At 51.9% G+C, this 69,078-nt stretch overlaps 4 protein-coding genes across 9 annotated transcripts in view; 1 reads left to right on the forward strand and 3 right to left on the reverse strand.

Moving 5' to 3' along the window:
• Positions 1–9,143: 9,143 nt before the first annotated feature.
• Positions 9,144–22,115, reverse strand: FECH (ferrochelatase). Its single transcript, XM_064735597.1, has 11 exons — positions 22,029–22,115; positions 19,815–19,920; positions 17,769–17,888; positions 17,334–17,482; positions 15,074–15,208; positions 14,773–14,879; positions 13,472–13,570; positions 13,258–13,365; positions 12,761–12,925; positions 12,299–12,358; positions 9,144–12,049 (listed from the first exon to the last, which is right to left on the reverse strand). Exons 1-11 carry the CDS (start codon positions 22,075–22,077, stop codon positions 11,915–11,917), a joined length of 1,233 nt encoding a protein of 410 aa, XP_064591667.1. The 5' UTR covers positions 22,078–22,115; the 3' UTR covers positions 9,144–11,914.
• A 1,610-nt stretch (positions 22,116–23,725) lies between these two features.
• Positions 23,726–31,835, reverse strand: NARS1 (asparaginyl-tRNA synthetase 1). Of its 2 annotated transcripts, none has more exons than XM_064735278.1 (15): positions 31,679–31,835; positions 31,033–31,115; positions 30,792–30,857; positions 30,593–30,685; positions 30,330–30,419; positions 30,105–30,183; positions 29,697–29,767; positions 29,350–29,436; positions 27,428–27,649; positions 27,126–27,325; positions 26,832–26,967; positions 26,112–26,225; positions 25,493–25,624; positions 25,208–25,339; positions 23,726–25,065 (listed from the first exon to the last, which is right to left on the reverse strand). In XM_064735278.1, the coding sequence occupies exons 1-15, from the start codon at positions 31,719–31,721 to the stop codon at positions 24,934–24,936; spliced, it is 1,680 nt and encodes a 559-aa protein (XP_064591348.1). In that variant the 5' UTR covers positions 31,722–31,835; the 3' UTR covers positions 23,726–24,933. The 2 variants fall into 2 exon arrangements, with proteins under 2 accessions (XP_064591348.1, XP_064591349.1); XM_064735279.1 differs by having other exon boundaries at positions 31,033–31,112; positions 31,679–31,771.
• Positions 31,836–31,896: 61 nt separating this feature from the next.
• ATP8B1 (ATPase phospholipid transporting 8B1) lies at positions 31,897–54,396 on the reverse strand. The gene is made up of 29 exons (XM_064735277.1): positions 54,227–54,396; positions 52,380–52,483; positions 46,338–46,530; positions 42,886–42,983; positions 42,475–42,588; positions 41,889–41,987; positions 41,732–41,793; positions 41,241–41,313; positions 41,063–41,133; positions 40,635–40,717; positions 40,323–40,481; positions 40,059–40,147; positions 39,594–39,784; positions 39,302–39,510; positions 38,833–38,876; positions 38,531–38,687; positions 37,800–37,988; positions 37,463–37,575; positions 37,068–37,232; positions 36,863–36,974; positions 36,584–36,659; positions 36,344–36,476; positions 35,833–36,118; positions 35,020–35,243; positions 34,526–34,609; positions 34,010–34,255; positions 33,719–33,857; positions 33,507–33,637; positions 31,897–33,029 (listed from the first exon to the last, which is right to left on the reverse strand). The coding sequence occupies exons 3-29, from the start codon at positions 46,516–46,518 to the stop codon at positions 32,796–32,798; spliced, it is 3,762 nt and encodes a 1,253-aa protein (XP_064591347.1). The 5' UTR covers positions 46,519–46,530; positions 52,380–52,483; positions 54,227–54,396; the 3' UTR covers positions 31,897–32,795.
• Positions 54,397–66,540: 12,144 nt separating this feature from the next.
• LOC135460052 (E3 ubiquitin-protein ligase NEDD4-like) overlaps positions 66,541–69,078 on the forward strand; it is a 62,710-nt gene continuing 60,172 nt past the window's right edge. The window contains exon 1 of one of the 5 annotated variants that reach the window (XM_064736674.1): positions 66,541–66,705. In XM_064736674.1, the coding sequence (XP_064592744.1) occupies positions 66,658–66,705 (48 nt within the window). In that variant the 5' untranslated portion in view covers positions 66,541–66,657. The remainder of the gene's footprint in view (positions 66,706–69,078) is intronic. The other 4 variants (XM_064736673.1, XM_064736676.1, XM_064736675.1 and 1 more) reach the window with 4 other exon arrangements.

Raw genomic sequence — 69,078 nt, forward strand, 5'->3', positions numbered from 1 at the left:
CTGAGGGACACTGCCCTGAGGGACACTGCCTGAGGGACACTGCCCTGAGGGACACTCCCTGAGGGACACTGCCCTGAGGGACACCTCAGTGAGGGACACTGCCCTGAGGGACACTGCCTGAGGGACACCCCAGTGAGGGACACTGCCTGAGGGACACTCCCTGAGGGACACTGCCCTGAGGGACACTGCCCTGAGGGACACTGCCCTGAGGGACACTGCCCTGAGGGACACTGCCCTGAGGGACACTGCCCTGAGGGACACCTCAGTGAGGGACACTCCCTGAGGGACACTGCCCTGAGGGACACTCCCTGAGGGACACTGCCCTGAGGGACACCTCAGTGAGGGACACTCCCTGAGGGACACTGCCCTGAGGGACACCTCAGTGAGGGACACCTCAGTGAGGGACACTGCCCTGAGGGACACTGCCCTGAGGGACACCGCCCTGAGGGACACCTCAGTGAGGGACACCTCAGTGAGGGACACTGCCCTGAGGGACACTGCCCTGAGGGACACCCCAGTGAGGGACACTCCCTGAGGGACACTGCCCTGAGGGACACCTCAGTGAGGGACACTGCCCTGAGGGACACTGCCCTGAGGGACACCTCAGTGAGGGACACTGCCCTGAGGGACACTGCCCTGAGGGACACTGCCCTGAGGGACACCTCAGTGAGGGACACTGCCCTGAGGGACACCCAGATTGCACAGCTCTGCCTTCCCCAGAGGCAGAGGAGCTGCCCACAGCTTCTGGTGGAGCCTGGCAGCAAAGACCTGGGCCTTTGGCTCCTGTCAGAGCTCATCCAATAGCCCCAGCAAAGGGAGTTTAGATCAGGCACTGAATTACTGACAAATTTCTCCTCAGTGAAATTCTCTCCGCTTTGTGGAAGTGTTTGTTATACAGCATTACAGAGTAGCAACGCAACGAGGCTTCTCTGGGCTGGGGCCTCAAACCTGTCATCAGTCCCGATGCATTTTCACCCGAAGATCCTGCTGCATTTTTTATCCCTGCATCTCTCATGGCCCCGTGTGTCTTCCATTTCACTGTCCCCCCCCTCAGGCAGCAGCTCCCTGCGACAGGAGCGTGGCAGCCGGACTGTGGTGAGGTGTCTGTCCTGCCCACGCCCCCCCAGACCCAGCAGCTGTGTTCCACCTCCGGGCCCTGTGCCGATGAATCCACAGAGCTGTGTCATGTAACTTGTTGCTTTATTTATTGTGCTGCCAAAGACTCGTGTGTGTACACAGAGTATCCCAGCATCACCCTCCGGAGCAGGACCTTGGAGCCGCAGCCTTGGGCGCAGCCCGGATGGATTCAGCTCTCGAGAAGCCTCGGCCATCGCCGGACGCGCCGTGCAGAACACGGAATGCGCTCGCTGGGTGTGCCGTCCCTCCAGCGGCAGCCACAGCGCTGCGGAGCGCCCGCGGGAGGGCAGGGCTCTCCTGCCCTCCCCGCCTCCGGACACGGCCCCGAGCCTTTGGATGGCATGGGGAAACTTTCTACTTGGCCTCCTTTATATTTATTATTATGGGGAATTTTTATCGTTTAAATTTTGTAAGAAGGCAAAGCTTGAAATGGTTTTATTTTTTTTCCAGACGCCTGTGGGTTTTAACCCGATATATTATCTATCAATAATGTAATTTATTTAATTTAGTCTTAGGGCAGGTCCTGAGATCTCTGTTCAGTCTGAATCCCTTTGTGTTTCGGTTTAGCTTTTGGAGTTTTGCCTGAATGTAGATGGGGGGTCAGGCTCTGGGGTTAGCCATTTGTGTCTATTTAATTCAGCCATTTGTGAGTTCATTTGGGAGTGACTTTGCTTATTTATCTGCAGGGCTCTTGTAGCGCATCGGGGATGCGACGCCTGTTAGTAAATTCACTTCAGAGCTGGCACTGCTTTGTAGAGCAGCCAGCTTCTGTCACACAGGGGAACAACAACTCGTTCCCTAAAAGTCTAGTTTTAATCCCTTCTTTTAATTCATTTTAATTGTTTAAATATCAACGTTTAAATTATTTAAGTTAATCTCTTCCCTCCTGATTAGAAAGTGTGACATACCTTTAGTATGGCACATGAAGCCTTCATAATATAACTTATTTATTTAACTTATTCATCGTCACCCGGGGATGCCCTTGTAGAGTTTTTATTTTTTAATTAGAGTTATCTATAAAGCACTACAGCTGATTTCCTGTAAGAGCAGCAGAGCGAACTTTGAGGACAAGCAATGAATATTCAACCTAAAACTGTGCGTTCAGAAAAATAGGAAAAAAAAAAAAAAAGACACTGGGATACTTTGCCTGAACTTTGTGGCTTCTTAAAGCTTAAGCTGGGGGGAAAACAATCCATGCCAAGCAAAAAGAGAGAAACCCTTAAACTAGCTGCTTCCAAGAATGAACTTCTGTGTGTGGAAAAAAAAGAAAAAGGAAAAAAAATGAAAAAAGAAAAAAAAAAAACAGAAAAAACCTTTCTATTTCTAGTGAGAACCAAAGAGGCTACCTCACTGACTTTTCCATTTGTAATTTTAATCGTGTTGATGATACCAAAGATACCAAAGATTTCTTTCTCTGTGCGGTCTGCATTCTGCTTGTGCTCTCTGATAACTCCCATGTTCTCTCCTACACCCAGAAACGTCCAGCAGAGCCCAGATTCCCAAAGAAACGCTGCCCTGCAAGCTGCCAGTTCTGGCGATGCCCTTTTCTGTGTTCCTCTCTCCCTCCTGCCAGCCACAGCCGCAGCCGGAGCGTTCCCGTCCGGGTCCCGGGCCCGGGCCCGCCTTGGTCCGTCCGCGCATTCCCCGGGGAACCTGCGGGCGCTGCCCGGGCCCGCGGGGTGTGTTTGCAGCAGCAATTAGCATTGCTAATTATTATTATTGTTTGTTATTATTGTCGTGCCCGAGCAGAGCCCAGGGCCGGCGTGGGGCCGCAGAGCCCGGGGCAGGGGAGGAGTTCGTGCTCACGGCCAGGAGCTGCTCCCTCTGCTCACCTCTCCTACAATTACCGTTTTCAGATAAAAATCAATTAATTACTTTTCTCAAGTTAGCAATGAAGGGAGGCTACATTAAGCTCCATTAGCATCACGTTCCTGAGTGATTGCTTCCAAGTCGTTTGGTTGTTTGGTTGGGGAATTAGCGGTGCCCTTTGGCACTTGGGTTTGAGCCCGTTCTGTGCTGTTGATGGGCCGAAGCAATGCTCCGAGGAGCCGAGCCCGGCCCTGGGCACTGCTCACAGGCTGGCACAGCTGCTGCAGGGCCCGGGCAGGAGGGGTGCTGAGGATGCCCTGAGGAATCTGCCGGGCCGTGCCCTTGCAGGCACACAGTCACCGACAGCTCCACACAAACGCTCCGCTTCAATGAAGTGCTGCCTTTTCTTTTGTGTTTCTTTGGGGGTTTAAGTCTGTGTTGGAAACGGTAGGACTTGACGAGTGTGCTTTTCTCTCTGTCTCTGTGTTCCTTCGATACAAAGCTATAATAATTCTCAGGATGCCTTCTGGGCGGGGGGAGCCGGTGTCCCTGTGCCCTCGGACACAGACAGTCCCCAGAGCTGGCAGGGTCCCCGCGGGCCCCCCGACTCCTGCTTCACTTGCAAAGAGTGATGTTACCACGGGACGAGTGCCTTGCTTGAACCAAAGCAACCATTTTGCCAGTCTAGACCTCTCTGTGCTTTTTTTTTATTCTTCCTGTGAATACCTCAGCTTCGACTGGGCCGCCGAATCGTACCTGGTGGGCTTTTGTACTGTGGTGCTTTGCAATGCAGCCCTGCAAAGAACAGACTCCTGATGATACCAAAGGCTCTCCTCCTCTTTCTCCTCCTCCTCCTCTTCCCCCTGTCCCTGATCTCTCTCTCTCCATGGTTCCAAAGCTTTATTACGAACTGGGCATGTTGGCAACGCAGACCGTGCAATCCCTTACCGAATTTTCTCAGATATACCTCATAGAGAATAGCTGTTTAGCGTAATGTTATTATAGCGTATGTAATAAATTATTCACTGTTTCTTTTTGGTAACTGTGATTTAAAAGAAAAAGAAAAACGGAAGAAGAAGCTTTATATGTTTTAGGTTGTGCTTTTGTACTAGACGGAGAAGGTGCGCTTAAAAATGTACGTCAGTCTTTCTTCCCATTGGGTTTTTTTTTGTTATTATGGATCGGGGAAAAGTTGCAGAATGAGCCCAAAGTTTACAGTTTCATATTTTGCTGAAGAAACAATCTGTGTTCATTTGCTCTGTTGGAAAAAAAAAAAAAAAAAAGAAAGAAAAAGAAAAAAATTATTTTCTACATTTGTGCTACTTGGTCTGAAGAGCTGATTGTCCTGTGTGACGGTGTAGTATTATAATTAGCAACTGCCAATCAGCGCTCCCATGTTTATGCATGAGGCAAACCCTTAGCAGTGTGATGCATCGTGGTTCTTAATGGCAACTTCTTCCTTTGGGTTTGGGACGAGCTCTTTGGCTTGGTGTATTTATTTATGCATGGAGCCTGTTAGCTGTTCGCAGTCGTGGCGCAGTTGTGTTTGCATTTACGCTCTGAAATCCCGCCCGGGTTCGCCCCACGCAGCTCAGCACTGCTCGGGGCGGGTGTCCAGGTCAGCTCTGGTCTGTCCCTGTGCTAAACAGACCCAAATTCAATTCCAATCCAATTGCCATCTGGGGAGAAGTTTGGCCAGCTGGCAGCTTCTCCCCAGCGATTCGATTCCCTCATCCCCTGGCAATGCACGCCCCGCTCCTCACGGAGGCTGCTGTGCGTTTTGTCCAGGGTCAGGAGTTGCTTTGGCTTTATGGCAGCCCCTGGGCTCAGGGACAGCCCTGCCCCTGCCCCTGCCCGGCCCAGCCATGGCCGCAGTTGTGCCAGCAGGGCAGGGCACAGAGCCTGCGCTCACAGCGCTGTCCCCGCCGTGTCCCCTGGCCCGAGCCCACCCCAGCACTCCAGCTGGGCCCTGTGCTGCTGCTGCTGCTGCTGCTGCTGCCCACGCCCTGCCCTGGGCCGGGTTTGTGGAGGTGCTGTATCCCCCTTTGGTTTGTCCAGATTCACGCTTGAGCCCCCTGTTTAAGGATGGGTTGGGTTTCCTCTCCGGGTCCAGCTTCGGAGTCCCGCTGTCCCCTGCTCGTGGGCCGTGCTGGACATAAAGCCAAAGCAAGTGCTCCATACCCTGCCCTCTGTGGAGAAGCGGGCCTGGGAGGGGCAGTGGCACGCTGCTGAGGAGGCCTCTGAGTGCTGATGTGGTCTGTCGTTAAGGGTATTTTAGAGATGTGCTCTCATTAGTGCAAGCAGACCTTTTCATTTGGCCTTACTCGGTAGGTTGTGATGATAATGGAAGCTGTGTAACATAGCCGGGTTATTTTCTTTCCTGATTTCTCTGCCAAAGACAGTCACAGACACAAGAACTTTAAACAGGGGTTTTTGCAAGACAGTTGATGATTGTAACAGTGGTTCATCTCCCAGAAGTTCCCCGGCCGTCCCGCAGTAAGCAGAGCGGGACGCTGGGCAGAGCCCTGCTGGCAGATGCCACCACTCCTCACCGACACGCAGTTGCTGTGACCCAGGCCGAGTACACCCGCATTCCTCAGCCCAGAGGCCACCAGGGGCACGGGAGGCCGCGGCAAGGGCACGGCGGGGCTGCCGCGAGCTGCTCCAGCTGGCTGGAATTTGCCAAGGTACTTGTATTATGAAATTTAAGGTCTATTTTATTATGTCATTTTATGTCATTTTTTAACTTTGTGGAAGGTGGTATGTTGAACTGAGTGTAAGCTGAGTTTTTCAGACAAATAAAGTAGCTAAAGAGTGAATGTTATTTTATCATTAAAGGGTTTTTACTCACTGATTTGTGCCAATAGATGTCCTTTATCTCAATGACAAGTATTACATTGCTTTCAAAGTTTTATTTATAGCTATTGATGTAAAACCCACACACACATATTATTTGCCAAAGTTCAATAAAGGAGGAAAACAATGCCTTTGCTTCCTTGTGCGGTCAAAAGTTCCTGATTTTCCCCAGGGTTTTTTCCACCACAAGCCCATCCCACACCAAGGGTGCAGAGGAGCCAAGGGGGCTCAGGGGCGAGGGTCCCAGGGTAGGACCACAGCCCAAAAATGCCACCAGGGACCAGGGGCCTGGCCAAGCGTGAGCAGCAGCACTTGGGAAAGCATCTGGCACCTTCTCCCACGAGCACAGCCTGTGCAGCTGTGATATTACAGGAGAAACCACTCTGTATTTGTGTAAGTCATGGAATTATAGGACGCAATGTAATTGCTGTAAAATTATGTTAGTTATTGCACTTTCTTTCCCCGAAGCAGCTCTACGGGAGGAGGCAGGAGGTTCCTGGAGCTGAAATTCCATGGCAAGGAGGAGGTAGCAGGTTTGCCTTCATTCATTCAGTCAGTCAGTCAGTCAGTTACTTACCCTAGCTGTGGACAAGCCTTGTTTGTGTTTCCTCGGAAAAGGCAAAACAAAGGGCACAAGAAAAGCACTTTGTTGTGTTTCTGTCTTTAAAACCCAAACAAACCCAGCCCCCTCTTGGCCTAGCCCGCTCCTGTGAGCTCCTGGAGCAGGGTCAGCCTGGGGAGGCGTGGGGGGCCCCCGAGCCCCCAGCCCCGTGTCCCAGCCCCAGAGCAGTGACAAGGCCCTGCCTTGGGGTTTGTTGGCTGGGATCTAACCTTGGCACCAATGTCTAACCTTGGGGTTAATAAACTCACTGGAAAGTTTGTTTTCATGCTCATTCTCTTTGTGTCCCTCGCTCCACACTGAGCCAGATCCTGCCATTAATTAAATTTACACTGCTTCATTTCACTTTGCCGAGTGGCTGCGGGCGCAGATAAAGGCAGAGCTGCCTCCTCAGCACTTTGTGAGGCAGAGCCCAGGCCGTGGCTCTTGCGGCCTCCCTTCCTGCTGCCTCTGCTGGGGAAGGGTAAAAACCCTTTAACAGCAGAGAGGCGAGAGTGGTGACACCGAGACTAATGCAGCCGCGGCAGGTCATTTCCATCTCATCGCAGCATTGCTCCCCCGGGGATGCATTTTCCAGGCACTTAGCAGTGGGCACAGCTGGAGGAGGGAAATGGGACCATTTCATTAAGCTGAAGGATGAGCTGGGTGTGAGGGAGGATTGCAGCCGGGCCGGGATGCTGCATCAGCATCAGCTTTTCCTGAGCTGGGCTCCAGGGCCAGCTCTGGAGCCATGGAGCTCATTCCTAAGCTGCACACCAACAGCAGGTCAGGGTGAGGAAAGTGGGTTTCTTTGGAGGAAAACAGCAGGAGCTTGTGCAATGCCACTGATTTGCAGCACACGTGGGGATGGGGGTGCTGAAGGAAAACAGCCAGGACAAAAAAAAACCACCTTGGAATAGGCAGCGTGGCAGGATAGCACAGCGGGATCACCAGGTGGGAACATCTGTCACCAGTGCCCACACACACAGAGAGCAAGCCGAGGCCAGCTCTGCCTGCCAGAAACTGCAGAAACCCTCTGGAAGCTGCCTGCAAAGCTCCAGGAGCGACTCCAGGGTCCGGCTCAGAAAGGGATAATGGCAGGAAGCCATAAGGTATTAAACCAGCAGATTAAAACATACAAGACCACTTTGGGTCGTGTTACAGCTCCCTCCCCTCCCGCCTGACAGCACGAGAACTCCAGGGCAGTAAAAGAGAACCCTAATGGCCCGATAACTCTGGGATAAAAGCGCTGGGGGAGCTGGCTGTGAGGAGCCCAATAACTCTGGGATAAAAGCGCTGGGGGAGCTGGCTGTGAGGAGCCCAATGGGGAGCTGGCTGTGAGGAGCCCAATGACAGAGCTGGCTGTGAGGAGCCCGATAACTCCGGATAAAAGCACTGGGGGAGCTGGCTGTGAGGAGCCCAGCCTGGGCACAGAGCCCCCCCCGAGTGCTCCCAGCATTATCCCTTAAGTGCTCGTTTAAGCTGCCTTGGAACTGCCCCTGCTGGCTGGAGAAACGCAATTAGGCCTCGAGAGCGGGAGATGTTCACACGCCATGGATCATCCCTAAAGATGACAGGAGACTGCAGCAGCGCTCTGCGTCATTCCAGGAACTGCCAGGCCCCAGATCTGCGTCCCTTTCCCTGCCGGTGAGCCACGGCGGCACAGCAGCACCTCCAGCGACTCACAGAGCCCCGGGCTGGCTGGAACAGAGCCGACAGACATCCAGGGGCAGGGACAGCTCCCACCAGGGCAGTGCTCCAAGCCTGCCCTGCACAGCTCTGGGGTGGGAAGGAGCAATCCCTCCCTCCCCACTTGGTGGCCTGGTGGGGCCTGTGGGGCTCAGGTGCCGCAGGAGCAAGCTCTGAGCCCGGGGATCAAAGGCTGTGTGTGTGGAGATGATCCCTCTCTGGACAGACAATCCATCTCCAGAGTCATGGCAAGGATGCTCATCAGCCAGGCCAATGGACTCAGATTAAATAACCTCTTCCTGGCACTTAGTGCTGAGCACAAATTTAGCAGGAAGACAAAAGGCAGGTTTTAGACCTGGTCCAAATTTGCAAATCCCCGTGCTCTACAGGCAGAAGTAGGGCTTGAAATGCCGAGTGACAGCCAAATCAGGTTGTGCTGCTGGACACAAGTACTTCCACAGAGCATGGGAGACACAGCACAGCTCATACAGCCCCAGGAATTTGCTCCTGGAAACACAACAAACCCATGGCCAAGCAGGAAGGCAGGTGGAGAGTGACCCTTCAGAAAGAGGGAGGGAAGGAAAAGAGGAAAAGTGCTTCCACATTGTCAGAGACTGTTGTGGATTCAAATACGGCATTGCCAAAGTTCTGCCAGGCTGACACAGCCAATCCCCCCTCAAAGGTAACCCAGCAAAGCCAGGACTGAGGTTCCAGAAGGGCAGAAGCACCATCACTGCTCTGCTCACACTGCCCACCTTCCACTGGGCTGGGCTGGCATCCTGCTCCCCCCATCACTAATGGATCAGCTTAACATCCCCAATCCCTGCTCTAGAAAATAATCAATCCGGCACTTAATTAGCAACATCAGCAAGGAGCTGCCCAGAGACCGCTAACAGGGACCAGAATAAATTATCCATCAGGTGGGATCCCACACCAGGGCAAATCCCTCATTCAGTCCTTGAGGGGGTGTCACTCACCCCAGCCTGACACCAGAGGGGCAGACACCTTCACACACCAGCAGGAAGGGCTCTTACAAGGACACACAGCTCAGGTATTTCCTCAAAAGAACTTTAATTGGAATTCCATCCTTATGGCAAATGACACACAGAAGGAGTATCCAAATTTGCTGTGCTACATCAAATGGAAGTCCTTGGTCAATGTGAAATGCATATGTCAGGCCGAAAGCAAGGCTCTGCACACATGTGGCATTAACAGAGCCAGAGGAGCTGCTCTGGCCTGCAGCTGGCTCTCCAAGGTGATGGTGGTGGGAAGGGAGAACTCCCTGAGCTTCCAGGCCCCACCGAGCCCAGCTGTGCCACCCCATGCCAGGGGACAGCAGGAGCCCGGCTCTGCCACCACCCACACCCCTCTGGCGCCACAGCACCTTCTCTGAAATGCAGCGAGGACCCAGGGACAGCTTAAAAACACACTCAAAAAGAAAAATCCACTCAATCATGAAAAAATAAGCCAAACTGCAGAGTGTTAAAGCAGGAAAACAAGCTCACCCCTTTCCCTCCCATTTCTTCCCTCAGGACACCACGGGCTGTTCCTAACTCCCCAATTTCCAGTCGATATCCTGAGGCCAGAGCTCCACAGCGCTGGGTGAGCTGCAAACTCAGGGGGACACAGCTCTGACAGGGCTCAGGAAGGCGCCTGCACCACGGATCCATCTCTCCTCAGGGCACACACTCACCCAACCCGCGGGCCATCGGCCTGGGAGACGAGGAACCCCTCAGAAACCTTGAGAGAACCACCCTCTGACAGCAAGCAGCACCACCAGCTCTGTGAGACAGGCTCCATCTGATAAAAGCTGGGAAATTAAGTGATTTCCACATGATGCTGTAATAGCAGCAACAGAGTAATTATCCCGCTTGTGGTTAGAACACTCAAAAGTGAATTTTAAGTACCTTTTATTACTGGGGACAAATGTAATGCCTCAGAATCAGTGCCAGCTAGTATTTACAGGACTCTCTCCAGTATGAAAATGAAAAGCCAGCTGTATTTATAATACCACAAGGTTCATGTGATGTTAACCTCTGCTTTCCACACTTGTGAATGTGGTGGTCGCAGCCTGGACCACCTGAAGGTCCACGTTCCCCCCAGCTGTGGGGAAACAGGAGTGGGCAGGAAGATTTCACTGCTTTGCACTGATCCCAAGGTGTCACGCAGAGAGGTGAAACAGAGGAAGTTCTTTATCAAGGAGAGGTGTAAGGCCAGTGTTCCCAGACATCCTGGACATTGGTGCTCCTGTTCCCTGCCCAGGGTGCGAGCAGCGCCCAGGGGGAGGGAGAGGAGGGAGGAGAGAAGCTCCTGGCTCCCTGCCACTGAAACAGGCACAGGCATGAGGGCTCAAGGAAGACTTTGTGTGGGGAGCAGGGTGCTGCAGGAGGTTCTGGCACTGAGGAATCTCAGTGTGTCTCACCCTGGGAAGCAGGTATGGCAGTGGAGCAAGCAGCTCTCCAGAGGTATTTGGGATTTCAGCACTCCATGGGTGCTCAGCACGGGATCCACCCGTTCCTTTGGTACCCCATCCTTGATTCCAGCAACAAACCAGAACGGGACAGACCCCTGACACACCACAGGAGGCCTCTTCTCTCTTTAAACAAACACCCTGTTCCCCAAGGACCTGGGGTGCAAACTGCTGAGCACATCAGCCTGGCTGAGCAGCACGGCATCCGCTTCCCAGGAACCAGCCTGCAGTGCCCAGGCCTGGCATTTCAGTGCTAAGGACATCAAGTAAACGGGTGCCCAAGGAGGTGCCAGCAGGCTGCCCCACGCAGGGCTCAGTGCCACGGTCACAGCTTTGCAGGCAGGTGGGCAGGAGGGGGCACGGCCGGTGCCAGGGCCCTGCAGCACGGCCCTGCTGGGGCTGGCAGCCTCCTGTGCCCAGGCACCTGCAGCTGAGAGCCAAACCACTCCTGACCCATCGTTTGAGCATCAGCAATCCAGCCAGATCAGTCCTACCCACGGCACTCCATAGGCACCCCACACAGCCACAGCACTGTGGCACAGTAGAAAGCACAGAGTGGGTCTATAAACCTCCTGGAGAACACGCCTGACTTCCTACATTTACTTCACCGAACAGAAAAAGCCCTTTTTTAATAAAAATAAAAACTCATTCTGCTTAACAGATAAGCCAACATGTTTCCACACATGCTCCTGGCTAGACTTGAAACACGCAGTTTCAATGGAGCAAATTCTCCAGTATCACCCAAGCAGGCTAATTCCCTAATTCCTTTCAATTTATACTCTTCAAATACTTTCCTGCAGATAATGAAAATGTTTTTCCTAGAAAATGTAAACAAGTTTTGTGCGTTCTACTATCCCAGCTAAGCTTTCACAGGAAGTTTCCGGCAGGAGAAAACCAAAACAAAACAAAGCCTTATCTTTATGCTCTAAAAAAAAAAAAAAAGAAAAACAATATATACACATACACACCTTATTAAAAAGCACTAGAAGTAACCTGATCTCCAAAGTCTCCAAAGCCAGCTGCAAAGTCCCTCTCAGAACAGACAACAGACTGTGCTGCTGACACTGCACCTCAAGCAAAACCAAAATCAGTGCACCTTCAACCTGGCCAAGTTAACGAGCTCCTGACCACCCCGCACACAATAAATCCCTGCATAGAAATAGAAGCTAACTGTAGGAAAGCTGTGTAGGATTTTCAGTGCGTCCTGCTGGGCTCACAATAAGTCCCATCGGGGTCGGATGACAGGAGATCTCCTCACGCCTGACAGGATAAATGCCCTGATCTCCCCACTTCCTACAACCCAAGGACACTGCAGAAGGATGCCCCGAGCAGGCCGTGCGTGCCCTGCTGGCTGCTCACAGGGGCTGGCTGCTGAAGAACGCCTTGGCCTCCCGGCACACGGGGTTGACGCACAGCGGGCAGCACAGCGTCAGCTGCCGCGAGCACACCTCGTTGGACTGCAGGTGGGAGCACACCAGGTCTGCCAGGGCCTGCGGGGAGGGGGGACACGTCAGAGGCAGCAAATCCAGCTGTGCAGTGCCCCCAGCCCAAGGTGGGCACCCCTTGTGACCAAAGCGCACAAACTGCTGCATGAGGAACCCCTCCGTGCTGGGCACATCAGCTACACGGGGTTCCACGCTCCTCTGAAACTCAAAATGCCCTAAAGCCACCTGAAAACACCCACACCCAGCAGGAAACACAACTGCAAACCTGTACAGCCACTGCAGCATGGCACACACCTTGGAGAAGAGTGGGTTTCCATTGAGAGACTCCGCTCTTCTGATGTTTTCAACTCCACACTGAATTAAAAACAGGGAGGAAAAAGTTAAACCTGTTCTGATCCTTCACTGAGTAGCCTCCAAAATCTTCCCACGTCATTAAGAAGTCACCCCAAAATGAGTGGATTAAATGCAGTATCACAGCAAAAATTACTATGGGGCAACATTACATTGTGTTGTCATTCATTCACTGAATGAATGAAAATGACTCATTGTTTTTGAGCGATATTTGTAATGGTTTAAACACCTAAATCTAGAAAGACAAACTCCCACCTGTTTTGTGGTTAAGCCAGTTCAGGTTAATTTTTGATTTACAGGAAAACAAAGCTAACCCCAAATAATATTGCAAGAAGCAACTACAAAGCAAATTGGAACCCAGGAGAAATAATTTCAGAGCAGGGACCCAACCCACAGAGCACTGACCTCGTTGGCCAAAACCTGGGCATACTCGATGTCCAGCTCATACAGAGTCTCAATGTGGTCACTGGTAAATGCTATTGGGACCAGCAGCATGTTCTTCTTTCCTCGCTGGCACAGGCCCTTAATGGTCTCGTCTGTCTGGGGACCAAGCCAGGGCATTGGTCCAACCTGGAGCAAAAAGGCAGAAATAAAGGGAAAACACTCATTAAATCATTCTTACAAAGAGCACCCACATTTCCTTAGGCAGCATGACAGAGCAGGTTATGGGTGGGATACAAACAGTTATTTTTTATTTCCCTGCTTCTGGTTGTACTTCTCACTCTCTCCACTGAATGTTTAATGAAGACACACTTCCCACCATTACATCTCAAAGGAATAGAACGTGGGCTGGCCTGAACAAGACTGAAGAAAATAACCAAAACTGTAAGTAAAGGTGTATTTTTTCCAGCCCAGTGAGACCCTGCACAGGCTTTGTCTGCTCAGCTCCCCTGAGCACTTACCTTGGACTGCCACACCAGCCTGTAAGGGTTGGAGTAGTTGAGCTTCTCCATGACCCTCTGGACAGTAGCTCCCACTTCCTGAGGGTAGGGATCTCCACGGTTCACCACCTGCACCAAGCACAGCGCACCTTTGGCACGGTGAACACCCCGGGAAGGACCAGGCCTGCCTGGCACTGCCACACTGTGTGCCCACGCCCTGCCCTGGGTAACTCACAGACATGGGCAGCGAGTGCGCTGAGAAGAGGATGACCACCTCTTTCCTTTTGTCTGGCGGGAACAGGTTCAGCTCCTTCTGGATGTGATCGGCAAAGCACTGCTCAGGGAAACACAAACAAACCCTGAGTGGGGAGCACTGCGGGCATCCCTGCTCTCAGGGATGCACACAGGCAGCTCCCGTGTCCCTGCTGGCTTAGGCACTCCCAAATTCCCCAGTGTGCACCACACTCAGTGTGTCAGCAGAGTCACCAGCATTCCCATGTCCTGCTGCCCTGAGCACTCCCAAATTCCCCAGTGTGCACCACACTCAGTGTGTCAGCAGAGTCACCAGCATTCCCATGTCCCTGCTGCCCTGAGCACTCCCAAATTCCCCAGTGTGCACCACACTCAGTGTGTCAGCAGCATTCCCATGTCCCTGCTGCCCTGAGCACTCCCAAATTCCCCAGTGTGCACCACACTCAGTGTGTCAGCAGAGTCACCAGCATTCCCATGTCCCTGCTGCCTTAGGCACTCCCAAATTCCCCAGTGTGCACCACACTCAGTGTGTCACCAGCATTCCCATGTCCTGCTGCCCTGAGCACTCCCAAATTCCCCAGTGTGCACCACACTCAGTGTGTCAGGAGTGTCACCAGCACTCCCATGTCCTGCTGCCCTGAGCACTCCCAAATTCCCCAGTGTGCACCACACTCAGTGTGTCACCAGCATTCCCATGTCCTGCTGCCCTGAGCATCCCAAATTCCCCAGTGTGCACCACACTCAGTGTGTCACCAGCACTCCCATGCCCTGCTGCCCTGAGCATTCCCAAATTCCCCCAGTGTGCACCACACTCAGTGTGTCACCAGCATTCCCATGTCCCTGCTGCCCTGAGCACTCCCAAATTCCCCAGTGTGCACACACTCAGTGTGTCAGGAGTGTCACCAGCACTCCCATGTCCCTGCTGCCCTGAGCACTCCCAAATTCCCCAGTGTGCACCACACTCAGTGTGTCAGGAGTGTCACCAGCATTCCCATGTCCTGCTGCCCTGAGCACTAATGGCCTGCAGAGGCTCCTTGCAGCCACCACCATTAGGGTAACATCCCCCAGCTTTTAAATCAGGAGGTGCACAGTGTTTGCTTTCACACATTATCCTGCCAAAGCATGGGGCATGACATAACTCTCCTCCTGTAATTTCAGACATGACAGACAAGACCCATTTCATCACACAGCTAAAATGCACCCTCAGATTGAAGCCTTCCTGTTATCCTCCCTCAGTATTTGTTTCTATATTTTAAAGGAAAATGTATAACTTCAGATCCACACCTGAATGAGAAGGGGATGTGTGGGCCATCGGTCAATTATGCTCCACTTCATCTTGGGCTTCTCCCCTCTCTGGTTATAGTAGCGATAAATGGCATTTAAACTGCTTCCTGAAACAGAGGATTCACAACACACGTTCAGCCAGGCCACCAGCAAGCTGTAATCATATTTTAAAATGCTGCCTAATTAAAACCCAGCCGTAAATCAGAGCTGAGGGTCTCCAGTGGGAACAATTACACCGCAGCTCACACAGCACAGCCGGCTGGCCAGAGCTCCCACGGCTGCCCCACAGCCCAGGGCTCACCTGTGGTGGAGCAGCTGTACTGGGGGTACTGCGTGAAGGCGATGGCCCTCTGGATGCCGTCCCTCTCCATCTGCTCCACGGCCTCCTCGGTCAGCGGGTGCACGTAGCGGAACCCGATGTAGTACTTGTGAGGGGCTGCACACACACGGCAGGGCAGGGACAGGGAGAGTCACAGAAACACATTGTCACACGTCACACACAGAACAGCGGGCTGGACTGCTGACATTAACCTGATGGTGTTTTCTGACATTAACCTGCTGGTATTTCCTGGCTGCTTTGGTAAAGCTCTGCCATGTAAGCACATTTCTGGTACCTCGCTGGGCTGTGATTAGGATTTAGAAGTGATTTATAGTATGGTTTGCTTCTGCAGGAGCATCACTTGCCTGCTTCTCCTGCCCTTAGCAGAGGCACAGTTCCCAGGCTGGACAGAGCCCCGGTGCCTCACAGGGCAAGTGCTGGTTTTAAGGACATAAAGGTAAAACAGTGTCAGTAGCAGAAGCTGAATGAACACCCCGATGCCCTCACAGCCCCAGCTGCCCTCCCTGCCCTGCACGCCTGCTCTGACGGCACCCAAGCAGCAGAGCAGTGAACCAGGGACACGGGCTCTCCCACCCTGAATCTGGAGGGCTTTCATAAAAAGCTGCATGGCTTTAACACCTAATTCTGGCAGCAATGTCATTCTCCCTGAGGACACCTCAGGTTCCTCCTTTTTTTATCTCCAATCTTTTGGGTGCCAGCTTTGGGAGCATGGCTTGGTTAGGGACGGGAAGCAGGCTGGTTTGTTTTTTTAAGTGGAGGACAGAGGTTCTTAGGAGAACAAAAGCAAAGTTTCTTTGTCAGGGTTTCCAGGTCAGTGGCTCTGAACTAACATTTATCAGGTTTCTGAAGGAAGCAGATGTCCCGTGCTTGGGCTCCACTCCGTACATTTGTGCAGGATTCAGAAACAGGTTCAGTCAGCCCCAGCTCTCTGCAGGAGGCAGGGGAGCTCCCAGCTGGGAGCAGCAGCAAATAAAGACCCAACTTCAGGAGCCCTTGAGCCAGTAAGCCCATTAACATCTCTGAATGGCAATAAGGACAGCAGTCTGACTGACCACAGCAGGGACTGGAGGAGTTTAACCTGGCAAAGGACATTTTGGGAGGAACGCAGCCAGCCTGGAAGCAATGCCCTCCCAGTGCCAGGTTTTGTCCAGGGCATGGGCAGCAAAGAGAGGTGCTGGTGTCTGTGCACAGGCTGTTTAAACAATAGCGCTCAGCACATTCTATTGTTAAACTGCAGCCGCTGTCAAGTCAAAAAGGAGCCTCCAGAGGACTTATCAGGTGGGAGAGGTGCCCAGAGAAGGGTGTGACTGCACAGAGAGTGGTCACCAAACAAAAGCAAGTGGGAGCGGGACACTGGGAAAAGCAGATAAACCTCCCAAGCCTTATCTGCAGAACCTGCTGCGAGGCTGACCCTTCAGGGCTGCTGCTCCAAGGGCACTCCTGCCTCGGGTGACACAGCAGGCCTCAGGCTCTGACTGCACCTGCAGGGACCCCAGCTCAAACTGATGCTAGCAGGCACAGTGGCACAGGCCATCCCATGCCAGCCATCCCTGCTGGGAGGGACTCTGTGACACAGAGACAGGGCAAGGAGGCTGTACTCACGTTTGAAGGTTTTCCACCACAAGAGAGCATCTCCTTCCCTGCCAGCCAAGCTGCCCAGCCTTATCTCCTGCAGTGTCCTGGGTGGGGCTCGCTGCTATCGCTCAGCCTGCCCTGCACTGCCCATCTACAAAGCCCTGTCTGTGCTCCAGCTGTGCTCCTCTCAGCCCTGCAGCAGCTGCTGAGAACAGCACTCTGAGCCCCCCTCCCACGCCCACCTTGGTGCTCACATGAAATACATTCCCCTTTCCTCCCCTCTCGGCCTCAGCCACTTGTCCTCAGTGCAGGCCTGCTCAGGCCCCAGCAGGGCTCACAGGGCAAGGCACGGTGCCTGGCAGTGCCACACACCGAGGGACACTCGTGGCACCTGAAAATAACACACTGAGTCTGCCACAGCCATCTTCCCATGGTCACGGGAGAGACAGGGGTGGCTCCCTGAGCCCAGCCTTCCATAACAACCTCACAATGAATGGAATCCCTCCTGCACTGTCTCTGCCACGGGATTTCCCAGCAGGGAGGGAACGCACACCGCCCCACGAGGAAACCAGGCAGCCAAAGCTGCTTTGCAGCAAACAGCAGCCGAGCCCGAGAGCAGAAGCAGCCCATGGGAGCAGAGCAGTACCAGTGCCAGGAGACATGCTGTCCAGCAGCTTCACCATGCCCTCTCCCTGCAGCGCCGTCCACTTCTTGATGGGGGAGCCGCCGCCGATGCGGCTGTACTGCTCCTGGATCTTGGGCGTGCGGCGCCTGGCGATCAGCGGGGCCAGCTTGCTGCAGCAGAGAGGGGCGTGTTACCAGCCAGCCCGAGCCCCCTCCCGCGCTCTGCCCTGCAGCCTCTGCCTAATGCAGCATGGCTTGTCTGCTGCCTGCTCCACCACCCTGCCCACACCTCGGCCTGCAGCTAACACAGAACAGCCACGGCACGCCCGACCCAGAGGGCTCCAGCACCGTCCCCTGCACTGACTGCTCTCGCGGGGAGTGCTGCCCTCCACAGAAGGAAATATTCCCAGCAACACCCAACACCGCCTGTACCACAGCAGATCCCAGTGCTCCTCACTTCTGAACGGGAAGGGTCATCAGATCCCTGTCCAGGAAGAGACGCAGCAGGAAATCGTGGACGTCGTCCAGCCGCTCCGGGCCTCCCATGTTCAACATCAAGATCCCTGTCTTAGGTTTCCTAGGAAAACAAGAGAGATTCCCAATCCTAGTGACCCACTGCTTGTATTTTTATTACAATGACAAAACAGCCAGCTCATCCTCCCACATTTGCCTTTTGCAAAGGCAGCTCCTATCCCAAGGCTCCTCCTGCTTATGTAAACACTTGCACTAGAAACAGGAATGGCCAGACACAAGTATCTACATGATCTTTGCTTTTTTAAAAGGAAACCACTTTGTAACACAGACTTTAGCTGGAAACACACTAAGAAAGCTGTCTCACGGCTGCTGGCTCTGAGGAGGTTATAAAACAGGGTCTCAGCTGTGCATTCCAACCAAACCAAGCAGCAGCTTCCCCGGAAAGCAAATGAGCCACTCACACAAGTCTTTGTCTTCATTACTGTGGGGACACATCTCATCTCCTGCAGCACTGACAGCAGCAAGGAGCCTTTCTACACACCAATCCATTGCAGGGCCAGTTGTGTTTGGGTTGGGCTTTTCCAGAATGGATTTTCTATCTGGGTGCAGGTCTGGCACACTGTTGTAAGGATCACGTCCCACAGGGCACAGCAGCACAGATGGTGGTATCAGCATTTACAGAATGGGTGAGAGTTGTGATCAGCAGCCAATTTCCCCATGGAATTGTTTGCCCTGCCCAAGGGAGCCCAGAGATCAGTCTCTCAGTTCCCCAGCAGATGGTTCAGGTTGCACAGGGAGCTTTGCCCTTTTGTTAAGGCCAAAGTCTCACAGCAGGGCACTGAGAGGAGCCAGGCCTGCCCCAGTGTTTCGGGACCTCAGCTTCCATTCCCTTTCTGCTGGAGTGCGTATCAGAAGGAACGAGACCCAGGAAGCAGGATGACAATGGACAGTGATGACAATGAATGTCCCTGCACTGCTCCTGCAGCACCTCAGGCCTGACAAGGGCCTGGCTCAGGGGCTGTGCAGGAGCAGGGCTGTCCCTGCCCAGCAGGCTGAGTGCAGGCAGGCAGATAGACAATCACACACACACAGCAGCCCAGCCCGGCTATCGGGACAGGCGGGGCCCGCACACACACAGAGCACACACACCTCATACACACCCACAGGGCACACACACCTCATACACACCCACAGGGCACACACACACAGAGCACACACACCTCATACACACACACAGGGCACACACACCTCATACACACCCACAGGGCACACACACACAGAGCACACACACCTCATACACACACACAGAGCACACACACCTCATACACACACACAGGGCACACACACCTCATACACACACACAGGGCACACACACCCACAGGGCACACACACCCACAGGGCACACACACCTCATACACACACACAGGGCACACACACACAGAGCACACACACCTCATACACACACACAGGGCACACACACCTCATACACACCCACAGGGCACACACACACAGAGCACACACACCTCATACACACCCACAGGGCACACGCACCTCATACACACACACAGGGCACACACACCTCATACACACCCACAGGGCACACACACAGAGCACACACACCTCATACACACCCACACGGGGCACACACACTCATACACAACCACGGGGCACACACACACCCACAGGGCACACACACCTCATACACACCCACAGGGCACACACACTCATACACACCCACAGGGCACACACACACCCACAGGGCACACACACCTCATACACACCCACAGAGCACACACACCTCATACACACCCACAGGGCACACACACACAGGGCACACACACCTCATACACACCCACAGGGCACACACACCTCATACACACCCACAGGGCACACACACCTCATACACACACACAGGGCACACACACCTCATACACACCCACAGGGCACACACACCTCATACACACTCACAGGGCGCACACACCTCATACACACCCACACACCCACAGGGCACACACACACCCAGACCCACCGCTCCTGGGGCTGCTCCCGCGGCCGCGCGCTCTCCGTCACCGCCGCCGCCGTGGCCTGGCCTCTCCATCGCAGCGGCACCCGCAGCTGGCTGCAGCTCCTCAGCACTGCGGAGAGACACAGCCCTGTCAGTGCTGATCCCCCAGGGAGCACACAAACCCCCCAGCACTCCAAAACCCAAAGCAAAGCCTTGCTCATCTGTGAGTTCCAATCATAACTCCAAAACACCCGGTGAAACAAGGGGCTGACCCTGAGGAAGAAGCGTCAGACTGTGTCACTCCTCCTGTGGGTCAGACACACCTGGGCTAATCCCAGACAGGACAGGATTTCCACACCGTGTCTACAATGCAGGTTAGACATCTGCTCCTGTTTGGATGCTGAGCAGCAACTCCAGACTCCATGTACAAGTCTGCACACATCCCCCTCCCTCTCCAGCTCCCTGGAGCCCCTTTAGCCACTGGAAAGGGCTCTGAGGTCTCCCTGGATCCTTCTTTTCTCCAGGCTAAACACCCCCAGCTCCCCCAGGCTGGCTCCAGAGCAGAGGGGCTCCGGCCCTGGAGCATCTCCATGGCTTTCTCTGGACTCACTCCAGCATCTCCTTATTCAGCCCTGAAGCTAAACACAACTAGATTATCCTTAAGGCTCCTTCCAACCCATATTCCATACAGCTCCCTACAATTCCAAGCTGGTTACAGCCTGCCTTTTCAAAGGCACACTTCGTTCTCCTCGGGAGTTCATCGTCATTACACGGTATTCTTTTAGCACACAAATAGTGTGAATTGCTCACGGTGAAAAAAAAAATAAGGTTAAATTCTGCATCCCCGTCTCTCCGGCAATTGTTCAGTGCGACATTTCCCCTGTCAGACCACGGGAGCTCGGCAGCAATTCAGCCCCAACAGCACAGAGCTCCTCAGCAGCCGACCCACCCGCTGGGAAGAGCATCTTACAGCTCACAGCTCTCTAATAACCTCCTGAACAGAGGCTGAACGGCCTCAAAACCTGCTGAAATCAATGGCAACAAAACGCATCCTGCAAATCCAGCCTCTTACTCGGGATCACGAGTGCCTAGCCGTGGATGCCTGCATCTGCACTGATACAAAAGGCTGCAATCTAAAGAACTTCAAGCATCGCTGATGCCTGGAAGGTCCTTTTCCAATAATCATTTTTTACTTCCAGTTCTGGGGTTATTGCTTTCTGAGGCGCTGGCACTATATGCCAGTTATAGGGAACAATAAAAAGGGAAGTTTCAATGGCTGCATTGATACTTCTGCACTGTAAGAACTCTTGTTCCTGCCCTAGAGGGTGGCTGGGCACCGACCAGGCTCCCCAGGGAACGGTCAGCGCCCCGAGGCTGCCAGAGCTCCAGGAGCGCTTGGATAACGCTCTCAGGCACAGGGTGGCATTGCTGGGTGCCCTGTGCAGGGCCAGGAGCTGAATCAATGACCAGGAGTCCCTGCCGACCCAGGACACCCTGCAAGTGTCTGACTTAGGCTGAGGTTAAGGCACATTTCCACCTGCATCATGAAGGACACAGCGCAGAGTGAGACGTGCAACGAGTACGATCCCAGCTTGATGGAGCATCGATAAAAGCGCTCTTTCACATGTTTTAAAAGCGGCACTAAGGTATCAAAGTCTAAAGCGAGCAGCGGGGTGGGTAAGCCCAAAGTGCCTCCGGGCAGGGACACAGCGAGCGCTGCGCGGCCGGAGGGCAGCGCTGAGCCCGGGCTCACAGCCCGCACCGGCCCCGGCAGCATCCCCGCACCAAGCCCTTCAGACAGACGGGAGAGCGGCTGGGCACCAGACAGAGCCGCACAGAAAAGCGGCTGTTTCAGAGCGCGGTTCCGCGGCGGGCACCAGAGCGGCGGGGCTGCGGCCGGGGCCGGGGCGCGCTGGCCTCAGCCGGACAGAGCCCTGCGGGCTGCCCGCGGAGACCCCGCGCCCGCGGCCCCCTCAGCGCAGTGGCGGGACGCCGCCATCACCGCGCGCAGCCCCGCGAAGCCCTCCCGCAGCCCCAGTAAGCCCGCCGGCCCCGCGGCCCCGCCGGCCCCAGCGCGGTCAGCGTTACGAAAGGCGCCTCTCGGGCGTTGTGTAACGCGGTGCCGCCGGTGCCGCGGCGCTCCCGCCCGCGCAGCGCCCGCGGTGTCCGGCCGGCCCTCAGGCCGCCCGCCGCCCCCGGCCCCCGTTCCCGCCATCGCGGCGGCGCCCTCACACTCACGGTGACGCGCGGCAGCGGCAGCAGCGGCAGCCATCTTGGCCGCTCGCATTCCCTCAGACAGCCCCGCCGCCGCCCCTCGCCTCACACCGCCCCCGGCACCGCCCCGGCACCGCCCCGGCACCCGCACGGCCCAGGGGGCGGGCCGGCGACCGCAGGCGGCGGGCCCGGGGCGGGTGTCCCGCAGGGGGCGCTGCCCCGGCTCCCCTCAGTAGCCGCTGTGGAGTCCTACGGAATAAAGGCGAGTGATCCCCGGGTTGAAGTGACGCTATAAACTGCAAAACTTTTTAAAACTGCAAAATCTTCTAAAAAGAGATTTAAAATGTTATTGTAAAAAATGAAGGGGGCTTTCTCAGAGGGCATTGCATGAGAGACGAGAGTTCGGCTCTGCGTCCCTCAGACACAAGTGTGCAGGAGCACGGAGCTCAGCTGGTAACCTCCATTCCCAGTAGAAACTGAGGCACTGGAATTCAGGCACTGGAAAAGGCTGCCCAGGGAGATGGTGGAGTCACCATCCCTGGAGGTGTTTAAAAAGCATCTGGATCTGGCACCTGATGATGCGGTTTAGTGGTTTAGGAATTCCAGAGGTAGTGCTAAGTTGGTGGTTGGACTTGATGATTCTATGATAAGGATACTGCAATTGAAACACAGAGGAACAAACACCACAGCACTTACCCTGCACATGTGGGTGGCCTGCATCCCACGTCTCAGCAGGCCGAGGGCAGAGCCAGCCTCGGTGCCAAAGGCTGGCAGCACCACGTGCTCCTCAAAAGTGCCCTACAAAGCAGGGCCAGGAAAACTTTATCACAGGTAAATATAAAATAGTCATGTCAGGAGTGGTAATCTAATCAAAGCTAAAGTACAGTCATCCCAAAGCTGCCAGGGACATGGCTGAAAGGTCCTGAAACCAGTACTGCCAGCCCAGTATACCAGTTCCTAATCCAATTACCAATCTCACTTTCTGGAGATACTGTGAAGGAAAATGAAAGTGAGGATGAGATCCAAGTTCTGATTACACATTTTTTCTCTTCTGCAGGCTTGTTTTCCCTGTGCAGGGAAATAAATGCAGGTTCTCCTGCGTTCCAAACAGCTGCTGCATCTTTCCCAGATCCCAGCCCACCTCTCTCCACCAGCTGTGAGGGAATTGCACAGCAGTCTCTGGTAAGTTCCACAGCATCTTTCATCTGGTCACCTTTTAAGCTCCTTATCTGATCTGCCTCTTCCATGAGCACTTCTTAAGTGCTCAGGCCTTCCTCTAGCAGCTCCCCTGATAAGGAGGCCTTTAACCTTTATAAAGCAGCTCAGCCCTGTCAGGTTTAAGGACTGAGAACTCATCCCAAACAAGGGATGTTTTCCTGACACTCCTGCCTTCCCATCACTTCAGGCACTAAAAGGAAAGTATTTTATAAAGTCTTTACCTGGTGCCAGAAGTCCAGGCTGCTCCCTTAGTCAGCACCACATTGATTCTCTCCAGCACATTTCACTGGGCAGCTGAGGTGGTCCCTCCAAATTAGAAAAAATTCATGCTTTTAAGTTAATTAGTGGGGATTTTGTTTACAAAGGGAAAAAAAGCTCATGCGAGCTCTTGGGGTACGTTTACTGCACTTGGGTAAGCGGGTTTTTGTCCACACTGTATCAAGCAGCAAGCTCCACAGACTCAGTAAAAGAACAGGCATTCAAATACTGTCTTGCACACCAGCTTCTGTTGCCATAATTTATTGGTTGCTGATTTAGACCAGTTTATATAACATGCAAGATGAAGAAAACCGATCACTTATTACAAAAATGTGGGTATCCACAGCTCAACAATTCCAGGAGTGAATGGCAAATGCAGCCCAAGTCTCAGTGCAGGTGGCAAACGATGCACCTACCTTGCTCTTCTCTCTGGTAAAGGAATTGCTTTATGACTAGAAACAATACCGATGACTGAACGCATGAAGTATTTCATTATCCCTATCTGATAAGTTCATTACAGCCAGGGGAGCTGCTCAGCTGCAGTAGCACAAGGGAACAGGGAGCTGCTCTATGAACACATCTCAGCATGACATGGGAAAGCCCTGCTGGCACTACAGTCTGAAAACCCAGCGTGTTTCAGTTGCTATTCCTCGGGGCCTCAGTCAGTCACTCCCGGCTGCACACAGGGAGCAAAGGCACCACAAGCCCCGTGCCCAGGAGCCACCAGACACGGGCAGCTGGGCGTGCATGGACCCACGGCAGCTCCACCCACAGCCTGGGGAAAGGGAGCAGAGCCTGCCTCGCCAGCCTCAGCACCGCTGAGCAATAATAAATAATCTGAAAGAACCCCAAAGCCCCAGCCCGCCCCTCACAGTGGAGTCCAGTGCACTGTACTCACACCCTGCTACCGAATCAACTCACAGAACCCCCATTAAAATCAGCAGGAACTAAAAATGTGCAGTGCCCAAGGAACTTATTCCTGTTTTTATCCTTTGTTCGTGCCTCTCCATACTGTTCTCACAGGGCACTCTGAGGGAATTGCAGGAGCTTGACCTCCTGACTTCCCCAACAAGAAACCCCAAGAGAAAGGAGATTATAATGAAAGCAAATTTAAAAATAAAATGATCAAATGCCCAGCATATTTTAAGTCACAGAAATTAAAAGCAGAAGTGTATCTTGTTTTCTAAATGACAACTTATCAGGATCTTTGTGATGACTCAAGAGCATAAATGCACCTAAATAATTTTTCTAAGGCTTTTTCCAGTTAATTACTAGTATATTGTTTTAAAAAAGAGGTTTTGGGTTTTTTTCCTTTTCACATCCTAAACTGGTATTTGGATTAGCAACAGGTTGCAGGAAGTCTTGCTGTCAGACAGGCTGTAGTACAGCAGCGCGTATCATTCTTTCCCAAGCATCGGCTGCTCAGTTTTCCAGGAGTTCTTCCCAAGGATGGCTAAGGTTTGCAGCGCTGCACAAAGCGTGGGTAGAGACAGACATCTCGGATGTGGTGTCTGTTCAGGATCCAGGTCAGGAACCGCTCCAACCCCAAACCGTATCCTCCGTGAGGGCACGTACCGTATTTTCTCTGTGAAATCCAGGGAGGGATATTACACATTTTCGAGTAATTTGCAGTTGCAGTAGCACCACCAGAAACAAGGCAGCCAAGCCCTGCAGGAGGGGAGAAGCCCCAGGTGGGGTCTGAGCCCAGCACAGGGTGCTCTACTGACCTGATCCGTGTACCAGTAGTAGGGCGTGGGATCGATGCCCTCTCTCTTGTAGCCCTCGAGCAGCTCCTCGCTGTCCCAGATGCGCATGGAACCGCCCACGATCTCGCCCACGTTGGGCATCAGCACATCCACCTGCAGGGCACCACAGCACGGCCCACTCACAGCTGAGCCACCGCAGAGGGCACCACACAGCCGTGCCTAGGGATTCCCCAAGGGATTCCTGCAGCTCTCATGCCCTCACACATCCCCGTGCTCCAAGCTACCCCAGCAGGTCAGAGGACTCACAGACTCGGTGAGGCGCGAGTCGTCGCTGCAGCGCTGCATGTAGAAGGACTTGATCTCTGCAGGGAAGCGGCACAGCAGGATGGGCTCGTTAATGGTGTCTGTCATCAGCCTCTCAGGAGCTTCGGGAATGTCCTGGGGTCAGAGCAGGCTTTATTCATACTCAGCACCACAACTACACCCATATGGTCAGAGCAGGCTTTATTCATACTCAGCACCACAACTACGCCCATACACAAATCCCATGTGAAGTGGGCATGAAATGAGACAGTTTCACACTGCACATGTCCATGCTTTCATCCTAATGTGCCTAAACTCTTAACACTTATTTTAGAAGAAATAAAATCCCACATGCCTGGGAAAAGAAAAATCTGTTCCATTAAAATCTAAGTCTCTCTAATATATGGGACAGAAAACCAAGGGGAAAAAAAATCCTGGCTATGCTGTCAAGTTCTCCTGAGCTCCTTCAAACAACTGTCTCACATGCTGGAGAAGTGTGGCCAGGGAATTGATGGCAGGTGACAACACAGGTTTCTATCCCAGTGCTGAAGGGCATCAGATCAAATCCCAAGCCACAGCTGCATTCCTACAGGACATTACTGCAGCTCCCAGCAGGACATACCTCCCCAAACTCATAGTAAGTGCCATCTTCCTTCTTCACATCGTGCTCCTTGAGCCACTCGATGGCTTCAGCGTAGTTCATGCGTCGGAAGGGACGCTTGGGGGGCTGGAAACCCTGGGGATAAGAGCAAACACAGGTGCAGGAGCACTATTTTAAAAGAGATACTTTTCTACCTGATCAGCACGTCCATAACCTTTCCCAGCTCCCATGCCATGAAATTATCACTTAAATGAACAAATTAAGCTCAGTACTACAAAGCTAGAACCAAACACAACCATCTCAAGCCCAGTAAATCTCATAGATCACGTGGGAGGAAAGATAAGGAAGTATTTCCAGAGCTTCAGGCTCATATTCCAGGGGAGGAACTGAAACACCACTTGTTTCATCACTCCCTCATGCTCCATCAGCAAGCACCAGCTGGTGCAATATCCAATCTCTGGGATGGAGGGTTTTATTCCACTGGCACAGCACGCACTTCCACAAATCCTGGCACACTGCTGGCTTCTGGAGCACGCTAGCAGGGAACATCTTCCCCCACAGTTCCCTGCTTTGGTCTTTACCCGCCTTGCAGCTTTTTCATTCTTATTATGTTTAATATTCTTCTTGCCCTTACAAATAGCAAGTAAGCTCACTGCCACGCCCTGCACTTCCCAAAGGAATGTGCTGAGTAGGAAAGGCTTAAGATCCTATTTTCTTGGCTGTTCCCATTGCTGTGCCTACCGGGTTGAGGTCGTACAGTAAGCTCGCTGCAGGTGATTTCAAGACTCTGTCTACGACATCACACACCAAGTTCTCCAGACGGTCCAACAAATCCTCAAAAGTTATGAAAGGACATTCAGCTTCGATGTGAGTGTACCTGGAACAAAGCCACACCACTGCAAAGTCACATACCAGCAACACATCTGCAGCTAGGAAACAAACTCATCTAAAAAACCCACAACCCAAACCCCGTTTACTCCCACACCATAAAGGAAATCTAGCTGTTTAAAAAGAAACAAGGACAACTGTCCATACTCTGCCAAGTGCCTGCGGGTCCTGGACTGCTCAGCTCTGTAGGACTGAGCAATGCAGAAGACATCTCCCAGAGCTGGCAGGCAGGTCTCCAGGTAGAGCTGGGATGACTGGGTCAGGTATGCCTCTTCACCAAAGTAATCCAGCTTGAACAGGGTGGAGCCTCCCTCCACCTGCGTCTGCACCAAGGTGGGTGGTGTGACCTGCAGGAGAACAGGGCTGTCACTGCTTCAGTGAAGCACTGAGCACACGGATGGGTCAGGGCACCAGAGCAGCCACCTGCTGACCAGGGAACACACACTTACCTCATAGTATCCGTTGGCAAAGAAGTGATCCCTGAAGGCCTGCACGACCATGGAGCGCACCTTGAAGATTTTGGACATGTTCTCACCTCGAATCATCATGTGCCTGTTGTTGAGCTGCACGTCCACCTCGGAGTCCTCGTTGAGCAGATTGTCAGCCCCTCCTGCCGGGGCCAGGCCGATGAGCTCCCAGTAATCACAGCTCAGCTCGTGGCCTCCTGGAGCCTGCCAATGGGAGAGGAACCAACGCTGGGGAAAAGTCCCCTGCCTGCCCCTTTTCACAGGGGCTTGGAGTGATGGCACAAGGGGGAATGGCTTCCCACGGACTGAGGGCAGGGCAGATGGGATATCAGGAATTCTTCCCTGGGAGGGTGGGCAGGCCCTGGCACAGGGTGCCCAGAGCAGCTGTGGCTGCCTCACCCCTGGCAGTGTGCAAGGCCAGGCTGCATGTGGCTGCATTGGAACAATCTGGGGTGGTGTGAGGTGTCCCTGCCATGGCAGTGGTGGCACTGGATGGGCCGTAAGGTCCCTCCACAGTCCATGACCGAGTTCTGCTCTCACTGGCGCCCCCGTGTGGACACAGCCACCTTCCCCCCCGACAAAGGCCATTTGTAGTTCAACCCCTAAGTTCAGCTAAAACCATTTTATTCACTACCATTTTCAGGGTATAAATACAGGTTTTCAAAGGTTAACCCACAGATTTTTACCAAAATGTGATAGCGGAGGCTCACATTACCTAACCTCGGGTCGAGCCTACAAACACACCTCAGTAAAAGAGATGCGAAAAATTCTTAGCCTCACAAAACAAAAACTGAATAAACCTGATGTGAAAAAGTTCTTAGCCTCACAAAACAAAAACTGAATAAACCTGATGTGAAAAAGTTCTTAGCCTCACAAAATAAAAACTGAACAAAGCCCATGGCAGCAGTGGCACTGGATGGGCCATAAGGTCCCTCCACCCAAACAGGGTGACCGCGTTCTGCTCTCACTGGCGCCCCCGTGTGGACACAGCCGCCTTCCACCCCGACAAGTGGCACTTGCAGCTCAACCTCTAAACTGAACTAAAATTATTTTATTCACTACAATTTTCAGGGCATAAATGCAGATTTTCAGAGTAGAAATGCAGATTTTCAAAGGCTAACCCACAAAATTTTACCAAAATGTGATAGCGGAGGCTCACATTACCTAACCTTGGGTCGAAGCCTACAAACACATCTCAGTAAAAGAGATGTGAAAAAATCCTTAGCCTCACAAAACAAAAACTGAATAAACCTGATGTGAAAAAGTTCTTAGCCTCACAAAATAAAAACTGAACAAAGCCCATGGCAGCAGTGGCACTGGATGGGCCATAAGGTCCCTCCACCCAAACAGGGTGACCGCGTTCTGCTCTCACTGGCGCCCCCGTGTGGAACAGCGCTTCCACCCCGACAAGTGGCACTTGCAGCTCAACCTCTAAACTGAACTAAAATTATTTTATTCACTACAATTTTCAGGGCATAAATGCAGATTTTCAAAGGCTAACCCACAGAATATTACCAAAATGTGATCCAGGAGGCTCACATTACCTAACCTCAGGTCGAGCCTACAAACACACTTAAGTAAGAGATGTGAAAAAATCTTTAGCCTCACAAAATAAACACTGAATAAACCTGTTAAGGAAAGTGAAACCATGCCATTTACTTAACATAGCTCTCCATGTTATAGTCTAGGAGTTGTCTATCAGTGGAAAATCGTTTCAGGCAGAAGCAGAACAGTCCCACAGTTCACCCGTCTCACACTGGACAGCACAGCTTTGGGAGCTTTGTTCTTTCTCTAGCCCTAATTCCCTCTGGAATAATGCAATGACTCCTCCCACCTCTGCCTGTGCCTCCCTCAGGACCCCAGGGAGCCGTGAGGGAGGAGGAGAAGCCCAGGAGCTGCTGTACCTGCTTGCCCTGGGGCAGGAGGTTCAGCGTGCCGTACACCACCACGCTGCTCTCCGTGGACAGCACCAGCCCGTTGTAGCACTGGCACTGCAGCGAGACAGACAGAGGCACAGGTGAGCAACATTTTATTCCTGACTTTCCTACAGCATCCACTGGAGTCACACATTAGCCCACAGTCACTTCTGAACAGCTCTCACACGGACAAACTGCAGTAACATACAATTTAACAGTAACACAACTGAGTCAGCAGGTTGAGGAGAACATAACATTTACATAAGAGAACACCAGATGAGGTATGAACTTATGAACTATTAAATTCATGACACAGCACAATCATCACAACTCACCAGCTCATCAGAAAGGACACACTGAAGAAACCCTGTGCCATCTCTCAAGACAATGAACATCAGATTTTTCCCTAGTCAAAAAGAGAAGGGATTTGGTTTCACTATGAGCAGTTGCTGGCTAGTTCCTCATTTGGCAGGACTAGCTTAAAACACAGAAGTTAAAGAAATTCTGCAGGACTAGCCTCCAAACTGAAAATCCCATAAGATTTGAACTAAGAAATGTGTGTATGTCCACACATTAGGGGCAGCTGTCAGTGTTGTGGTGATCATTGAGATCAACCAAAGAAGGCACCTGACTGGTTTAAAATCTGAGGCCAGGTGCTGTCAGACTCATTCTGTGTCCAAATTTTGAAGGTCACTGTCCTTGTTCTATCTCCCTGCACGGGCTCAACCATGCTTGTGCTTTACCTTGCCTCCGTAACCTGTGGATCCAGCCAAAAATCTTCACTCTCTGCCCCCTGTAAGCCTCCAGAGCATTGATCTTCACCTGGGAGGCAGGAATAAAAGCCATTGAATAGGGGAGTGGTTCACCACCTCCTGCAGTTTATCCAGACCCTCCCCAGAGCAGCACCATCTCTGTGCTGGCCAGACGCCCTAGCACAGACCACGTGCCAGGCACGGGATCATACTCACACACTTGGGCTCTGGAAGACTGGGATCATTCTTGATAACAACCTTCTTGGCTTCCTCCAGGTTCTTCTCTCTTCTCAGGAGATCTTCTGCCTGGTTGGAATAAAATTACTTATTAAATAGCAGTAACCAGGCCAGTTGTAAATAACATGTGAAACAGCAGCACCAGTAAGGAACAACGTGCCGCTTTTTTGGAGAGGCAGGAATGATGATGACACGGTAATGTTTTTGGAAAACAAAGGTGCTCTGCTCCTTTTGAAACCTACCTCCTTCTTCTCCTTAGCTTCATTTTTCATCTGCTCCCTGTGCCATAGCTTTTTGACATTCTTCATCTGTGATTTGGAAATGATGGCCCATCTCTAAAGAATTCAAGGAGAGAGCAAGAGACAGCAGATTACACTGTGTCCCTTCACACCAAGATACAGTAAATAATTCCCACTAGGAAACCCTTCAATGCCACAGCACCTCATTTTCTTTTTGGGAATCCACATAAATTGTAGGAAATGGCTCTTTTCCTGCTGTCATCAATGCCTAAAAAGGGGGAAAAATAACCAAAATGAACCAAAATCATCCTTATAGAGTCTGAGCAGGCACCTTGCTCCTGCTCAGGTTGCAAAAACAGGTATGAAACATTTAAAAATACAAGGGCCATCACTTGCCCCAGAACACACTGCCAAACAAAGCACAAAGTGTTTTCCACACTCACCTTCAACACGGTCTTGAATGGTTTCTTTTGTGTTCCATCACCAGTGGAGTCATTGCCCTCTCGTTCAGACACGTACAGCTCTTCTGGGATACACGACAAATACGGGCAATTACTCAAAACAAATTACGAGAAAGAAAATGGACACACACGGATGTGTCCCTGCTCACTGCAGGGGGCTGGAAGAAATGATCGTTAAAGGCCTCTTCCAACCCAACCGTTTCTAATATACCAAATCTTGCTGGTTATCAGCAGCGATAAACCCTCAAATGCACCACCTGGTCAGTCAAGATAAGAATTAGATCCTGTATTCATTTAAAAAACCAATCGATGCAGTGCGTTCGCTAAAATCTCAAGGGATCCCGAGGTACCGAACCCTCGGGAGCCACCGGCTGCACACGGGGACCCAGAAGGAGCAGCCCTTCCTTCCCAAAGGGCACAGGTAAGCAGGGGACGGGACCCGAAGCGAGAAGCGCAGCGACCGCTCCCGTGCCCGGGGAGGGCCCGGCCCGGCCCGGCCGCCGCTCCCGGTGCGCCCCCAGCGCAGCGCTGCGGGCCCGGCCCGCCGGGGCCCGGCACAGGCGGGGCTGCGAGGGGACGGGGATGGGGATGGGAAGCGGGGTGCGGGGCCGAGCCCCCGGGCTCTCACCGAGGGCCAGCGCCGCCGTCCTGCCCAGCACGTCCCCCGCCATGGCCGCGGCGCAGGAACTGCATCACGGGCGGGCTGAGCCAACGCGCCGCCGCCTTGCGTCAGCCAGCGCCGCCCTTCCTTCCGCGCTCGGGCGGGACCGAGCCGCCGCTCCTCCTCCCGCCCGGGGCTGACACGTCGGCACGGCCCGGGCTGGCCCCCGACTCACCGCAAGGAAGTGCGCTATCGCGTGTTTATTTGCGTTACACTGTTGAAATGTACATTCCATTGAATGAGAGCTGTAGGGCAGAACTGTTACTATAGAACCATTTCAATAATTAGCTTTTAGTTCGGGAGGGGGAAGTAGATAAAAGTGAAACATTCAAACACCTCGATAAAACCATTTCAATAATTAGCTTTTAGTTCGGGAGGGGGAAGTAGATAAAAGTGAAACATTCAAACACCTCAACTCCAGTAAAGAACGTGCAAATGTAAAGAGACTGATAAAATCACTTTTTACACTGTAAGAACTGAGGCACCAGCAACTGAAATACATTCCAATGAAAGTGACCGATTTCTAGTTATCCATCACTGACTGTCCAGCTTGTGCCAGCTCCAGGGGCAGCTTCCTGAGCTGAGATCTATCCTGATTCCCAATCCAATCTGACACGGGCAGGAGCTCATCACCAAAGACATCCCAGCTCAGCTGTGACAGCTCCGATGGGAGCATCCAGAGCCGAGCACCCCATGTGCCATCATGGCTGAGCAGTTAATGAAATGGAGCACACAAGCAAAATCGCTTTCAATGACAAGGATGAAATGTAGATACAGTTTTATACCAGCACAGTATTCAAAAGTGAAAAGTCTGCAATTCCAGGCATCACTAAAACAGACACTGCTGGGTTTCCATTCCCAGCACGTGCATCCTTCACTGTCATACAGAGCACTCGCACAAGGATCAGCAGTTCCACAGAGAACTCTTGGCCTTTCTGTGCTCCCAGGAGTCCAAACCCAGAAACTTCTGAGACATAAAAATCTCCACATCCTCGTGCCAGGTGGCTGAACAAGCTGCCGAGTTCGTGCGAACAGTTGTGCGCAGTCGCTGTGACCAACACCCGGGCAGCAGGCGGGCAGTCCCTCAGCTGGTGTCCCCCGTGTCCCCGGTGTCCGCGGGGTCCCCGGCGGCCAGCACGGCGTCCAGCGGGGCGCGCCGCTTGCGGATGCTGCGGCCCGAGGCGATCAGGTCGGCGTAGCCGCGCTGGTGCGAGAAGGCGTAGGCGGAGCGGCGGGCGGACACGCCGCGGCGGAACGCGCTCTGCCGCCGCTTCCAGTGCTGCTCCTCCAGCAGGTACTTGCGACGGTTCCTCTGGATCTGCGCGCACGCAAACACACCGCGGGTCCTGCGTTAGGCAGCGTGGCCACAGCTGATCTGTTCTCATAGCTGTGCGCTGGCTCAGGCAGGGCAGGTAGCCAAATCCATCCCCTACACTCCTGACAAGTAGCCCTGGCACTCCAGGCCAGCCTAAATTAAACCCACACTGGGGCCCTCAGCAGCCTCATGGGGTCTCAGTGGCACCACCAGATCTCAGGAAACAGCCCCCACTCAGCTGCTGCCTCTGGCCAGCCCTGCGGCCACTCTGCTCACGGGACCCAAGCCAGCCTTGTGTCACTCTCTGAAGGGCACCATCACTTACTTGTCTCTAACATTATCACAAAATCCCAAATGGCTTGGATTGGAAGGGACCTTAATGCCCATCTCATCCCACCCCTGCCATGTGCAGGGACACCCTCCACCAGCCCCTGTAAATAAACACCTGCCACATTCACCCAAATACCAGATTTCACTCACTTTATCGCTCTCTGAAGGCCAGATTGTCATGGACAGAAAGCGCTGTGCCACTACAGGCAGTAAGCAAATGGCAATGGTTAAAATCATGGTAAGCCAAAGGTATGGCTGCCGCAGAGCATTCGGAGCAGCTCCTGGGAATAAAAGGAGCAAAAGTTAATTTATGATAACGCTACTTCAGACAGGACTGAGAACCACAAAGCACCAGGACTCACCTGTGAACTGAAAGACAGAAGGGAAGAGAACATGGATTCCAGCACTGTGAAAGTCAAATGTGAGCCCAAAGTAAAGTGCAATACTCCCAAATACTGAAAAAGCATTAACAAAAGTCCAGTAAGATGTATCCAGGCCAATCTAAAAGCAAACAAAAGTGCCAAATGAGTTTCTTAATTCCAAATAATGTCAATTACTTCTTACGTGTTGTTACCTTTCTAGTAGAGAAATTTAGAACAGTGAGCAGAAAGTGTTCTCAGAACACCAGAGCTCAGGGAACCAAGCTTACTTGCCTGAAAATTGACCACAAATATCAAAGAGGATGCTGCTGTGACAGCAAAGGACTGATAATCTGCAGGGCCTTCTCCATCTTGTCCCATAGATATAAGGTAGGCTCCGTATGGGATGAAGAAGATGATCAGTGAAGTTACAGCTCCATGGAGCAAACTTAGAAAGAACTTCTTGTAGTTGAAAAGTAAATCTCTCTGACCCAAAACATAAAGTCTGGGGAACCGAAGGCTCAGTTTGTCGCTCACATCCTTAATAGAGAGGAAAAAGAAAAAAGAAAATTGTGAATTGTTGTTCTCAGCCTGAGGTTTGGAGAGTGAGAAGCTGAACTATACGGTGTCCCAAAGGGAATGGCAGATCCCTTTCTCTTTCCAATAGCAGGGATCTGCACAGAGTAATGCAAAAGGAAGATGTTCTTAAAAGCCACAAAACCTAACCCCTCTTGTTTCATGCACAACCAGTGTAACTTAGGCCTGGTGACAGGTGCCTTTGGATTCCTTGCTGTAACAACATGGGGATACCTGGTCGAACAAGCCGACGAGCAGGACCGGGAGGCTGGAGTACAGCACGTTGTACACTGTGATGAACCAGTCCTCGTAGGCTGTCTGCAACAGAGGGGAAATTGCAGGACTTGGTGATTTCATTTGATTACACCCTTCCCCTCCAGTTCCTGACAAAACTCACATGTGCTCTACCACAGCTCTAAGTTCCCTGTCTCGGTGTTCACCCCAAGGCAGCAGCTCCTTGGCTCAAGGCTCTGCTGAAGCTCCTCAGGCTGCGTTAAGCTGCCTCACTCCTGCCAAATGTTCCTCCCTGTACAACAATGACCTGACTTCAGTGCTCTGGAATCATACCTAACTGCTTGTAACTAACTCACTCACTACTCATCACATCCTCTTGCAGAAATCACTGGTGACAGCTTCACATTCCCGACACTTCCCAGGTTAAGCCTTTGCTGTTCCACACTGACAGAAGCACCTGCCTGTTGCTATCCCACATGAGCACAGCTTCCTACCTGGGCAGAGAAGCCATTGAAGAACGAGTACCAGATGTGGACCAGCGTGAAAGCGAAGTTTTTGTAGAAGAAGTATCTCAGGAACTTGCACATCCTGATGTAGGACCAGCGCCCGTGGACCAGCAGCAGCCGCTGGAGGTAGCGGAACTGCCCGAAGGAGTAGTCACTCGACATGACAGCCTGCATGCCCTCCTGGCCACTGATCCCAACTCCAATGTGGGCAGCTGGGTGAGGGACACAAACACCACACTCGAGGTTGGACAGAGGGACAGGAACACGACCAGGGCCATTTCTACTGTCACCCGCACTGTCTCTCAGCGCTTGTTCTGCCAGAATGCACCGGGAAATTTGACCAAAGGAGAACCAAGCGATGGGACAGAGTGAGTGAAGTGCTGAACAAACTGGCCAGGCAGTTTACAAACACCCTTGGGACACAAACACTATCCTAGACATTTTTTCCTCACTTGCATCTCTTGGGAAGCTGAGCAGGTACAATGTGGGATGGCTAATGCCACCAGGCAAGAGGCAGCCAAGCTACTGCTTTGGTCTTTATATTACACTCTGTAACACACAGCATGAGAACAGATTCCTGCTCAGGGAATGTCTACAGAAAAAAAAAAAAAATTAGATCAGGAAAAATCACTAACCATTTCCTAAAGTGCTTCCTCAGAAAGGGAAACAGGCACAGAAGCTAAAAGGCCCACGGCAGCAAAGCAGATGGAAGAGTCTTCTGACAGAGAGGGACAGTGGAGAGACCGCAGGAGCAGGCCAGAGGAGATCTGTCCTAGCGGGAGAGCTTGACAGCTGCCTTACTTTTGATCATGTTCACATCATTGGCCCCGTCCCCGATGGCCAGGGTGATGGCCTTCTTGTACTTCTTCACCAGCTCCACCACCATGGCCTTCTGCTTGGGTGTCACACGGCAGCAGATCACAGCCCTGCACTCGCAGGCCAGATCAACAAAGTTCTTCTGCTGCTGCTCCTTGTAGGCCTCTGCCCTTCTCCTTTTCTCACTTTGTTTCTTCTTCTCTTCTGCTGTTCTGGGGAATTTCAGTTTAAGTTTCTTTTTCTTCTTTTTCTTCTCCAGCAGGATTTCGTTCTGTGAAAAAAATAAAACTCACTGTATTCTCTTCTGCACCATTTGCAGTCCTACTCCAGGCACTGCCTAACAACACACCTGAGGTGATGATGCTCCCAGCATCCATTTCTGGCATTTTAATGAACTGCTCGTGCAGGCAACGGAACAGAGTGCTCAGTGAGAGACACTGCAGGCTGGTGGTGCCCCAAAACCCCAAACACTTGGGAGAGCAGCCTTTGTACATACCAGCCAGGAGCCCGTGATGATCAGAGCCCGGTCTTTGCTGCCCTGGAAGAATGGCTCGTTCATTCTGAGAGAGGAATGTGGACTGGAGCCAGCCCTGTTCCTCTGGTTTTCCAGCCTCGTTTGAAGGAGAGCACTGCAAAGAGAGGGGGAAACTGTACGGAAAAGTCAAGGATAAACTTTAAACTAGGTCAGTCCCAGACTGAAAATCCTGAAAACTAACTCCTCTGTACTTTTACTTGCCTGGTATCTTCTCCATAGCAGATGGCTGTGTCCTCTGTTAGGAGTTCACAAGAAAATCCAATATTTTCAGCAGTTTCTACAAAAAAAAAATTAAGAGAGGGAAGTATTTACTGAAAGTTCTGCTACAAACAATTGTTAGGAGCAGCCAGAAGCACCTCAAGTGCTCTTAAATAATTTCTGATTTACGTTTCAGTATGAGAATTCCCTTTCAATGCCACAGTGCAGATGAACAGGAAAACATCCTCCTGTTTTTAGCTGTTTGGCTGTAAGTAACCCCACCTTTTTTGTCACCAGTAAGCACCCAGATTTTAATGTCTGCTTTGGAGAGTCTGGAGATAGTTTCTGGAACTCCATCCTGTAGTTTGTCTTCAATAGCTGTTGCACCAAGCAGCTGGAAGGCATTTGAAACACAGGTGGTTAGTAGCACTGAAACGTTTCTTTTAATGTAAGAATTGAAATGTACTAAAAATGTACAGCTCCTTACAATCAAGTTTTTTTCTATTTCCTCATACACTTTGTCCAGAGCTTCATCCCGGTGACTTGTAGCTAAACTGGCCTCCAGAAACTTTTTATTCCACACTTCAAATTCATCCTGGCTTATGTCTCTATAGCACAGGCAGAGTGTCCTGAGAGTTTCATTTGCAAAGACCTGAAAAATAATTAAAGCCACACATATCACAAAAGAAAACTCTTCATTTGCAATACAAATATAAGGGTGAGAACATAAGCATTTGACAAGTTTGACAGAACAAGCCCAACTTTCAGAACCGATTGCAGGTTTCCATTTGTCTTAATAGCTTAGGAAAAGGAAATGAATAACACTATTGTCAGAAAGAAACAATTTTTGTTTTAAAAAGTGCATACAAAATACAAACATACATCAAGGGCCTCTTCTGTGGCTTCTCTCCTGACGTTGCTGGGGTGCAGCCGCTCGTAAATCACCGTATCAGCCCCTTTGCAATACAGCCTGATATGGCCACCGGACTCTCTCACTGCGGAGGGAAACAGCACAGCTGGCACCCCTACATCAAGGAATCACTTCGGATTGGATTTCTCAGCCTACTGCCAAGTACCAAAGTGCAAGATGGCGTTTCTCCTTCAGTGGGCTCAAACGTGCCCCAGCACTGGTAATGCTTGAGCCCAGCTCCCTCTGCACATCCCTTTTCACCCCCAAACAAGAGACCTTGTCCACGCAGGCCGGTGGCAGTCAGCTTACCAATGACAGACATCCTCTTCCTGTCGCTGTTGAAATCCAGGATGGCCAGGACATCGTAGGTCCTCTGGACGCCCATCTCGCTGATGGTGATGGTGTTCTGCGTCCGGGACAGGAACACGTAGCCGAAGTTGCGCGCGGCCGTCACCAGGGCCCCCTCGTCCGGGGACGCCGCCTGGTAGTGGAGCTGGCCTGCGGGATGGCAGCCAGCACACAGCTGAGGGTGCAGCTGGGCACTGCTGCGGCAGGGCACACCGAGAGCAGGCAGCACAGCCCCCGGGCTGTGACACCTGCTGCCCAAACAGGATCGGCCCTCAGCCTGCAAAACTCCACGGCTGCTACCTCAGCATCCTGATTGCTCAATCCAGTCATTTAAACATTCTCAAAAGAAGCTCCAAAACACACATCCTTGGCCAGAGACACCAATACAGTGAGTGGAAACAACCCCAAAAACAGTAGGAACAAGAAAGGACAGGACACTGTTGGTTTCATGGAGATTTCACAAGGATGGGAGTAAAGCAATATTCACATTCCATGTTGTAATTGAATCTTCCAACCCATGAATTCAAAAGCTGATCACCTCTACATTTAGTTATGTTTAATTTAAAAGGGCAGCCTAACACTCCTTCCTTATGGTATCAGCATTAGTTGCAGATGTCTCCCTCATGGAACTGGATTTGAATTATTGTTTTCTGCTACACAAGGAAAACAAACTAAGCAAAAGCCACACTCACCATCAGAAGTGTCAGCCATGACTGTGTGACAAATAGCAAGCAGAAAAAAGAACTTCTGGATTTCTGGCTCCTTTCCAGCCTTTATTTGCTCTATCAGATAGTGATCGTAGAACAAGAACTTCCCATCTGCGTACGCATTCCAGCTGAAATCAACTTGCTGCACAGACAACAGGGGAAGAGAGGCCGAGTCACCAAGGTGCCGCTGCTTTGTGCCCACCCGCACCTCTCCGTGCCACGGATGGGCCAGGCAGCGGCTGGGGTGGAGCTGGCACGGAGCTGGCATGGAGCTGGCATGGACCCACCTCTGCGTGGCTCTGGAGCTGCCCTGCTGCATCCCGGCAGTCCCCTGCAAGGCAAGCACCCACGCTCAGGGCACCGGGCACAGCACAGCTTTTACAGCCCACCACAGATCAAACATATCCACAACACGTACTGCCCTGCCACTGGAGGGGAAGGGAAAGGACAAACTGCTGCTCACGCTAAAATGTCCTTGTCTGTTTCTTGACCTTGTCCCCAGAGCATTTCTAGGGAAAGCAAATTTGTACAAAAAATGGTGCAAATTACCAATTTTCAGTTTTTCTGAAAGCTGAGAAGTTCCCACTAAAGTTCCATTATTTCCAACTTGTAAGTGAGAAACCCCCAACAACTCAACCCCATGCTTTACCCAGTGCCAGGTCTAAATTGTGGAAGTTCAGCTGGAACTAAGAGAACTTGTATGTACCTGACCTCCAGCAGGTATTAAAATTCCTCCTCCTCCTTTGCACAGCTTACCGTATCTTTGCCCGTTTATGCAGCACTTTTTAAAGGTCATGATGTTCTGTGTGAGGGTTCCAGTCTTGTCAGAGAAGATGTACTGGATTTGGCCCAGCTGCTCGTTCAGCGTGGTGGTCCTGGCCTTGGCAGCCGTGTCCTTCTCGGGGTAGTACATCTGCAGGTCCCAGTTGATGAAATAGCTCTGGCCGAAGCGAATCACTTCCACACTGAACGAAAGAGAAGGGAGGTTCTCACTCCCAGCTGCAGCTCCCATTTCCACCCAGCGACAGCTCCTCAGGGGCTGCCCTACCTCACGTAGAGGGAGATGGGCACCATGGTGTTGAGGACAATGATGTAGCCCCAGAAGGTGAGGAAGCCCCGGTAGGCGGGGCTGGAGTCCTGGGCGTCGTACAGGTACCAGGAGGAGTTGCCAATCTGCTGCTCCCAGTAGGTGTGGCCGATGGCCAGCCCCGCCGACAGCAGGATGAGGACCACGATGATCTGCAGGGCACAGAGAGCCCTCTCACACTTCAGCAACACCTGCTCCACTTACATCCCAAATCCCCATGCTCCTGACAGAATGCGACAGGTATTTGTGAGGAGAAATGGAGCCAGCATTTCCCACAAAGGCACATTTCAGATTTCCTCCTACTCCATCCCAGCTCAGCAGGCCAGAAAAAAGTCAAAACGTATTTATTACATACACACAGGAAGAAGCTGCCTAACTTCACATTCACTCTTCACTTAAGATCAGAATTTAAAAAAAAAGGCTTACAGTATAAACCATGTAGTTCATAAGGGAGTCAATTTTTGTCCTTTTAAATCTTGTCCTTCCACTATTTCTCATTATTTTTGTGTCAGCACCTAAAAATAAAGAGTGAAAAATTTTAAAAAGGGAAAGATAGGATAAGCAAACACATGTCAGTATTACAGTTTTACCAAACTGGGACATGAAATACAATTCATGAAGAATTCATCTATAGGATGAAGATTCTTTTTCACTCTACAGGTGTGCTTTTAGTGGGGAAATATTACACACCTGCAAATATGACCATTCCATGGCAGAAGTCTGTGTTCCTGATCTTACAGCCACGCAACAAAATCTTATCTGCATCCAGGGGATAAACTGAGTCTCTCCAGGATAACATTCCTGTAAACTTATCCAGCCGGTTATTGGGTTCTTCACATTCAACCAGACCTAGAAAATGGGGAGGAGAATGTGTTTAATGTACAAGTTGAATCCAAATGCATTGACTTGTACCCAACATCAAAGTAGCTTTGCATTACTTTTATTGACTTGCAAACAATTTGAGCTAGGTTCTAACAGCATTAGGTGTAGAACTGTACCAACCATCAAAGTCTGCCAGGGCACTTTCTTCCTGAAGGTGTCTGTGTGTCACCTCTAGGGCCATTTTGAATTTTAAGTTAGTCTCACTAAGAAGAAAAGATAAAAAGGTGATTTTATTAAAACCATGGGTACAGGAGAGAAGTTTAAACACAATTAAATTAAGGTACCACCACTACTCTGGGCAACCTATACTAAAGTAAAAAATAAATCCACGTCCTTCCCCCTTTCTTCCTATGTCACGTTCTCCAACACTTTGGATGTGCCTGTAGCACTCCAGGGGACACGTTTTAATGATTCCTGAATTGTGGGAATCAGCAGCTGGATGCAGTTCCCCATGTGTGGCTTAACAAGCAGACTCTAACATCCACAGTCCTTGCTCTTTTCCTACTCAGCCCAAATTAACTCCAAGGCATCCTCAAGCAGAGCCTTACCCATCCAGTTCAGCTGTCTCCACATAGCACAAACTGTTTGGTTCTGAGCTGGACAGCAGCAAAATATCAGCCTAGAAAACAAATAAATAGACATCAAATAAAGCCAGGTAAAAATTCCTACAGAGCTCTCCTGAAACATCAAACAAATGTATCTGAAGCAGGAGCAAAAGGAACTTACAGGAACAAAAGTATTTTTCTTCAGACGAACAACATCACCAACTTTAATATCTTTCCATTTAGTGGCTTTGAACCTGAAACCAAAGATAGTTTAATAATTATTACTTTTAATCTAGAACACAATCCACTCTATAAATCTTATAATATTGAACTTTCCTTAGGAAAAAAATTATCTTTTGGCGTGCTGTGGGTTTGCTTCTCAGAAACTGCAATTTAGCTGAGGGCCCACAGCTCAGAAGCCAACCTACCTCTTCTCTTCCCACTTCACCTAGCAAGGAATTCCTGTCCTGCTCTCCAAAGAAGTTGCTCTTAGCACAGATTTAGTCCCAGAGAATTAACTTTAAATTACTCCTTCAAGCAATTCTCTTCCAGCTTCAGTTAGGGTTTCAGACAGAGAACAGAGCTGAGCCTTTCCTATCATCTACAGCTTCAGATGTGTGGCAAAGCTCAGCAACAGGGACAGGACCAGAGCTCAGAGGGGAACACACAAACCTTCCATCCTTGATGACGTCACATGTCCTGTTATTGACCTCGTTGTCCATCCTGTGACGAGCCTGAAAGCACAGCAAACACCGCCCTGTGTCACAGCAGGCGACACCAGCGGCACTGGGAGGGTTCTGCTTTTGTATTTACAGAACGTGGCTCTTACAATGTCATCCACCAGGTCTTTGACTGCAGTTATTCCCAGCACCAGCAGCAAGGGCACCAGAGTTGTGTACCATGACAGGGTACTTATTTCAGGAATCGCCTGCCAAAGACCAATAGAATCAGGTCAGCACGGGATCGTCAATCAAACTGAAATCAGAGATATTTCACAGTGACCTGACTAGAGGAAAAACCAACACATCAGAGAGAATTTTAAGCCAGGTTGTGAAAATGAACAAAAGAAGAGTTTGGCTGTTACACTTCTTAGGAATCAGCTTCCCTTTAGCAATTGCACTGGCTCGTATAGTCTGGTGGTGCTTCTGATTTATGAGATGAACTCAAGAAATATCTTTTCCTCATGAAATTCATGAGCTCTGCAACGAGTTCATTCAAATTCTGTGCAACTAGCTCATCCCAGAAGCCTGCCATAGCTCATCTGGATTTGCTGCAGGTTTCTGTTAGGATGGGCTTGGTCTCTGCAGCAGCTCAGATAGTGCCCCTCAATTCCCTGGCAGGACAGCACTGAACTGTGGCATAAATATTATTGAGCCCAGATTCCCTTCACAGTGAGTACTCTCCATCTTGCTTACCTGCAAAATGAGAAGAACCAGGAAATAGAAGTTGGCTGCTCTCTTGAACTGTTCCAACAGATTCAGAGGTAGAAAAGTGATGGGGTTGTACTTGTATGTCTTAATTGCATTTCCCTGTGGGAGAAACCCAAACATCATCAGTGACACAGCAGAGCTTCTCCTTCCAACACAAATGTACAGTGCATTGGTTTAAGTTCCCAATTCTCTATCTCACCTTTAACACGTCTCTTGATAGACTCTCCATTTTCCATTCCAAAACCCCAACCCAGTTATTCTTCCCCCCTGGGCTGGAAACACTGAGGAATTGTCAACGGTGGCTTTTACACCACTCACCAGCCTTCCAAAGATCTTACTGGGATTAAGGAAGCATTCTCCCGACAATTAGCACCTCATTGGGATAAGACAATTTACCGCATATTTGCTTTTCTTGAAGCACAGGAAGATTGTTCTCTTGAAGCCCGGCTGGTCATAGAAACGCTGGTCATTTGCTTTAACTTGCCAGCTGCAGTCTGCAAGGGACAAAAGGAGTTGAAAAGCGTTACAAACAATGAGGGAACAAATCTGCCACTTTCAGGTTTTCTCTCCAATCCATATTTTAAAGGAACTTTCGGCTGAAGAAAGGCTGGTACCTGCTTTACAATACATATCCTTAAAGAAACCTTTCCAAGGCATTTCCAGGCTGTTTGTCTTTATTAGCAATTCAAGTACATTCAGAGGAAGGGAGGAGCTTGCTTAACATTTGAAAGTTCTGTGGGACACCTGCAGAGTAACATTTACTCATGCTAAATTCCCTTCTCTCCCCTCTTTTGGTTGCCTCCGTGAGGCCCATGAAGCGCTAAGCGCTCCAACCCAGGTATGTGTCTTGCTGGAAATGAAGAGGTCAGTTCACCTTTTGAAGGCAATTGATTGATTTAACCATGCTGTGCCATGCTCTTCACTCACACCCATGAAAAAATATAAAATGAGTGCTTCAGATTTGTATCTTCAGCCACCAGTTTTGTTCCACTGCGAGAAAACTCAGGAACAGGAACTGCATCCATCACAGTTTTCTGTGCCCGCTCTTTGACGGGCTTTCCCTCCCAGCCCCATCAGCTCCGGTTTAGCACAGACACCCTGTGCCCACAGCCACACACCCGGGCCGTGCCCACATCCCAGGAGCTCCTGTGCCAGGTCTGGAAGCTGCACACGGGCCCTGCCCACATCCAGGAACTCCTGTCCCAGGTCTGGAAGCTGCACTCGGGCCCTGCCCACATCCAGGAGCTCCTTTGCCAGGTCTGGAAGCCTCACTCGGGCCTGCCCACATCCCAGGACTCCTGTGCCAGGTCTGGAACCCTGCACTCGGGCCTGCCCACATCCAGGACTCCTGCCAGGTCTGGAAGCTGCACTGGGCCCTGCCCACATCCCAGGCACTCCTGCCCAGGTCTGGAAGCCGCACTCGGGCCCTGCCCACATCCAGGAACTCCTGTGCCAGGTCTGGAAGCTGCACTCGGGCCCTGCCCACATCCAGGCACTCCTGTGCCAGGTCTGGAAGCTGCACTCGGGCCCTGCCCACATCCCAGGCACTCCTGTGCCAGGTCTGGAAGCCGCCCACGGCCCTACCCAATCCAGGCACTCTGCCCAGGTCTGGAAGCTGCACTGGCCCTGCCCACATCCCAGCACTCCTGTCCAGTTGGAAGCCTCACTCAGGCCCTGCCCACATCCAGGAACTCCTGTGCCAGGTCTGGAAGCCGCACTCGGGCCCTGCCCACATCCCAGGCACTCCTGTGCCAGGTCTGGAAGCCGCACTCGGGCCCTGCCCACATCCAGGAGCTCCTGCCCAGGTCTGGAAGCCGCACTCGGGCCCTGCCCACATCCCAGGAACTCCTGTGCCAGGTCTGGAAGCCGCACTCGGGCCCTGCCCACATCCAGGAACTCCTGCCCAGGTCTGGAAGCTGCACTCGGGCCCTGCCCACATCCAGGAGCTCCTTTGCCAGGTCTGGAAGCTGCACTCGGGCCCTGCCCACATCCAGGAGCTCCTGCCCAGGTCTGGAAGCCTCACTTGGGCCCTGCCCACATCCCAGGCACTCCTGCCCAGGTCTGGAAGCTGCACTCGGGCCCTGCCCACATCTCAGGAGCTCCTGCCCAGGTCTGGAAGCTGCACATGGGCCCTGCCCACATCCAGGAGCTCCTGCCCAGGTCTGGAAGCTGCACTGGGGCCGTGCCCACATCCCAGGCACTCCTGTGCCAGGTCTGGAAGCCTCACTTGCACCCTGCCCACATCCCAGGCACTCCTGTGCCAGGTCTGGAAGCTGCACTCGGGCCCTGCCCACATCCAGGAACTCCTGTGCCAGGTCTGGAAGCTGCACTCGGGCCCTGCCCACATCCAGGCACTCCTGTGCCAGGTCTGGAAGCCGGCTCCCGCTCCCGCAGCTCTGCGTGCCGGGGAAGGATGACTGACGCAGGCAGGGTTTGGAAAGCCTGACTCTCCTGACTCTGCACCCAAGCATGTCCTCTGTCATGCAGCCCACAGGGACCGTCCCCAGTGCTGCCCTTCCTGGTTCCATGGGATCCTCCTCACCACGGACGGGGTGAAACTGCCGGCGGCACAGGCGTGGGCACAGCTCTGACTAACGCTTCAAAACCCAAATCCAACTGCAAAGGTGGTTTTGTTTTTCCCGCCCACCACAGAGCAAGTTCCACGCTGACATTTCTGGACTTTTCCTGGGACTATACAACTTTCATTGCCAGCACCTTGGTTACAAGCCCAGAAGATAATAGAGAAATATTTATCTCGAGGAAGCATGTTTTGAGTTAACATTATATGCATAAATTTAGAAAGTTACTAAGTTTGTCAAAGTGACAGGGCATAAAGAAAAACATAAAGTCTACATAAACATTTCTTTAACACATTCCAAAAACATTGCAGTGTTGATAAAACTGATCGAAAACTGACAAATTAGGTCTGAGGTAGAACCTGCAGGAAGGAAGCTCCTCGAAATTGAAGTGTGCTACTAACACCTAATATTTGGCAAGCTGCTTTGCTAATTCATCAACTTTAAAGGATGTCATCATAAAAAAAACTCTTAAACTAAACATGTGATGGGTGCTTGTAAAATGACAGCACGCAACAGTTGGTTATGAAATGAGAGCTGATCAGCTGCTCCCACACAAACAGGAAAAAATCTGTATAAATTACACAGGCTCTGGTTACATTGAAAATACTCTCATTGCAGCATGAGCAAAGGGAATTCAGGGGAGCTACAGATGTTTCCTGGGCAGAGGTTCAGAGCAGGGATGGCAGAAAGGCTCCTCCCACTGAGGTTCTTACGCTGGCAGCAGCCACAGGCTGTACCTGCCGGCTCCTTTGAACTCCTCCTACTCACCTTTCACCCTTCAGGAAACTCATGGGGCTATAAAGTGAGCAGTGAGGTGGGAATCTGCTCTGCACAAGCAGAAATCCAGGGAAAACACTGAGCACAGCAAAATGTTCATGCTGGAGCCCATTTCCAGAGGGCTGGCAAACCAAGTACCTGAAGGTCTGTCTGAAAGGTTCCCAGAGCACAGGCCATGCACATCCAGCGCCTGCCTTAATTAACAGGAGGTCACCATGCAGCTCATTATCTTTGCGCAAGGAGCGGTGGCACACAACTGGGCTGCAGCTTGGAATGAAGCTGAGTCTCATTCTGACATTTGTTAAACTGAGCTGCCATCAATTTACTCCTCCAGACTCAGATAAGCCATTCCAAACCTTACCTGACACATAAATACAAAAGTCCAATCGGTCCCTGAGGCTCAGCCTCTGCATCCAGCATCGTGCGCTGCCCAAAGCAGGGCCAGGGGGCTGTTACCTTTTTCCCCAGGCTCTCAGGCCATGGTGCTGTTACCTTTCTTGCCAGGCTCTCTGCTCTCCTCGGGGTCCCTGCTGCTTGGGTTGGGTCCCAGTTCAGCCCCAGGCTGCCGACCATCCAGCTCATCCTCCGTTTCGTCGTCGCTGTACGGCACCACCTCATCGTTGGGCTGCGAATCCTCCTCGAAGGTGGTCTCCGAGTCCCTTTCTGAGATCATGCTGCTAGCACCCTGCCAGCATGGGGGACAAGTTAGGGACAAGAGCTCACCCAGCAAGTGCTGGAAACCACAGCTGCAGTTTTACTGTGCCGGTGCTGCTCAGCAAACCCCACATGTGAAACCCCAGAACAGCACAGGGCACGGGCTTGGTGTCCCAGCACTGAGCAGGAGCAGGGGGCAGCTCTTGCCCCAGGCAGCCCTTCATTACTGTTCTGCTATGTGTAATTACACCCTGCAGCCCAGAACACCGTGTGCTCCCCACACAGGATGTAGGAACTGGGGAGCACACAAACACGTCTCCCAGGGGCCATTACACCGTGCCCTGAGGAGCCACAGGAGCTGGAGCCCTCTTGGCCACAGTGGGACACGGAACTGGGCACGCACGGAGTGCCAGGGCACACATCCAGGGTTCTGTCACACCGCTGATCCTCCATGCCAGCCTGCCCAGCCTCGCTTCCTCTCTCTTCCCATGGCTGAACATCAGTGTTTGCCACTGCAGGATCCCACATCTCGCTGCCCAGACACCCGAGGACACCAGGGGAGGCATTTTGGCTCAGCCCTGAGCTGTATCAGAGGAGGATGAGCTGAGCTGTGGCCATGCCCACGTGCCCTTCAGCTGTGCCTCAACTGGACATCTCCAGCCATCGCTGGGTGTGATCCTAATCCTGAACCACACATCAATTCCCAGCTTGCCCCTGACCTGCCTCACCACCGTGGCATTGCCTTTGCTTACAAACTCAGCAACCAGCAGGGCTGGCACCAAACCTGCTGACGTGCCCCTCAGCTTCTGGTTTTGCAAAGCTGAATCGTCTCCCCTCCCCAATATCTGCTATAAGAGCGAGATAAATATTCCATGAGCACAGACTGTGCTACTGGAGTGGCAGGCTGCTGGCAGGGAGCCAAGGCAGGCCATGTTCCCCAGCCACAGCCCAGCACAGACTGACAGCCCAAAAATACACCAGATCCACCAGGCTGAGTGCACAGGAATCCACACAGCTTCTCCAAGACCCCCTCAAGCTGCTGGAGGCTTCTCCCTCATGGAACTACCCAGCAGGTCACTACCAAGGTGTAGAACCTGAGACTTCTGTGACAGATCACGTTTTCCTAAATGGAAATACGCTTCAAGCTCCAGTTCAGGCCCCTGAATACCTCACAGTGATATTCTGGGTTTATTTCTCCTTTTTTTCTGTGCTTTAATTCTTTCTGTCCTGCTAGCACCTCTTATGGAGACTGCTGAGGGAACAAGTTCCTCCCACACACAGTGCCTAGAACACAAAATGCCACCAGATCTTTGACTGGCTCTCACTCCACAACAACTGAAACAATCTCATATCCCTGGCACACAGAGATTCAGCTGTTAGTCTATTAAATTTTACTGATTAACTGCTTAATGATTAATGAAGTAATTAGTCATGCAAAGGGTAGATGAGATGTCAAAAACTGCAGCTTTTGTTCTCCATTGCAGATGCGTGCCTGCACGGCAACTCCTGCAATGCCACCAGCAGCAGTCTGATGCTCCCTGAACAGAGCCCGCCAAGCGACCTGGGGTAAGGTTAAATTAACTGCAGTCACTTTCCCTCCTCAGAGAGCTAAACCGCCCTGGAGAGCCTCGTTAAGAGAGGAGATCTCATTAAGTGTTACCCTGCAGGCAGCACCAGCGCTCTGTGCTGCAGGAGGCAATGGAATTGTGCCCGGGGCTGGCCGGGAGCCTGAGGAAAAGCTCCCGCAGTCGGGAGAGAGATGAGCGCTGCTGTGGGACCCGGGGCAAAGGAGTCCTCCCCTGGCAGGCCCACAAACTGCTTTAGAGCTCAGTTTCTTGACACCTGGTGAGGAAGAAAAGGGCTGGCTGGGACACGCTGAGTCACAGGTTCAGAGGAAGGCGGGGAGGGATCACGATGGGCAAGGGGAGATGGGAGGAACCCCAGCATGGAGCAGCAGAGATGCAGCGAAGGCCGAGGGAGCAGGTAAGGGAGGGAGCACACACCCAGCAGAAACCCCGCGGGAACACACATGGCAAGAAGAGAGGGGCCACTACTGCCTCTGGTCACTGCTCTGAGGGTGTGGAAACAGCTCAGGGAGGGCCCGAGGTGGAACAACACGGCTGTTAAATACTGTGAGATCAAATACTCAGACAACACTTTAAAAAGCTGGTTCTTGGCTGCACAGCCCTCATTTTCTAGTTCCTGACTTGACAACCGGGGCTATCACACTGTTTCAGACCAGAAAACCTTCCATTAACCACTTCAGTCTAGAGAAGCACCAGCCTGGGTGGGTGGGGAGCAGTGCCCAGCTCCCGGTTCTGCCTTCCAGCCTGGAAAATCCTGCTGATCCAACAGCAGGATGGATACATGGGGAGATAAAGGGGATCAAAACAGTGTTAAGCACAGGTTTAAGTATACCTGATCCACTTTATTTACTAAAAGGGCAAAAGGGCTTCAGTAACTCAGGTTTTGTGTCTACTTCTGCCTCAGGGCAAGCACCAGATAATTGGGAATAAATTAAACCTTGTAAAAACTCCACTTACTGCATTTGTTTCAAGGCAGTAAACAACAATGCAAAGCAATCTTATTCTAAATTCTTCTCTGAAGAGTCACTGCACATGACACTGCTGCAAGAACCTGGGGTGACTTCTTGCAAATTGGGTCATCACTCAAAGTGCCCTGAAAGTTCAGGAATCCATCTAGAACAAGGGACATGGATAGTAGAAGGATTAAAATGCCACTAGAGCTGTTATTTTGTGTTTGTTATGGATATAAAGACCTACAAGGCTCACCATTACACACCTGCTGGCCACCACAGCCTGCTCACAGCCCACACCCTGCGTGTTCCTGTCCTTGGCACCACATTCTGCACTACCTCACACACTGGGGCAGTGCCAAGCTCAACAGCTGCTCAAACCTGGCCACGCACTGCTCTTCCTGAACACAACACGATCAGTATTTTATGCAAGAATCATAAAGCCAACTCAAATAGTACAAAAAGTAACTCAGAGACCCTTCTGAACTGCTTCAGGGCTCTGGAGTTCAAATAGGACAAAAAGGCTACAGCAAGATGTTTCACTGATTTAACTTGGCATTTAAAAAAGCACTTAAATGCAAAGCCTGAGCCTCAGAGACGTAAGATTTATTTCTTTACCAGGTGTTGCTGGAGCATCCAGCATTGCAGAACAAAACCTGCTTATGGGAGGGCTGAATACCAACTCCCAGACTGCGGCAGAAAGCCATGTGTGACACAGCCTCTGGGGAGGCTCCCACAGGGACCTGCTGGCAGTGCATGATCACTCCAATTACACTTCCCTCAGAGACAGCAGTAATTACTGTGCCCTCCTCAGCTGTCCCACACTGCTCACCTCAGCAGGAACAGAGAATCGGAGCCAAACGGGAACACGGACAGAGAGAGCCTGGTGGGGCACTCAGGGCTGCCACCCTGGAGAGCACCAGAGAGAAACGAGAGCCCACAGAGCACCTGCATGGCTGCCCCACAGCACACACCTGTACTCAAATATCCATATCAAACCCTGAGGGGTTTCAGCCTCATCGTTCATCCATGGGCACAGGACTAAGGGATGGCTGCAACAGCACTTGAGACCTGAAATTTGGAATGGCAAAGACAGCCCAGCACCCACTCTCAGGTCATGATCCACCCTCAGCCCAGTAATGACCCAACTGGTACCAGTTAATGCTCCTGGAGTTATTTTTAACACCGCCAAAGCACAGCCAAGGCTTCAAACAGAGGATATTGCATTTCTGCTCTCCCCTCAGGGATCCCAGCCTAAGGCTTTGGCAGAGTATGGGCCTTCATTAAAAATGTGTTCAGCAACTCATCTCCCTGGAACCAGAGCTGCTGCAGGGAAACCAGCAAGTCACAAACTGGATTTGCTTCCAATAGATGAGATGGATCACTGATTACTCACAGCAGATGTGAAATGTGACTGGTAACAAGTGCTTGGACAGGCTGATAGACAGGTCTTCTGAACAGCTAAAACCTTCCAGGTAATCTTCATGACATTTTGAGAGGAAAAGAAAACAGCAGCTAGAATAGCATGAATCAGCACAAATGGGCCAAGGAAATAACCTTCACTCCAAACAGTACTAAGCTTCAGGTAGATTGCCATGCAAATTACATGCTTAAAGCTAATTAATTTATCGATCTATTTCACACACAACAGCTCCAGATACTTCCTTGAATGACTGCTTTACAGTAATTGAACACACAAAAGTTATATCTTGAAGGGAATGATTTCCCTTGGTCACCTGTTCTCAAACACACAGGCTGCCACACGCACCCTAGGAAAGGAAAAGCGCAGAGAAGGGTGAGCTCAGGAGCTGAGGGATGAACTTTGAGCCTGGAGAGTGCAGGGCCATGAAACCCCACTGCTGACCCTGCACACCTGCCCTGTGACCCTGGGAGCAGCTCCCACTGCAGCCTGCCAACACGGGGCGACTCACAGCCAACCCCCCCAAAAGGATAAAACCCGAGGGATTCCAGTGTGGCTGCAGACAAAGTGCTTGTGGGGCAGTGATGCACCCTCACAACTCAGGAGAGCACAGCATGTCATACCCCACACAAGAGAAGCCCCAGGGACTGAGCTCTCCCTGCAAGCTGAGAGCTCCCTGGGGCTCCTGCTCTGCCAGTGGCAGGTCCCAGAGCAGGGACCATCGAGTGCTGCTGTGCACCCAGCCCCTCATCTTACACACCTTTTACACACACCATTTGTAAACACAAAGTGGACCTATTTGATTCACAATAGGACCTTAACACAGGCACCTACTGCTGCTCTGGAGGCTGGACTAACTCTAAAGATTAAGCACTAATTCCAGTTCCAAGAGAGTTTTAAATTGCTATTGTATGCAGCCAACCCTGCAATGCTTTGCAAGGAACCAAGCCTGTCCCTCCTCCAATGCCCTAACAACCCTGACTACCTGCCCCATCAGGAGGCAAACACCACAGTGAAACCGTAACCCTGGCACCACCAACTCTGAAAATCTCACTTAAAACAGCTGCTCGTGCCAACCAGGCTGCAGGGAGGTGACAGTTCCTCCCCTGAGCACACTGCAGACCTGCTCAAGCAAGCTGAGACACCAAGACCCTGAGACCCTCTAGAGGGAGGAGAGAGGGTTCAGTTCTGTGCTGCTAAGAAATGTTCAAGTCCCATCTTGGGGAAAAAAATTGAAATGGAAAGCAGACGCTATTGCATACTCCCCGGTGTAGCTACTGACTAAAACTTGTATGAAAATAAGAATGAAGGACTTTCCAATATAACTCCTTTATCCTGATGAGCCAACAGGATTTGACACAGGGAAGAGATTAACTCGACACCAAGAATTTAACAGAAAATCACTCCAAGAAAGAGACCCACAGCTGCCTGAGGTTACACAAAAAGTGCTGAAGATGGGCCATTGCAGATACCAAATCATCATTTCCCCGTTATCTGCCCTAGGATTTCTCATTAACAGATCTGCAGAGTTCTGTCATTTAAAGTCCAAGGCAAGGCAAGCTATCTTTGCAGAAGATAAAGGGGTTGGTAACCTTTGCTCAAGCTGCCCTCTCTGAAGGGGTTTCAGCCTGCCTTTTACAGGGTGTTACCTTGGTCTTGAGGTTCATGTTACACAACAGCATATATTGAAGTTAATAGAGGGAAAAATAATTATATTGTTGTGCACACCTAAACTGCATTGCTTGGGGTAAAAGATTTTTGGAACTTTATAGAGAGATTTTTCCTAGTAATCACCATCAAAACCAGCAGATATTTTTATCTACTAAATAAAGGTTACTTCCTGCTACCAAGATTGGAGATGCCATTAACACACCTCTTCTGGCAGCACCTACAATAGAAACTGAAGCCATTTTCCTCAACTGACCTTTATCCAGTGGAGTGTGTGACTGAAGCCCAGACTGCATCACAGACGCTGGCACTGGCCACTCACAGAGGATCCCCTGCGTTCATCTTCAAACCAGGCTCCATCTGCAATGAAACAATGTAGAAAATGGTTCCTTGGCTGATTCCACCTTGTGTGCACACAATAACAAAAAACGATTCCGTAGAAAAATCGTGAAATTTATTTGCCTTGCAAAAATTTCTTAGGCTTTGTGTGGAACCGTTTGTCCTATGACCCTAAGGTGTCTGGGCTCTGTGATAAACCTGCGGCTTGAGGCTGGTAGAGACCTTTTAAAGATATTAACACCCACACCCTGTTTGTGAAGTCATTAGTACATCTTGCCTATCACCAGCGATTGTCAGATTGTCAAATGAAAATCACATTTCAAGTTTCTATCAGAACACACGGGAAAACCCAGCAGACGTCGCAGAGGGATTGTGTAAGCTTGCCAAAAAGCAGCAGTGCTGTCACAGAGCTGGGCACCTGCCGAGGAGGGCTCAGAGAACCCGCAATGGGAATGTGCCCTTCACCTTCGCCGCGACAAGCACAGAAACAGAGAGGTTAAGTGATTTGCCCAAGGCCATCGGGTAAGTCACTGACAGAGCCAGGGTTGGGTTTCAGCAGCTCCTGGCCAACGTCCTGCATTCAATTACAGCTGCACAAAGCATCTCATTTAAAAGAGGCCCGACAAAGCCCACGGCCAGGAAGAACATCAAAACCCCTCGGATCTGAAACAACAACAACAACAACAACCAGCCCCCTTTCCACATTTGAGAGCAGCCAGCACTTCAAGCTTTCAGCCACACCAACAAGAGAGCAGAGAAATAAATTCCAGCTCATTTTAAAATAACTTCAGTGCAAGTGCCTCTTGAAATTCACCATCCCAAACTCTCAAGCAAAGGTCCAGAACACTCACATGCTGTCTTTATGGCAGAATTACGTGAGAATAGTTTAGAAATTACTGAAAATAATCTCTCCAATGGCTACAAGTTAACAGATAGACAAACAGAGGCCCGGGACAGGTACGAAAGCAACCAGACTCTAAGGTGGCCACCAGTGCAAAAGCTAACAAGGAAAGCTTCAAAAATGGCCAGATACTACTCATTTTCTAAACCAGGCTTTGAAAACGAAGACAAATCAAAACCCACGACCAAACAGAAACCTGAGCAGCCTGATGGAGCACAGACACCGACAGGGAGTTAATCCAGGGACTCGCTCCAGCAGCCCAGGCGGGGACTGCTCGGGGGCCAGGCTGGCACCCCAAACACCCCAAACACCCCAAAGCCCAGCGGCGCCGCTCTCCAGAGCCAAAGCCCTCGGCCCGGAGAGCAAACACCCGCCCGGCTGCTGCTCATCGCCAGCACGCTCCTGCCAGAGCCCCCGGGCTCTTCGGCCTCTTGGGTTTCAGCGCTCCTGCCGACACCCGAGCCGGGGAAATGCTCCATTCCCCGCTCCATTCAGCACAGCTCCATCCCGGCTCCGAGCAAGGGATGCTCTTTAAGCTACAGGCACCAAGCACCAGCTAACAGGACCCAGACACCGGACTGGTTTTGTTTTGTTTTCCAAGCAAGTCACTGACCTCACAAGTAACTCGCCCAGTATTTTCTATTGCAGAATTACTGCTCCTTACCGCAGAAACCTATTGCTGCTCTGATGACTGTATAAACACTGAGTAATGAGTAATGACCCCGCAGCCCTGAAGGCTGCTCTCATTGTATACAAGTATGGGGGGAAAGCCGGGAGCAGGGCAACCAGCCCAGGGCCACCGGCTGGAGTCAGTGCCCGGGGGGCTCGGGGAGGCCGGAGACAGCCGAGCTGCCTTAGCTCACCTTCCAGCAAACTCCTGCGCTTTCTCTGCGCTTCACACCGGAGGGACTCTGCGCTAACTTGGACCGTCACCGGCCGCGCATCCCGCGGGTGGGAGCGAGGGGGACGCCGATTCCCGCGGGGTTAAACCCTCCAAAACAACGCGTCGGGGTCCTCGCTCCGGGCGGGGGATGTTCTGGGAAGGAAAGAGAAAAGAAGGGAAGGCGTTCCGGGTGCGCCCGGGCTCGGCTCCGGCCCCACCTGTGCGGCGGGGCGGGCAGGGACAGAGCCCGCCCCGACCCCCGGCCCGCAGCGAGCGCGGCACCTGCGGAGCTGGCGCGGCACGGCCCTGGCGGGGACGGAGGCACCGCGGCCCCCGGGCCACGGCACCGGGGCACCGGCCCCGGCCCGCCGGCAGGCACGGCACGGCCCCGGCCGCGCGCACTGGCACGCGGCCCCGGGCCGCTGGCCCCCGCCGCCCGGCTCCCGGCCGCCGCCGCCGGCCCGCCCGGTCCCGGGCGGGCGTGTGGCGCGGGACGGGGCCGGGGGTTGGCCGGTGCGCGGGCGGGGTGGGGCAGCGGGGAGGGGCAGCGGGGAGGGGCCGGGGGCAGCGGGGAGGGGCCGGGGGCAGCGGGGAGCGGCCTGGGGCCGGGGGCAAGCGGGACCCCCGGGCGCCGCCACCCGCGGGGGGCCGGGGCGGGCGGGGACCGCTCCGAGGTGCGCCAGTGACCACCCGCGGGAGGTGCCGAGGTGCGGGTCCAGCCCTGCCCTGGTGACAGCCGGGTTGCTTTATCCCTCCTGGCAGGGTTGCTTTATCGCTCCTTATTCACTGGACTGCACAGCATTAGAGAGCTCTGGAAGGGCTACAGGATTTGAGCCTTTTAAATGCTCCGAATGGACTCCTGGGTCCCAAATCCTTCTGAGGAAGGACTGGGGAGTTGGGGGATGCTCAGGAGTGATATTCTTAACCGATGGGTTTGCTCATTAATAAGTAGATAAATTAATAAACAGATAAAGCGGTCATATTTAGGGATGGCAGTAGTGCTGTTCTGCCATATGCACATTTGTTCACAAATAATGCAATTTAGGGCAAGTGGAATGCAGATATGGTTACTGATCTGACTGAGTATAAAAATCTGGAAAATTCTGTCTCAAATTGATGATGGGCTGCTGCTCTGTACTAAAAGTGATCTTTGTATTGGACTGGCAGGTATTGCAGAGATCACTTGGTTTCTTTTTCAGCAGCAACAATACTCAATTTTCCTATGCCAGAAAAGTCTTGTTCAAGCAGATTTGGTTTTCCTTTACCAAAAATGTGATGCTGAGTTCCAGAGCTGTGTCCTTCAACACTTTTCTGTTTTTCTGCCTGCCTCAAATTCCTCACACCAGAATAAAACCAAAGTTAATCAAAATCAGGAACATTTTGGCCGAACAAAGCAGCAGAGGTTACTTGTGCTTTTGACAATTCCCGCTCTGGGCAGCACATTAATTCCTGTCCAGGGCTGAACATTTGGCTTCCACTCCAGTATTCACAAGGCTGCTGCATGCACAGCCTGGTCCGTGGGACCCACTGTCAGGAAGGAGATTACTGCAGATAAAAGGGCCCCTTAACAGTGACTAATGGCCCGGCCCAAATATTGGTTTTACACTCAGTGCAGATCCGTGTCTGAGGGAAACAGCAGCTGTTCCCCACACTGGGGCCGTGAGGAGGAGCATCCAGCTCAGACCCTGCTCAGACCCTGCCCTTGGTCCCTTCCAGCAGGTATTTCCAGTTCTGCCCCGGGACTTCTCTCCTCCATCCTCTCCTTTATTCCTCACTCTCATCTTTCACGCGTGCCCCTTCACCCCAAAACAGCAACATTCCTTTCTGTCCCGCTGCTGCTTCTCTCCTTCCCAGCCTCTATTCCTGTTTGTCTTGTTTTGTCAGGGTTTGGGACACAACTGTGTAGAAAGGGTTATACATATCAGTAATTCTGTATTTAATCAGCTCTGAACACACCTATTTATTCCCATTCTTATTTGAGTCATTTCCTGATATGCAGAAACCAGGGGATAATGCAGATTGTCTTTCTAAGCAATCCTCTCCTTGTTTTTTTCCTCTACCAATTAATCCAAATGGGGGGAAAGAGTTTAATTCTCTATACCTTTCAGCTAATCTGGAATCAAAAGTAATTTAGATGGTTTCTGTAAAACCTCTCCTCCAAGCACGGCAGGGCTGTTTCCCATGTGGAGCATCGCCCTTTTCCCAAGCTGTGAGATCAGGGGCTGACACAGAACGCGGCCCTGGACTCCATCTGGATCCAAACGTGTGCTCCTGAGGAGCTCCAGTGTCACTCCTGGCTTTGCCAACAGATGGGGACCCACACCGCTGAATCGGGCCGGGAGCTCTGCGGGGCAGCACGGACCGAGCTGCGCTGCTGCTCCAGCCTCGCCGCGCTCCTGACAGCGCACTCGGCTCCAAAACAGCGCTCTGAAAGCGCCAGATCTACGTGCTGTCACCCGGGACTAGGCTGGCAGGGAATGCAGTTCCTGGGATCTGGGAAATGACCGGCGATGCGTCAGAGTAGTACAATGTACCCGCGGTCTTGCAGGGTACTTGGAAATGAGGGATAAGACTGAGGAACTGAAAGTCACTGACCCGAGCTCTGTGCCTCTTTCCATTCTATTTCCTTTCTGAATTTCCTTTCCCCAGAAGAGCTGAGAGACTGATTTAGTCCTCAAACACTTCATTCCTTCTCAGGTTCTCACTTGGAATTTCAGTGGGAAAGTGAGTTTTGCTCGCAGATTGGTCTCTGGACCCTTTTGAACATGGAAATGTTCCCACCAGAGTACACTTAGGAAGTCGCCTTTTTCTTGTTTGGTTGGTTTTTTTTTGTTTGTTTTGGACTTTTTTTTTTTTTTTTATGGTGGTGGGTTTTGTTTTGGCTTTGGTTTGGTTTTGTTTTGTTTTAGGGGTTTGTTTCTTTGTCTTTTTACAGTAGAATGTTTATTTTCTTTTTGTTTTTCTCTTCCTATGAGTCTGTGTTGCCACAAATCAAAATTCTGGCTTTTCTGGCTGTCACTCTTCCTTGCTGCATCCTGTCTTCTGTGATTTGTGAGGAATCTTTCCTTAAGGGAGCATCATTTCTGCTTAGCTTTCACCCAGTGGATCCCATTGTTCAGCTCTGGGCAATTGTTTTGGGATATTATTGATTTTATGACTTGCATTGTTGTTTGCACAAAACCAGACCCATTTGGGGCAATTTGCTGCTTTCATACTTTCTGAGGGAAGGGAATGTGTGTTGGCTTGACTAGAGCAGCAACAAAACCCTGCTATTATTTTATGTGGTTTGAAGAGGGAATCCATCTCATGTTTCCCTGGAGGCACTTCTGTGATCAGGAATTACTACAACATTACTCAGAGCCCTTTGTGAGGGCGTTTACTTTGGGATGTTATCCCAGATAGTGCACATTGCTGTTCTCCTGACTGGCTGGCATGCAAAAAAAGAGGGGAGAAACCAGTCTGCCAGGCAATTCTAGCTGGAATTCCATGAGCATCCTCAGTAGCAGGGGAATCCTCCGGGAGACAGCAAGGTGCATTGCAATAATATCACTTATGAATTCAAAGCATTGTGCAAAGATTAAATCATCTCTGAAGCAACTCCAAGCGATATGTCCTAGTGAAGTGATTCCGCTGAAGTGCTGCTCACACAGCAGCAGGCAAGGAATACGATTAAGGAGAAGAAAATAAGAACACCAAAGACAAATTGTGGCTGCAGGGTATGCATCCAGATGCTCCTAATGGATTATTCTGCCCTACAGTTGCTCTCTCAGCACATGGGCAGCGTGTCTGGGCAGGGAAGCAGCGGCCTGAGACACAAAAGGAGCACCAGGTTGTGTGGGTTGTTATTGTGACCCTGTGGCAGGAGCAGCTTTCAGGGAGAACACCCAGCTCTGTGCACACATTTCCAGTAAAGGAAATGCTGGAAATGCACCCAGGAACAGGTGAGGAGCCTCTGGAGAGCAGCCAGGTCCTGCCAGGGACCCCACAGCTCTGCTGGCACTGGCAAGGCAGCAGTCCCCAGGACCCACCGCGTTTATCCATCGTGAGCAGCATCCCTCTGCTTTACCAGGGACATGTGAAAGTGAGTCAGTTTGTTTGTTTTTGAGGGAAGTGGCTGCTTTTAGCCACCTCACAATGACATTTTATGTAATGTGTTCATGACTGGGCTTGTACCAATAGCTATGGATGTGTATATACATATATATATATATTTATATATACATGTGTGTGTGTATATGTGTATATATATAATAGAGGCATTACAATAAAGTGGCCACACTGTATGTATATATATTCACATATATATATATACATATTTCTAACTTGTCACAGCATCCTTTTATCCTTTTCCTGGCTTAGAGCTCCCATGGTTCTTTCGCAGGCTCCGTGTACACAGGAAAAAGAAATCCCTTTGGTCTTTGCACCAAGGAAGGTGCCTCGTGGAAGCTGAAATGCTGTTCCCTAGAGACGTGGCTTGAGGCCTGAAATTAAAGGGAAAGTATTCCAGAAAAGGAATCACTGGGCAGAGCTCATGTGGAGCTGTGGCAAAGATTGATTTGAAACAGAACGAGGGCAAGGAGAGGTCACCCTCTCCTTGGACTTTGGGAGTTGGACTTTGCTGATCCCTGTGGATCCCTTCCAACTCAGGATATTTTATGATTCTATTCAAGACTTAAAATTAATATGCAGAGAAGCATGTGCTAACTAGAAATTCACTCACTCATCCTACTTTAAGCCCCCATTACTGCTTTAAATGTCTGATTAATGATGTTAGATGGTGACAGTATTCATTTGATTGAACTCCCAGAGTAAGCAGAGTGGAAATGCCTAGCACTGGATTGCTGGTAAATGTGATTTATGCTTTGTGTGTGTCGGTCTATAAAAGTGCCAGCGACCTTGCTGTAGGCACGTCTGCACAGAAAGATCCAGAGATGAATCTTCATCAGCAAGGAAGACGTACAGATCTGTCAAAAACACCATCTGAGGCTACCTGAGGTTCAGAAGATTGGCATTTCTGTGCCAGACAAACATGAGAGCAAGAGTTGGAAATATTCAATTCAAGTAATCAACCAGAACCTAGATGTGTTGTTTATCTGAGGGTACAGGGTGAACACTGCAGGGAGCCCGATGCCCAGCCTGCCTAAAGAAGAGTCAGGAACAGTTCTCCAGGGATGTGTTAAATTACTCCAGAGCAAGGCTGGTAGCTGGCATCTGTGTGAGCATCTGTGCTCTCAGAACTCCTGCAAATTGTTGTCTTGCCAGAGAAGCTCCAAGGAGCCTCACTCGGGTGGATGGAGCTGTGCTGTCCCCAGCTTCCCTCTGCCATGTGTTACCATCCCCGTGAGCGTCAGCAGAAATGACTGCGCTCAGAATTTATGAAGAGAAATGCAAAACATGTTTGTCTGGCACAGAAATGCCAATCTTCTGAACCTCAGGTAGCCTCAGATGGTGTTTTTGACAGATCTGTACGTCTTCCTTGCTGATGAAGATTCATCTCTGGATCTTTCTGTGCCAGAGAAGGAGTTTGCTCTTTTGAGGGTGGTTTGAGTACATGAGGTATGTGATCCCATCCCTGGAGAGCACGTTCTGCTACCTGGAGGTTCTTCTGGCAAGAGGAGGTGTCACTCACTGCATCCTTCTGGCTCCTCTTCCCAGCGTACCAGATGGAGAGGAGCATGGCAGCCCCAGGAGAACAGTCTCCACATGATGATCAGCCAGTTCAGCACTGAGTTTCATCCAGGGCTGCCAGAAATTTAGAGGGTGCTATGAAGTGTAACCGTACAGGAATAAATAGTAAGGCAGATAAGGTTTTACAGCAAGAGGAAACATCACAGTTTTGTGTAATCTGGCACCGGGCATTTTTAGTTTGCCAGGGTGTCTCTGCTGTCTGTGTGGCTGATTGAGGAACAATGTCCATGAGTGTAAGTCAGAGGCAGGGTGGATTGAACTGATTCCTCTTCAGAGCCTAAGCTGGCTCTGGAAGTATAAACCATACCACTTCCTCCTTTTTCAGGGTGAGTAATTACTTTCAAAGTAATCTCAGTTTTGACATTTTTGCACGATTCCTAATCCCATTCTGTTATTCCCTTGTATTTTGGGCCTGTTTGGAACCTGTGCCACCACTTGACCCCAGAGGTGTGCATGGGCTCCATGACTCACCTTGGAGCATTACTTACTGCACATGATGAATAATGGGTTTGTGTAACTCTGGCTGAGGGGTTATTTCCCCAAGTTTTTGTGTGAATTAGAAGAGCCTGGGATACCCTTTGGAGATTTGTTTCATGCTTTAGTGCTCGACTCACGACTCTAATCTGGTGCCATCTTCATGGCTTTATGTACCTCTTCCCCGCCTACAGCTCCGATTGATTTTCCTCCTACTCACCCTTTTGCTCACTACTCTCCTCCCAGTTCTCCTCTAACTAATCCCTCTTGTTTCCCTCTGCTCGGTGTTGTTTGTTCCCTCCTCTCCTTCCCTGCTCTGTTTAAAAACCAACACAAACCCGAATGGGCTCATTGAACAGGAGTACCCAAACGCCTCAGTGCGAGCTGATGGGATGGGTGCCACAGCCTGGCAAGCACTTCATGGGCTTGGAGCCAAATCTTCCACCCCATTTACAGGGATGCTGTTGCTTTCTGTGCCCAAGGACCTCCCAGGGTCTCCAGGTTATTGTTATCCTTCTTCTAAAGAGCATGTTTAATTAAAGAGCAGGTATTTCCTAAAAGATTTTATTTGATCTGGGGACATCACGTGAAGGAAACCACAAAAAGACACTTTTCCCCCAAATCTTTATAGCCCTGTATGGAAATGGTTGAAAGCTTCTTACACCAGTTTTCAGGTGTCACTTTTGTCTGAATTCACACAACTGAGATGAAGGCACAGAAATGGTAAAGCTCGTGGCTGCTTTTGAGAGAGGGATATCAAACCTCTGTCTTTTGGACAGGAAGAAAAATGGGGGCTGAGATCTCTGGCAAACCCCACTGAAGCAGTTTGGCTGTTAACTAACTGTATGCTTGTCACACACTCTAAAGGTCATGTCTGGGGATAACTCCTGTTTCTCCTTCAGGCATGGCCAGGCGGAACTGTGAGTTTGAGCTGCCTTCAATTCTAAAAGGAGCAAAAATCCTGAGGCTGTCTGGGTTTGAGGTAAGGGAACAAATTCTCCTTTGAAAAGATGACATTAAAAGTAGGGACAGCCCATTGTGAGAAAATCTATCCTCGTGCTTCCAAAGCCTCCCCGAGGAGGAGGACTTGTCCTAACTTGGGTAAACCTCCACCAAGCTGCTGTGAGGCACCTGGCATTTGGAATGGGAGAAGCCATTCCGTGCCCTGCAGACACAGGAGAAGTGATTGTCAGCTGCAACCCAAACACTGGGGTTACGAAACCCAAAGTGCAGGAGAAATCTCCACCCTGAAAGGAGATATGCATGCTGATTTGGGATTCCAGTGGGATGGGTGGGGTGGCTGTGCTGATTGCAGTTTGGGGCAGGAATGACAGAGGATTTACAAAAGCTGGGCTCCTTCCCAGAGCGCTGTTTGTCTGCAGAGAGGGGTTCTAGTGCAAATTCCCATTGATAATCCTGCACAGAATGAGCAATACAGGCAACCGTGGCCTGTGCTGGGGTGGTGACAGCTCTTCAGGTGGCCCACCAGCCTCAGCAGGATGTGAGCTAAGAAAAGCCATGTTTGGGGGGTAGCCCAGCGCCGCAAGCACCAAATCCTCAGCCAAAAAGCGCTTTACAGGAAGGTGCAGGTCTGTTGTCTCTGGGTGGTGTTTGCCATGGCTCTGACTCCCAAAGTGCCACCCTGTAACGGGCTGGGAGGGCAGGAAAAGGGGACGAGGATTGCAAAGGCACTGCTTGGAACTGAAATGGATTGTTTGAAAGCTGGGGATCTTGGAGGGACTGGATGTGCTGCAGATTTGCAGCAGGAAAGGGCCTGTAAAAGCACAAATCCCTGGAGAACACGGACAGCTGATACTTACTCCTTATGGACCATAAGAACCGGGAGAAATCAAATGACAGAATTCTAGAGAGGCCACCAGAAGGAGGTGATTTTCCACTCTGGCCAGTTCCAGAGACAAGAGACCAGGCATGGTGAGCCGGAGTGTTAATTGCAGCAGTGTTTTAGGTCTGGGTTTTTCCTCCCTCAGGGGTGAGCAGCCCCGGGGTGCCTGCAGAGGTTTGTGTGTGGTGGAACAGGAGGGACAGCATTGCTGGGGAGATGCCCCCAAGATTAGAGGCTCTGGCCTGACTCAGGCCCCCGTGACTCACCTGAGCACCCACATTGCCATGGCAGCCGTGGAAAGCTCCTGAGGCTGACTCCAGCCCCAGCAATCAGCCCTGGGTCTGCTCTCCAGGCCTCTGCTCTCCCTCCTGCCACCCATCAGACAGCTGGGTGAGCCTGGCACAGGGTGAGCCCCAGCAACTTTACTCCCATACATGCTTCAGGTCTCATTTCATGTTTCCTCTTTTTTTAATCTTTCTTTCCTTGCTCATGCCTGCAGTGTTATATTGTCTCTGCGAACTGAGCAACAATTAACAATTTATGTTTGGTGGGAGCTTGATTCAACTTGGCTTATAGCTTTTTTTCTATGCCATTCTCAATAATACATTATGAAATACTGACATATTTTTAAATAGTTAATCTTTTACTAGTTTTCTGTGTTCTGAACCATGCTCAGCCCCCAGCCATTTCAATGATGCTTCAAGGAAGGTATATACTGAGAACACAGAGGCAATTATGTTAGTCCAACAGCAACCTGATAAAATATTAACATTTCTTATGAAATTTTTCCAGAAGGAAGGAAAAAAATCATCACTAGCGAGAAGCTTTGCAGTGAGAAAAGCCTTTTTTCAGCAAAAAATTGTTAAGTAACACCATTAAATATTGAACGATGCTGAGGTGTGTCTGTACACAGCCTCATTTCAGCCCAGTGTGATGCAGATTTTATTTCCTCCTCTGCAGAAATCACGAAATCCTGTTTTAAACCACGACGGAAGAGCCAATCAGATAAAATCTGTACCTTTCCACTATACTTTTATGATTTGTTAAGTTCACTGGAATGAGTAATACAGTGTGAATAGAACATTTTAAATACCCCTTGGCAGTCACTGAAGTACAGTAATAATTTAAAAGATACAGGAATCACCAAACTCCATGTGCAGCTGGTGCCACATCGAACCAAAGGGAGCCTTGTCTGGGTGATTTTCACCTCTGCACTCCCATTTTGTGTTTCACCAGAGCTGTTGAGAATAAATAAATGATAAATTGAACAGCAAAAAGCAAGTCATTCTGGGCAGCCTCTGGCAGCAGCTTGCTCTCATAATGCTGTTTGGTGAGCTGGAAGCATCCAGCTCATTTCCTAAAGAGCATTTTCTGCTTAGGTCGGGGCTCTATTAATCTGTTCAAGCCAATTCTCTAAAATCCAAACCATCTGTATTTGGGAAGATCATGGTTGATTTGGATTCTCTTTGTGTCTGCTGCCAGTAGATGATTAAAAGTACGAGGGATTTAGAGTGTAAAGTCTCCCCGCTGGCATGTTACAGTGACCTTCTAAGTAGCATCTCCCAATGTTTGGGCAACAGCTGGTCCAGCTAAGTGCAGCAGGGAACAAAGAGCAGCCAGGCACGCTGGGGATGGCTGAGCTTTGGCAGGGCCGTGCCTGCGAGGGTGGGGAAGGCTGAGCTCTCAGCGTTCCACCGGCAGCCCCCGAAGGAACGCACGGCAATGCCCAGGTAACAGCACCTCTGTCTCAGGGTGCCCGGGGTTTGCAGGGAGGCACCGGAGCAGACATGGCCCACACTGTCCCCATGTCCCCACGGCCCTGCTGAGCGGGGGCAGCTGCTGCATCCCCACTGCCGCTGCTCCCCTCCTGCACAGCTGGAGGGAGAACCGCCAGCCCCAAGACACACCACATCTATTTGTCTCAGAAAATTGTAAATAATTCATGGGGCTTGGGTCTATAAAGAGGCCAGTTATAAATCATCCGAGCTGCACCTGGAGATTTCTGATGTCGGCATTATCACATAAATTACATCTCTCCAGGGCCATCTATTACTGTAAACACAATTCCAAAGAGGAATTATGCATGTGACATGCACAGGCAAACAAACAAGCAATCTTCAGCCTGGGTTTGATACTAAAGCTTTGCAATCCCACTGAGCTGTTAGTGGTGCTAATTTTCTGCTCCGGCCTCAGAGATCCTTCCATCCTGCTCCTGTACAGGTGTACTTTTCCCTGGGGAGCACCTGTTGGCGGGAATGCTGGCTGGCTGTGCACCACAGCAGCCCAGTGCTGAGAGGTGCAAGGGAAAAGCCATGGACGTGACTTTGGAGGGACATGAACATGTGCTGCAGAAAAGATCTGGATTCTCAGATTTCCATGTATCACCATCTTTACCGTGCTGGGATTACAGTCCAGTTACAGATGTTGAATTACAGCAACTGTTTCCTTTTCATTCTGCCCTTCAGAAACCAACATTCTTGGATAGGAACATGCAGGTTCCTGATAGTTTCCACCTCCTGGTGTCAGCACAGACAGATATGGGAGGCAAAGAACGGAGGTGTGTTTGTGGACTGAATGAGAGGACTCCTGAAATCCTTGGCATCCAGGGGATGAGAGGTGGCAGAGATGCTTCTGCTAAGGCAACCAAGTAGGTGAGTGTAAAGCAGAGGGGCAAAGCTACATCCAGAGCTGGGAATGATCTGCTGAGCTTGGAACAAAGAGGAATCAAAGGGAATGTATCTTGGAGAGAGAATGTGGAGTGAGCCCGGTGCCAGGTGCTCCTGTGGGCTCCACCATCGCAGGGCTGGCCTTGGCCAGGCAAGCAGGAGCAGCCTGGCCGTGCTGCTGGGGAAGCCCCTGCCCTGCCCAGCCCTGCCCTGCCCGCACCACGTGTGCTTTATGGCCAGCAGGGACGGGGCAGTGCAAAGGCTGATGTCTCCCCAGGCTGGACTTTATCAGCTCCGAGGCACTGCTGCCTGGGCAGAGGTCACATCCTTCCTGCCCCACAAAGGGCTTTGGAAAGGCTGGGAAAACACTTTCAGGCCTACAGACTGCTGTGGGATCTCTCCCTTTTCCCATTCTGCTTGGCTCTGTGGAACAGAAAGAGGCTCAAAGCACCTGAGCACACAGAGGCGGGCTGTGAAGCCAGTGGCACTTGTCTGAAGTGCCCAGAACCGCCCTGTGCTGGGCTGTGGTGACAGATCTGTCCCGTGCCAGTAGCCCCACGTGCCTTCGGTGACACATTGTGCACGTCAAGGTAAATGTGGCAGAGCATAAACGTGTCTGGGCACCGCTGCCATGGAACTCCCTCAACAGCCTCCACTTAAGCACCACCGTACTGCCAGGAGACAGCGAGAGATCATAAATGGGAGATCAGCACAGGGAGGGGCACGGCTGGGGACAGAGCCAGCCCAGGGGCACGAGGCAAATCAAAACCTCATGCAGATCTAGAGCGAGACTTGATTTTGCCCAGAAGTGCCCTCACTCCAAGTGCCCACGGTGCTTTGTTTCCCTAAAACTTGTGATGGGGACGGTAGAAATGGCACAGTGAGCCACCACCTCTGACTGCTCTGCAGAGCCGCCAGCAGCGGGGGCTTCGCTCCTGCGCATCCCGGTCCCGCAGGGGGACACATCTCGGGACACGGCCCGGTGCCGCCTGGGGAGCGCTCTCGCAGTCCGGGCCCAGCAGTGCCGCTCCCGTCCACTGGGGGGCGCCACCCACACGCGCCCGCTGCCCCCGCGCGCCAGCTCCGCGCGCATCCCTCGCGCGCGCATCCCTCGCGCCCCCTCACGCGCCCCCTCACAGCCCCTCACGCGCCCCCTCACGCGCCCCCTCACAGCCCCTCGCGCCCAATCACGCGCCCCTCACGCGCCCCCTCACAGCCCCTCGCGCCCCCTCACAGCCCCTCGCGCCCAATCACGCGCCCCCTCGCGCGCCCCCTCACGCGCCCCCTCACAGCCCCTCGCGCCCCCTCGCGCGCCCCCTCACAGCCCCTCGCGCCCCCTCACGGCCCCTCGCGCGCCCCCTCACAGCCCCTCGCGCCCCCTCACGCGCCCCCTCACAGCCCCTCGCGCCCCCTCACGGCCCCTCACGCCCGTCCCTCAGGGCGGTGCGGGAGCGGAGCGGGGCCCCTCCCGCGCTTTGTGCCGCGCCCCGCCCGCTGCCGTTGGGCCGGCCCGGCGCTCTCCCCGCCCCGCCGGCGCTCCCCGTCCCTGCGGCCGCGCTCAGCCCCGGCCCGCGGCGGCGGCGGCAGCGCGGGCGGCCCCCGGCGGCCCCGCCCCCGGCCCCTTTCCGCCGGGCTCGGCTCCCGGCGTCTTCCGCCGCCCGCGGGCCAGCGGCGGCAGCAGGAGAAGGCGGCGGCAGCGCGGGCGGCGGCGGGCGGCTCGGCGGGCCCGGGAGCGGCTCCATGGCGACCGCGGCGACGGAACCGGTGTACGGGCTCTCGGAGGACGAGGTGGGTCGGCGCGGACGGGCTGGGTTGGGGTGTGCCGGGGCCCCGTCGGCGGGAGCCGCGGCTGAGGTTCGGGAGCTGGGCGAAGGTCGACGGTCGGTCCGGGAGGGCAAGCGTTGCCCGCCCCTCAGGGCTTCGCGCCCCTCCCGCAGCGGCCACTTGCCCGGGGGCGGCCCGGGTCGGGGAGCGCTGTCCGCACCCCAGGCAGGTGCGGCCGCCCAGAGCCCGCGGGTGCCTCGGTGGGGCCGGCGGCGAACAAAGAGCCGCGGCCGGCGGTGCTGCGGGCGGGGGCGGCCGCCCCTCTCCGCCTCCTCCCCGCAGCGCTGCCGGTGTCCCCAGGGGAGCGGCCGCGGGGCCGGAGCGGAGCAGCCGCCGGGCCGGTGCGCCGGGTACTGTGTCAGACACAGCCTGGCCCCAATGCAGATGGAGCTGATAAGCGGGGTAGGACCCGCGATAACTAATCACCGTGTGCCGGCTTTATCAGCCGATGTCTTCTGCAGAATCAAGCAAATCATACAGGCATTAGGAGAATAGTCCAGTTTACTTTAGGTGAATGTTAAAAATCTTACTTAATGCCCTTTTTGTTTCATTGCCTTGGTCAGGTGCTCCTTTTCTTAGGAGCCAGTGTCATAGAGCATCAGCAATGGGCAAGGCTGCATTATGGGCTGTGGTTTCGGGGTATCGGCTGTTAGGAACGCATGTATATCTTCTATTTTTACAGGCGAGAATAGTAATTATAACAGCATTGCTTCCGGTTTTGTGGGGCTGAACACAACGGGTGATGTGTCAGTCTGTCTGTAGTGTAGAAGAAACATTAAAAACATCCTCTGCCTTGTGAAACTGGCAGTGTTTCTTACCTGGTGTATTTCAGCGGCACCGGGTCTGGATGACTGTAATGTTTAATTCTCATTGGGAAGGAGGTTCCTGGGCAGGAGTGGGTGTTTTGGGAAGGGGGGGGTGTCATTCTGTTGTTGTTAAATTATAAAGCTGAGAGCAGAGTGATTGCAAATGCTCTGCGTGTTTGTGAAGGTAGGGGAGAGGAGAGGGCGTTGCAGGAGCATTGGGTGATGTAGATAGCGAGCACAACGGCGGAGGAGAACCTTCTCCCTGGGCTGTTTCCATAAGCCTTAGCGTGAGCACAGCGGTGGCTGGCACCAGTCCCCGAGCAGCTTTGGGCCGGCTCCGGTGCATTGCCTCACGCTGCAGGTAGCTGGGCCCACTGCTGGGCCATCTGCAGGGCCCTGCTTGCTCCGGGGCTGCCCTGCGGTAATGCTGTCCGGTCCTGGGCTCCAGAGGGCCTCTGGTGATCTTGCCTGCTGCTGGGGGGTTTGCACATGCTTCGGGAACAGCTAAAGGCAGTGGGGTTTGCTGGCCCAGCATGGGCATTCCAAGACATTTGGTTGGAGGTGCTTTTGTGCTTATATTAGCAAGTGTGCTCTGTGAGGAAAAGGGAAGCCTGGAGCCACCCTGCCAGGTCCCAGGGAGGTGGCTGAGAACATCACGCTGGAATTGGGCTGCTGCCTTTTCTGTTGTGCGTGCGCTTGGCTGTGTCTTTTGTCCCTGCCTCCTGCCTCGACATATGCTGGTACTTGCACAGAATGCTAAAGAGAAATGGATACAGGGAGAAATCTGCTGGCTGCTCTCACCTTGGCTTGGAGGTGGAGGGATCTTTGGACAGCAGGGGCTGTTCCTGCCATGATGCTCAGCCCCAGCAGATGCTGGGGACTTGGCCTGTGGAGCAGTGGGCAGGGAGATGTGGTTTTACCTCCCGAGGTAAAACCAAGCTGTTAGAAAAGGAGCTGCTGGGAAAAGAAAGGCTTTGGTCTCTCAGCAGTGACCAATATCACAGCTGCAGTGATGACCACAGCCACACTGCCTGAGGGACAGCAGTCTGTGCTTTGTCTCCGGCTTTGCTGTGCATCTGCTGATGCTGGACGCTTCTCAGGAAGAGCAGTGACCATCTAAAACTACACTGGGAGTCCACAAATGGAAATAGGATGGAAGAAAGAGGGAAAAGGGTCTGAGGGAGGAGTGGCATGGAGAAGGGTGCAGGTGATACTTAGAGCCTGTTGGGCTGTAGTTTCATGACCCTGAGAGCCTGACCCACTGTTGAGTCTCTAGTAATGGGCGGGGAGGATGGTCTCTCTCAGGAAGGTGGCTGTATGAAAGCTCTAGTGAAGGTAAAGCTCAGGTGGGCTGACAGTTCTTTGCACGCTGGCCTGTGGGTAATGACTTCCCTCTAGCATGGGCCTGGACTTGGCTCATCATTTTTTGGAAAGCAGAGCTCTATTAGCTGTGAGAGAGCCGTGAGAGGCTGAGTTAGGTACGTGAACATATTCAGCCTATTCATTTCCTTTGTTCCTGCCTGGGTTTGAA

Source organism: Zonotrichia leucophrys, chromosome Z (genome assembly GCF_028769735.1).
Source record: "Zonotrichia leucophrys gambelii isolate GWCS_2022_RI chromosome Z, RI_Zleu_2.0, whole genome shotgun sequence".
NCBI classification, from domain to species: domain Eukaryota; kingdom Metazoa; phylum Chordata; class Aves; order Passeriformes; family Passerellidae; genus Zonotrichia; species Zonotrichia leucophrys.

Excerpts from the sequence above, each read along its gene's own strand:
- FECH (XM_064735597.1), bottom strand. The coding sequence starts at position 22,077 with ATGCGAGCGGCCAAGATGGCTGCCGCTGCTGCCGCTGCCGCGCGTCAC. Across the intron at positions 19,921-22,028 it reads TGCCGCTGCCGCGCGTCACC|TGCTGAGGAGCTGCAGCCAG; the intron begins GTGAGTGTGAGG and ends GTCTCTCCGCAG. Across the intron at positions 15,209-17,333 it reads CAGCATGTCTCCTGGCACTG|CCCCTCACAAGTACTACATC; the intron begins GTACTGCTCTGC and ends GTGTGTGTGCAG.
- NARS1 (XM_064735278.1), bottom strand. The coding sequence starts at position 31,721 with ATGGCGGGGGACGTGCTGGGCAGGACGGCGGCGCTGGCCCTCG. Across the intron at positions 26,968-27,125 it reads ACCCGCAGGCACTTGGCAGA|GTACACTCACATCGAAGCTG; the intron begins GTATGGACAGTT and ends GCTTTGTTCCAG. Across the intron at positions 25,340-25,492 it reads ACTCGCGCCTCACCGAGTCT|GTGGATGTGCTGATGCCCAA; the intron begins GTGAGTCCTCTG and ends GGTGCCCTGCAG.
- ATP8B1 (XM_064735277.1), bottom strand. The coding sequence starts at position 46,518 with ATGATCTCAGAAAGGGACTCGGAGACCACCTTCGAGGAGGATTCGCAG. Across the intron at positions 36,660-36,862 it reads GCTTACTGGTGACAAAAAAG|AAACTGCTGAAAATATTGGA; the intron begins GTGGGGTTACTT and ends TTTTTTTTGTAG. Across the intron at positions 35,244-35,832 it reads TGATGTGAACATGATCAAAA|CTGCCCACATTGGAGTTGGG; the intron begins GTAAGGCAGCTG and ends TCCCTCACCCAG.